This window comes from Cervus canadensis, chromosome 31 (genome assembly GCF_019320065.1).
Source record: "Cervus canadensis isolate Bull #8, Minnesota chromosome 31, ASM1932006v1, whole genome shotgun sequence".
Taxonomy (NCBI): Eukaryota; Metazoa; Chordata; class Mammalia; order Artiodactyla; family Cervidae; genus Cervus; species Cervus canadensis.
Window position 1 is genome coordinate 4,727,864 of NC_057416.1, and position 72,089 is coordinate 4,799,952.

Here is a 72,089-nt window from a genome sequence, read left to right on the forward strand (position 1 = left end):
ATTACTCCTTAAAATGCTACCAAAATATTCAACCAAATATTTTTAAATTATGGATTTTTCTGTGGGCCCTCCTTTGGTAATCCACACTTAAGTCTTGTTCTAAAGTGGTTCTAACACGATCATGGTAGAATATTAACACCTTGCTTATTTTAATAGAACAAGATGGTCTGGTGTTTCTTCCTTTTCATTCATGTCTTAAGAGAAGAGGGTACAGTTCTTTACCTCATTGTCTACTTTACAAATTGAGATTATTCCTTTCCTACTTTTAAGAAATTATGAATCAGTTCTTGCTTCTTTATTCTATGCTTGCAAGTGTTAGTCACTCAGTTGTGTCTGACTCTTTGTGACCCCATGGGCTGTAGCCCACCAGGCACCTCTGTCCATGGAATTCCCCAGGCAAGAATACTGCAGTGGGTAGCCTTTCCTTTCTCCAGGGGACCTTCCCAGTACAGCGATCAAACCTGGGTCTCCTGCATTACAGGCAGATTCTTTACTATCTGAGCCACCAGGGAAGCCCTTATTCTAAGCTTAGTAGATCATAAATAGGATTACCAGGACCATCCTGTTTAAGCTTTGTATCTAGTATGACTATTAATAGTGAGCTCTTTCATTTTTCAAAACTGTGTTGGCTGAGTCTTTATGTGCTTACCCTGCCCATAAGGCCTCTTGTAAAGGAGAGAGAGGAGAAGGTTTCTTGGTCGGGTGTGATAAGAGAGGAACGGCAACCTGAAACATGTCCTTTTGTGGGCTCCATGTGGCTTACGGGCTACATCAGCCTCTATGCTATTTCTCAGTCTGATTTTCTGAGAAGCTTTGTACTTGGTGTTCCCTTAAATGGAAATGTTCTTTCTTCTTAAACCTATGTGTATTTTATTTCAGTTCTTGCTCACAACTGAGCTTGTTAGAGCCTATGGGGGCCAGCCTCTATCAGGTATGCCTTCATCTCCACCAATCTCCATTCACGCTACTTATTTTTGTTCATAAAATGTATTCCTCCAAGGCATATTATGCGCTTATACTCTAATGTCTGTATACCTGCTGTATCTCTGCATTAGGGTTGAAACTTATGAAAGAAGGGACGTTTTGCCTGTTACACTAACTCCTGTGGAGTCTGGCACTTTGCGTTTTGCTCCATAAACACCCTTTGAAAGAAGAAACTCATTCATCTTGCATAATACACATCAGGTACCTCTTCCAACTGCACACATTGCACATCAAACGTCTTCTGCTCAAAGTTTTTTTGTTTTTTTAATCAGTTCTCCACTCATGCTGAATTAAGTCAAAAGAATCTCAGCCTGACATTTCAAATATTATGGGTAAGTGGTAGGAGAAGGAAATTAAAAGTACTTGCAGATGCCATGGTATGTATTTTATATATATAAGGAACTATTTTGTGTGTGAAGACAATCAAGAGGGATTATACAACTTGAAAATATAACGAATAGAGGCACCTGGGACCAAACCCAGAAAAATCTCATGCAACAATGATAACTCTTGCACAGAAAACAATGGAAATCTGTTTTATATCAAGAGAAGGTCTTGAGAGACCAGTGCCATTGGAGAGCTGACTTGTGTGACACTCTGCTTGATCTGAGGCACCTTATGAATACTATTTACAAAAATGGAGACAATTTCAACAGAACATAGGGAATCAATTACAGCAGGAGTGGTGGCTAAACTAGGTCTGTTTCTCTTCCCTGGAGAAGAGTCGGGAATATAGAAAAGGAATATGTGATGAATTGTGGATATTAGATGAACAGACATAGTCTGCACAACCCCAGAGAACATAATAGTATCAAACAACAAAGACATGTTTTCAATTAAAATGAGAAAAATCTGAGTACTCGAGTTGCAAATATGAGATGGAGGTTTTTCATGCATTTGCACATTTCAAAACACCCTTCACAGGAATATCAGGAGAGAATGAAGAATGTGATGAAACAATTTAACTGGATTACAAATGTATGAAATAATCTAACTGAAAGAGGTGGGACCTGACCTAAGTTACCTTGTAAATGAGGCAAATTTATAAGACTAACAGCAACTCTGATTTCACAACTCTCATTGTACTCATCCCATCACATTTTGCATTATAGCTGTATGCATACTGTGTTTCAACTGCTAGATGACAGACAATAAGACAGAATATCCCCATGTTTCACCTGCCTTATTTTCATAGCACTCGGCAAACTTTGGCTCCACGATAGACACTCGGTAGACAGATCCGAGTTCATGACGGCAGTTAGGCTCCACAGTACTTTGGTTTCCTATGGTTAACATCCCAGCAAAACCCATTTGGATATTTGTGAATTCTTGAGCTGACAGACACTTAAAATGCAATCACTGTCAAGCTGGCTTTAAACTTCATTGCTGGAAGATCAAGACTCACCAGCAGCATATGCTTACCAATGATTAGCTGTCAAGTTCAAGCAAAAATTACAGCCGAGAGAGAGCAAGACAAGCCAGTTGGAAAATATAATTTTGGCTTCGTAGCTTTTTTGTTTATTGTGTCTTGTTGGGTTGTTGTCAGTCAGTGCCAACTCGGAGGCAGACCCTCCAGGAATCTACTAAGCAGAAAATTTATATATTTTAATATGTTTCCCCTGGTCCTGATGTGGAAGTCATTTAGCTGCAACAAGACTGATGTAAAAACCAAGTGTCAGTGATTTAACTCACCTTTTCTCAGTGCTTTTTGGACTCACATTCCTTTGTAAATTGAGTCAGAGTGGATGACCAACTTTAATGAAAGTTTTCGGATTTTTTTTTGTTACAGCGGGTATGGCATAATGACACTAGTTTCTGACCCCTAACATTTTGTAAAATGAAATCCTTAAAAGCATTCTCACCATCACTTGGACTCATATAATGTCTTCCCTGAATAAAAATTTATGATTACTGAAACATTATCACTAAGGGTGCAGCTAAATGTGTGCTGTCATAAATAAAGCAGAAAAACTGCTTAATATACATACTTTTACTATCATTAACAGATGACCTGAACTGACTTTAATTTGTGACATTGACCAACCAAATGAACTTTCTAAAAAGAGAAACTGTCTCAAAGAAAAAATCCATAGGATCTAACATACATCAAATGGATTAAAATATCTTAAATGCCCCATTAGAAATATTCTAGAAAAAATCTCTGAGATGTACTATTCAACATTTAGCTAGTGTATGTGACACAACTTTTCAAACTAAATAAAGTTACATATATATATATATTTTACATATAGTTATATACATACAAAATCTATATATTTGCTTGAAAACACAATAAATTATATATTATTTTAAGAATTTTTCGATAGGATCATATTTATTCTAAATGCAATTAATGTGATTCAGCATATTTACAATAGAGACAAGATATCATATAATATACAGCTCCATGAACAGTGTTCTTATTTTCATACTCAGGTCTTTAATTCATTTTTAACTTCACATTTAAGTTTTCATTGTGGTAGTTTCTAAAATCATCTTCAAACTCATATTCATATGCAGAGCCACAATTACAGAGCTACCGTTACAGACATTTCACATACATTGGAATTTGGGGAATCAATCTATCAAATATATTCATCTTCAGTTCAGTTCAGTCGCTCAGTCGTGTCTGACTCTTTGCGACCCCGTGAATCGCAGCACGCCAGGCCTCCCTGTCCATCAACAACTCCCGGAGTTTACTCAAACCCATGTCCATCGAGTCGGTGATGCCACCCAGCCATCTCATCCTCTGTCATCCCCTTCTCCTCCTGCCCCCAATCACTCCCAGCATCAGGGTCTTTTCCAATGAGTCAACTCTTCGCATGAGGTGGCCAAAGTACTGGAGTTTCAGCTTCAGCATCAGTCCTTCCAAGGAACACCCAGGATTGATCTCCTTTTGGATGGACTGGTTGGATCTCCTTGCCATCCAAGGGACTCTCAAGAGTCTTCTCCAACACCACAGTTCAAAAGCATCAATTTTTTGGCGCTCAGCTTTCCTCACAGTCCAACTCTCACATCCACACAAGACCACTGGAAAAACCATAGCCTTGACTAGACGGACCTTTGTTGGCAAAATAACGTCTCTGCTTTTTAATATGCTATCTAGGTTGGTCATAACTTTCCTTCCAAAGAGTAAGCATCTTTTAATTTCATGGCTGTGAGGAGCAAATAGACCCTTAAAAATACACTGACCATGCTATTGATTCATGGTGTGACCGCTCCGACCCTTTTAACAAGAAGATGGTAAAAGTAGAAAAAGAGTGTGTCAAAACAAACATGAGGGTTAAAATAGTCCCATGCTGAGGTCTGGACCTTTGTCCTCTGTCACTTTTGAGGTAACTTCAGAATCGACTTTAATAGAATTTTAAGCATTTGGATCCTTAATTTCTGAGTCTGTAGGAGACTGAATGCAGCAATTTAGGATTTTGGAGCATGGGATGTGTGCGAGGCAGAGACAATGGAAGGAAACATGAAATGAAGTAAGCCAGCACAGGAATCACAGAGCATAAAAACGCAAAGATATTTTTTTAAAATCCACTATTCTGGACTCATTCAATGAAGAAGCAAATCATCCCAGGCACATTAATAGCTCCTGAAGAGACCTGCACATCGTGCCCAGGATACTAATGGAGGGCTTAGGGATCACAGATGCGGAGAGGAAGGAGCATTGTGTACACAGGTGTCCATAGCGTGAAGGGCAGTGCGTGATGATGTCAGCAAGGGCTCTGTCCACAACAGGTGACATAAGACAAGCTTCCTCATAAAGGATAACTTTCAACTTTCCAGAAAATGCACTTAGAGGGACCTCCTCATTTCCTGAAAATGCTGGTCAAATAAGATAATCATCTACCACGTGACAGGTTTAGAAGGTTGAAAAAACGAGTAACAAGAAAGAAAAAGCAAAACCTGATATTGCATGTGATTACACATGATTACATGTGATTGTATGCGGAAATATTGGCTATCTTTATCACAACATGTATGTGTGTAAGAGAGACAGAGAGAAGACCCGGGAACGTGTAAGAATTGTAACTGATGGTTTGTTTCACTCCCAGGATGTATGGACTAATTCAGTCATAGAAAAAGACCAACTTAACCTGGCTCAAGTGTGCAAATGGGACAGGGATGGTTTAACTGGACATAGTCCATCATTTTATTAATCCACCCACATCTACTTCCCTTATCTAACTTTCACTTCCCTTGAGAACTTCACAGGATCCTGTGAGATAGTCCAGGAAGTTATTTAGTTCACATCAAATTCATCAATAGATAGGGAAGATTGATGGCAGAACAAATCATTATCTCCTTTTCTCACCATCCAAAAACATGAGAGAACCACATCATAAGGGGAGAGAGGAGGAGGAGGAGGAATAGAAAACTGGACAAATTCAGATCTGTTGTGAGATTAGTTGAAAGGCCCTAACAAAGAGCAGTAAGGAAGGCGGGGTGGGGGTGGACACCAGAGAAATGTTGCCCAGTCGTGTCTGACTCTTTGTGACCCCATGAGCTGAAGCACGCTGGGCCTCCCTGTCCCTCACTATCTCCTGAAGTTTGCCCAAGTTCATATTCATTGCATCACTGATGCCATGGGCATCCCGGATGGTGCTAGTGGTAAAGAACCTGACTGCCAGTGCTGGAGACATAAGAGGCAGGGTTCCATCCCTGGGTTGGGAAGATCCCCTGAAGTAGGAAATGGCAACCCACTCCAGTATTCTTGCCTGGAGAGAATCCCATGGACAGAGGAGCCTGGCGGACTAGAGTCCAATGGGTCACAAAGGGTTGGACACGGCTGAAGCAACTCAGCACGCATGCAGAGAAGCTGAGCACGTTTTCATATACCTGCTGGTCATGTGTAGGTCTTCTTTTCAGAAAAGCATCTTTAAGTCCTTTGCCCATTTATCAATCAGGGAAACACATGGAGACATCAAAAATCAGGATTTGCGGGGACTCACAGAAGCTCACTTTAAAAAGCAAGATGCAGCAATATATGTCAGACACGTAAAAGCTTCCACCTATTTCTGACATAGTCTTTGCATTTTATCTTTTGCTATTAGTTTTAGTCACTAAGTTCTGTCTCTTCTGGGACCACATGGACTGTAGCCCACCAGGCTCTTCTGTCCATGGGATTCTCCAGGCAAGAATACTGGAGTGGGTTGCAACTCCCGTCTCCAGGGGATCTTCCTGACTCAAATATTGAACCTGCATCTTCTGCATTGGCAGGTGGATTCTTTACCACTGAGCCACAAGGGAAGCCTGCATTTTATCTCTTATTTATTTTCTTGCATATAATGATAAATTGTAAAATTTAAGGTAATGTCTTTAAAAACTAATAGAGAAAAATTTGTACTTCTTTGAAACTTCTAAGAACCTGGCATTTGCTTTCATCCTGGCTGAATTATATTGCAAGACTTAAGTATCCAAATTACTAAAGTATATGGAAATACCTGAGTCACAAAGATAAATCATTATGAAGACTGAAGTTGTACATGTAAATGACATCATTGATAATTTCATTGACTTGTATTTTAACTGTGTTAAACTTTACTTTTACTGGGTAATTTAATTGAGTATAGATTTTGTTTGTCCTTCCCTTGTTCAAGAAAAATTAAATTAAAAATCAACCATTTAAAGCTGTTTAATACTAGAGATATTCATTTATCTCTGCAGACTCCTTTATTGCTATTGGAATAATCTCTATTCTCCCTTAACTTCATATATGGTTTTGGGTGTGTCCCCAGTCTGGCTGGGGCCAGAGAAAATTAACAAAAATCTATGTAACTAGATTATATATATTCTGGTGTACTTTACCAGCAGTGTCTGAAGACAGATAAAAATCCAGAAATGGAGCCCTGGAAACTCTGACTTAGGGAGTCTGCAAACTCAAGAGGCAGGCAGACTCTCAAAAGTAACTGGGATGAATTTGCTTGACAATCCTCACCTTCTAGAAATGCCTCATTTCTGTATTTTTCTAAATCAGTTTTCCCTGTCTTAACTCCCAATTATTCAGGATACCTGGGCAGTTCAATCTCAGTCCCATCATTTGGATTTTTTCATCATCCCTCAGTTAGATCCTTAAGAAAAGCCCATTGTGCAAGCAGTCCAGCATAAATAAGAAAGATGCCACTATCTTGATGTCATTCTGCTCTGCCCTTTAGGTCAAGATCAAGTCTTGGTGCCTCATTTTATATCAGACTCACTGTTTCAGGCACAGTATGGGATGCCTCTCACATGGAGGATTGGTCACAGCTGGCCCCAGCTGTGTTCTCTAACACGTGGAGCTGAGCAGACAATCTTTGAAGACCTACTAACTCCTGTCCTGCCAGAAGTTCTAATATGCCCAGACCCACGGCCCACTTTGTGGGGTGTAGCCTGAGCAATCTAGAGGGCCCTATGCTCTAAAGAACCTACATTTAGAGTTTAATGCTCTGTGATGAAGTCCTAAAAGTCTGAATATTTTTGTCTTTGCATTTGTGTTTTATTAAGTGAAATCAAATGGGACCCTGGAGCTTGGAAATGGACACTTGGGGGCTTGGAGCCCTAGTTCCCAAGAGATCTCACCTCCCACCACAAATCCCTCTTCTTTTCCTGTACAAGCTCTCATTTGCCTGTCTAATGTACTAAAAATTAAATAGATTCTGATTTCAATTTTTGGGGATATATCCCCAGAAATGGTATTACTGGATTGATTTGTAGTTCTGCTTTTAATTTTTTGAGGAGACTCCCTTACTTTTTTCCACATGGTTTTACCTACCAACAGTGCATGAGTGTTCTGATTTCTCTGCATCCCCATTCTCTTCTTATTTACTTTTGAAAGTATCCATCCTAATAGGTGTGAATTGATACTTCACTGTGGTTTTGATTTGCATTTCCCTAGTGACTAGTGTCACCTCGGCTTCCCAGGTGGTGTTAGAGGTAAAGAACCTGCCTGCCAATGCAAGAGATATAAGAGGCAGGGGTTCCATCCTTGGGTGGGGAAGATGCAATGGAGGAGGAAATGGCAGCCCACTCCAGTATTCCTGCCTGGAGAATCCCATGGACAGAGGAGCCTGGTGGACTACAGTCCATCAGGTCACAAAGGGTTGGACACAACTAAAGTGACTTAGCATGCATGCAGAAAAGCTAAGCATGTTTTCATATATCTTCTGGTGATGTGTAGATCTTCTTTGGAGAAATGTATATCCAAGTCATTGGCCATTTATCAATCGGGTTTTGGTTTGGTTTTGCTACTGAGTTGTAGGAGTTCCTGGATATTGACCCAACAGATAATTTGAAAATACATTATCTCATCCTGAAGGCGGGCTTTTCACTCTGCTGATGGCTCCCTTTCCTGTGCAGAAGCTTTTCAGCGAGATGTGGCCCCATTTGTTTGTACTTTCGTTTCCTAATTTTTGGCCTGGTACACTCAAAAACTTAAGAGGATAGATATCATGATTATTCGCACCACCACCACAAGAAAAATGCTTTCCACATTAACATGTAATGGATTTTATTATCATTTAAAATAAAAACATATATAAAAATAAACATAAAAAGTTAAATATTTGTTTATTTAAAAATAATATTAAACCCATTAATATCATACTGCATCATTGTATGTTATATAATTATATTTTATATATTATATACTACATATTATATAGCACCATTTTATGTTATAACACAGGTTAAATAACACAAGAACACAATGTACATAATTCAGTTAGGTGCAGTCGCTCAGTCGTGTCTGACTCTAAGACCCTATGGACTACAGGATGCCAGGCTTCCCTGTCCATCACCAACTCCCAGAGCTTGCTCAAATTCATGTCCATCAAGTCGGTGATGCCATCCAACAATCTCATCCTCTGTCATCCCCTTCTCCTCCTGCTTCAATCTTTCCCAGCATCAGGGTCTTTTCAAAGAGTCAGCTCTTCACATCATGTGACCCAAGTATTCAAGTTTCAGCTTCAGCATCAGTCCTTCCAATGAACACCCAGGACTGACCTCCTTTAGGATGGACTGGTTGGATCTCCTTGCAGTCCAAGGGACTCTCAAGAGTCTTATTCAACACCACAGTTCAAAAGCATCAGTTCTTCAGTGCTCAGTTTTCTTGATGGTTCAACTCTCACATCCATACGTGGCTACTGGAAAAACCATAGCTTTGACTACATGGACCTTTGTCAGCAAAGTAGTGTCTCTGCTTTTTAATATGTTGTCTAAGTTTTTTATAGATTTTCTTCCAAGGAGCAAGCATCATTTAATTTCGTGGCTGCAGTCACTATCTGCAGTGATTTTGGAGCCCCCCAAAAGTAAAATCTGTCACTATTTCCATTGTTTCCCCATATTTGCCATGAAGTGATGGGACCAGATGCCATGATCTTAGGTTTTTGAATGTTGAGTTTTAAGCCAGCTTTTCAATTTCATCAAGAGGCTCTTTAGTTCTTCTTCACTTTTTGCCATAAGGGTGGTGTCATCTGCATATCTGAGGTTATTGATATTTCTCCTGGCAATCTTGATTCCAGCTTGTGCTTCATCCAGCCCAGCGTTTCTCATGATGTACTCTGCATATAAGTTAAATAAGCAGGGTGACAATATACAGCCTTGACTTGCTCCTTTCCCTATTTGGGACCAGTCTGTTGTTCCATGTCCAGTTCTAACTGTTGCTTCTTGACCTGCATACAGATTTCTCAGAAGGCAGGTAATGTGGTCTGGTATTCCCATCTCTTGAAGAATTTTTCACAGTTTGTTGTGGTCTACACAGTCGAAGCCTTTGGTGTAATCAATAAAGCAGAAGTATATGATTTTCTGGAATTCCCTTTCTTTGTCTATGACCCTACAAATGGTGGCAATTTGATCTCTGGTTCCTCTGCCTTTTCTAAAACCAACTTGAACATCCGGAAGTTCACAGTTCACATATTGTTGAAGCCTGGTTTGCAGAATTTTGAGCATTACTTTGCTAGCCTGTGAGATGAGTGCAATTGTGCAGTAGTTTGAGCATTCTTTGGCATTGCCATTCTTTGGGATTGGAATGAAAACTGACCTTTCCAGTCCTGTGGCCAGGCCTGATGAGATTTCCAAATTTGCTGGCATATTGAGGGCAGCACTTTCAACAGCATCATCTTTTAGGATTTGAAATAGCTCAGCTGTAATTCTATCATCTCCACTAGCTTTGTTTGTAGTGATGCTCTCTAAGGCCCACTTGACTTCCCATTCCAGGATGTCTGGCTCTAGGTGAGTGATCACACCATCATGGTTTTCTGGGTCATGGAGATCTTTTTTTTGCATAGTTCTTCTGCATATTCTTGCCACCTCTTCTTCATATCTTCTGCTTCTGTTAGGTCCATACTGCTTCTGTCCTTTATTATGCCCACCTTTGCATAAACGTTCCCTTGGTATCTCTAATTTTCTTGAAGAGATCTCTAGTCTTTCCCATTCTATTGTTTTCTTCTATTTCTTTGCATTGATCACTGAGGAAGGCTTTCTTATCTCTTCTTGCTATTATTTGGAACTCTGAATTCAAATGAATATCTTTCCTTTTCTCCTTTGCTTTTAGCTTCTCTTTTCTCAGCTATTTGTAAGGCCTCTCAGGCAACCATTTTGGCTTTTTTCATTTCTTTTTCTTAGGGATGGTCTTGACCACTGTCTCCTGTACAATGTCATGAATCTCCATCCATAGGTCTTCAGGCACTCTGTCTATCAGATCTAAACCCTTGAATCTATTTGCCACTTCCACTATATAATTGTAAGGGATTTGATTTAGGTCTTACCTGAATGGCCTAGTGGTTTTCCCTACTTTTTTCAATTTAAGTCTGAATTTAGCAATAAGAAGTTCATGATCTGAGCCACAGTTAGCTCTTGGTCTTGTTTTTGCTGACTATATAGAGCTTCTTCATCTTTGGCTGCAAAGAATATAAACAATCTGATTTTGATATTGACCATATGATGATGTCCATGTGTAGAGATGTTTCTTGTTTTGTTGGAAAATGGTGTTTGCTATGATCAGTGTGTTCTCTTGATGAAACTCTATTAGCCATTGCCCTGCTTCATTCCATACTCCAAGGCCAAATTTGCCTGTTACTCCATGTGTTTCTTGACTTCCTACTTTGGCATTCCAGTCCCCTATGATGAAAAGGACATCTTTTTTGGTGTTAGTTCTAGAAGGTCTTGTAGGTCTTCATAGAACCATTCAACTTCAGCTTCTTCAGCATTACTGGTCAGGGCATAGACTTGGGTTACTGTGATATTGAATGGTTTGCTTTGGAAATGAACAGAGATCATTCTGTCATGTTTGAGATTGCACCCAAGTACTGCATTTCAGACTCTCTTGTTGACTATGAGGGCTACCCCATTTCTTCTAAGGGATTCTTGCTCACAGTAGTAGTATAAGGGTCATCTGAATTAAATTTGTGCATTCCAGTCCATTTTAGTTCACTGATTCCTAAAATGTTGATGTTCACTCTTGCCATCTCCTGTTTGACCACTTCCAATTTACCTTGATTCATGAACCTAACATCCCAGGTTCCTATGCAATATTGTTCTTTACAGCATCAGACCTTGCTTCTGTCACCAGACACATCCACAGCTGGGCACTGTTTTCACTTTGGCTCCGTCTCTTCATTCTTTCTAGAGTTATTTCTCCACTCTTCTCTGGTAGCATTTTGGGCACCTACCAACCTGAGGAGTTCATCTTTCAGTGTCATATCTTTTTGCCTTTTCATACTGTTCATGGGGTTCTCAAGGCAAGAATACTGATGTGGTTTGCATTCCCTTCACCAGTGGACCGTGTTTTGTCAGAATGTTAAAATGTACAAATTTATGGAGCTCTCTATTAAAAATGAGAATACAATGTTCTTTACTGTATATATTATACTTCAGAAGAGAAGCTAAAAAGAATATATAAATAAATCCCTGAGAAAATGGAAAGAAGAGAGCTTCACTCTCAATTTCTTAACAAGGATTAATTCAAGTTTTCTCCAAATGAAACAAATAATCATAACATCAGCAGGTTTGAAAGTATAAGAGTTGCTGAGAAACTCATTAAAGGAAAGTCACAATACCATTCCAGGGTTTGCAAGAACCCATCTTCCATCATTCATCAGCCTTTACTGTGTTGGAAATAAAGAACATGGTAAATGCACAGCGATCACCAAAGTGGTTTTACTGTTTTCAGTCAGCCTTTTATTTTTTTACCTCTGTGCTGCAGACAATGGTCAAAGGTTGTAGCTTTAGAGGTCAGTGGTTTTTCTTTGTGATTCTCTCTTTGCTGAGTTTGATGCTTGATTTACCTTGGCCAGAAAAGTTACAGTTCTGGTGTATATCTTTGAGGGTAAAAAAATTATGGAAACACTGCCAGTAACAAGTAAAATGAATCACAGTCTGGATATGAGCCAATTATAGGTTTGTTAGAATCTCAACGCGTGTGTTTTTGTGCTAAGGTAATTCTATCGCTTGGCTGACTCTGCCAATTTCCTTAGCCTGACTTGCCATTTTTTGTCGTCATCTTCAAACTCAAAGTCCTGCATTCTGAAATACACAGGAGTGCATAGAGACAAGGAACTATTTCATAGAATTCTGTAGCTATTTCTAAATATCATTTTTATTCTTTTATTTTATCTTTTATTTCTACAGTTGCTACTTGTGTTTCCTCAGCATGAGTGTTAGTACAAAAGTATTGGATAAGTCATGTTTACTAAGATCCATTATGAAATATAGTACTTTTATAAATCCTGTGCATTTTAAAATTCAAACTTCCTTTTCAGGAAAAAGAATATCAATTCAACTTTAAATTGTACATAAAAGTATACATTAATAAAAGGCATCACATTTAAACATTGTGGAATTGTGCACAGTAAACCCTTATAGCAGACTCTGTGATAAAGACAGCCTACCTTATTCAACTCAAAAAAGAAAATTGAAATGCATAAGAAAGGAGGGAAGAATGTTAAAATCATAGGAATTTGAAGCTGAAAGGGGCTTTCAAGAATTGGTAGAATGTAATTTACCTTTAAAGGCAATGTTTGCATGCGTAAATACATATAATTATAAGCCAATATTGTAAAGTTTCTGGATAAATTTAGGGCAAGCTTCATAATATTTCTGGTAAAATAATAAAAACAGTTCTCTGATTAGTTGCATTTAAAAAACAGAGTCTGTTTATAATAAAATAATAGATACACTTAGTCTATGGTTACAATTAAAATGTATAATAAAATAATAAATACTTCCAGTCTATGGTCATTAGAATTATGGTAATTAAACTTGAAAGCAAATTTTCAACCTCTCTCTTTTATAAGCTGAGTAAGCTGATCGTTTCGATCCTGAGCTGGCTTATCTTATTTTCTCTTCTCCAGAATCCCACCAGCTTGATAACTATGGTCACTACCCCTCAGACCTCACAGTAGGGCATGGTGGTGAGCCAGCCATGAATTCTCCAGAGTTAGTACGTCCACGTACTTGACCATTCCTCATGGAGTGTTTTCATCAGAGAGCTCCTCTCCATTCTCCTAACACTGGAAAGGTAGCTCACTTGCAGCTACAGTAAAGCTCTCCCCAGCTGGAGTTCTATAGCTCCACCTCAAGGAATCTAGTGGACACTTCTGCAGCTCAAGGCTGCCCTCCTCGACAGGAGTTCACATTCCACTCAAAATACTTCTACGCTCTTTACCCAAACAAACACTAAATGTGCAATCTCAATGGATGAGCAGCCCCTTCTCACCCTAGACTCAGGGAATCTAACCACAGAATCATTCACTCAGCGCCCCATGACTCTAAACCTACAGAGTGCACATTCTAAGTCGCTTCAGTTGTGTCCAGCTCTTTGTGACCTTACAGACCATAGCCTGCCAGGCTCCTCTGTCCATAGGATTCCCCAGGCAAGAATACTTGGGTGGGTTGCCATGCCCTCCTCCAAAGGATCTTCCCGACCCAGGGATCAAACCCACATCTCCTCCATCTCCTGCACTGGCAGGCGAGTTCTTTACCACTAGCATCATCTGAGAAGCCTACAGAGGAGACATTTAGTGCTCCAAGGATCTCACTTGACTTAAGGGAGAAATAAATACCCATTATCTATCCCTTCCTACTGGGATGAAGAGGAGAAGGAGACAGCACACTGACAACTGACTCCCAAGACCTCCCAATCTATAGAAATGCTCTTCTTGGCATCTCAAAATCTCCTATGGGATGCAATTATACAAAAACCTTAGAGTAAACATTCAAGTTTCTTCAACCTTTTAAGTAGGCAATACTTGGTGGTCTCATATCTTATATTTGAATACGTTAGAATCAGCCAACACTGAGAAGCAGAGAGTTACATGTAACATTTGTCATGATCCAGTTGCAGTTGACATCCCATAATTTACAACAATCCACAAAAGTTTTGTGACTTTTGGCCTCTCCCTCTAGAAAATACATAAGATAACAGGTCTGCAAGATTTCATCCAGGTCTTAAGGAAGGGTCTACAGAGAAGGTTTGCAGAGACTACCATGAGGAAGGTAAAACTTTCTGCCAAACACACCAATGCCAGCTTGTTATCTACACTCAACAAATCACCTAGAAGGCTCGTTTAACACCAAGTTGCACAGGTACTGGATGAAAACCATAGTTCTCTTGCCTCAGTTGTGCTAGCTCCTTGCTCCCACCAACCCCCACCTTTAGCAGATGTCAACATAAATCTTTAAGTCATAGGGTCCAGAGATAAGAAAGGAAGCTACAAACAAACAAAAAACCAAGGAACCAGCTGGGACTAAGATGGAGATGAATCTGACTTCCAACAGACCCTGAGTCTCTTTATATGATTTTACTACATTAGCATATTAAATGGCATACCTACTTGTGTTCTGGCCATGACCAAAAAAGGATAAAATGGGTCTGGCACCCACTGCCTTGAAAAGCTCCGCCCCTTGCCCTGTAGACAAATGCATATGATTCCCCTTCATTGCTTCCCTGGTGGCTCAGATGGTAAAGAATCTGCCTGTGATACAGGAGACCCGGGTTCAATTCCTGGGTTGGGAAGATCCCCTGGAGAAGGGCATGACAACCCACTCTAGTATTCTAGTGTCTAGTGTCATTGTGACACCCACGCATTTCCCCCAGGTTGGCTACCCTCGTAGGAAAGAAGGCAATGATGAGTCATAAAAAAGAAATTCTTTCAGATATCAAAATAGAATCCAATGTACCTTTAAATCAGGGAGACAGTTTTTGGTAACTCAATGAGTAAACTAACCTCGAAAGACAGGCAGACAATGAGACAGGAATGGCATCAGAGAGAGGAACCTGACCCTAGGGTTCTGTAATGCACAGCCCCCACCCTCTGCGGGACCACCTGCAAAATGCAGAGCATTTGTTTCCAAGAGAAGATGACTTAGGCGGGAAAGACCGTTCATTTATTTTTGTCACAGTCACCTGCTTCAGAAGTCAAGAGGAGTTTTATAATCCAATAAGAAGATAGTGTAATAGTGAGTGAAAGCCTGGAAGTGTTAAGTCACTCAGTTGTGTCCGACTCTTTGCAACCCCATGAACAGACTCCTCTGTCCATGAAATTCTACAGGCAAGAATACTAGAGTGGGTAGCCATTCCCGTCTCCAGGGGATCTTCCTGATCCAAGGAGGGAACCCGGGTCTCCCACATTACAGGCAGACTCTTTACCATCTGAGCCACCAGGGAAGACCCTGATACTAGTGAGAGAACAGGCATATACACTTTCTCCTTGGCCTCCATTAGACTAGGTCCAGAAAATGGTTTTCAGTTGTAACCAGCAGATGCTGAGAAATCAGATAAGCACAACTATAAGATGCCAGCCGAGGTAACCATAGCTACAATGGTGGAAGAAACTGAAAGAGTTAAAGCTATTCTGAATTTTTAGCTTGAATTTTAAAGGAGATATGACAGCTGTCCTTGATTCTTAAATATCTACTTTGTATTGAATGGATTACTTAAAGTTCTGTTTTATCTTAGAGGAAGATATTCAAACCAATTAGGTGACCCAGGGAGATGGAGGGTACATATGACAGATGATATTCAAACAGGGCTTGGAGACTGCTTGTCTGAAATGTTACAGGAAGGTTTGAAATACGTGGTGTTAGATAAGATAACAGCCAGTCTTGTTTCTGTCTCACGAGTCCAAGAAAAAAATTATCTAACTACCATATAGGACTAAATGTTTGGCTGCAAATAAGAGAAAATACACAATAAAAGTGGCAAGAACATAGTGTCAAGTTTTTTCTTGCTCCTGTGAACAGAACAGAAAAATAGGCTCCTGTGAATTTTGTGAAAACTGTACCAAGTCATTAAGGGTCCCAGGTTCCTAGCTCAGCTCTATACCACTCTAGATTTGTTCTCCATCAAGGACAGCTACTCACTCACCAGCTTCTAAAACAGAATTCCTGGCCTTGGCCCCTCTACACGCATTACAGACTGATCAGTGGAGAAACAATGAAGAAGGAGCCAGGTGTGTGGATCAGGTATGTTTTGAGGAAGATATTTTAGTGTCTTTTCAATATTTACAGGTATAAACCCTTGTCTGTTTAAAGCATGGCATGCATACATGCTCATCCACGAGGTCGTGTCCAACTCTTGGCAACCTCATGAACTGTAGCCCGCCAGGCTCCTCTGTCCATGAGATTTTCCAGGCAACAATACTGGAGTGGGTTGTCATTTCCTTCTCCAGGCGATCTTCCTGACCCAGGGATAGAACCCACATCTCCCACGTCTCCTGCATTGGCAGGCGGATTCTTTACCACTGAGCCACCTGGGAATCCCCTAAGTTACCACATCACCATCTAACTTCAAGGGAGCCTTGGAGCTGTGGACTTGATTCTGGGCAGCCAGGCATCAAACTGAAAATGTGACCAAGGGAAAATAGCAGGAAATTTGATGTTAAGAAAGGCAGTGGAAGTTTCTGGCACACCACCTGAATGATAGCTGGTTTGCTAGGCTAAACTCTCAATACGTCATTAAGGAAATCTTTCTGCAAGGTAAAACAGTGATGGCTGCAAGGCACTGAGCCGGAGGGGAAATGCCAGAAGTAACCAGAGGCATGCAGGAAAAACAGACACTGTGAGCTGGCAATTCGGAGACAATCCCTGATAGACGTTCATAGATGACAAAGTCAGAAGGTTAAATAAAAGATAACAAAAAAAAAATTCAACTCCAACATAAGAGAGAAGTTTTTCATAAACACAGCAGTAAACATTCCACAAACCCAATGGTCTCCTTCTTAAAAGAAAATATTAACACATGCCCAAGAAGCAATTAGATACTGTCTAGATACCTGTCATGGGAAAGGCTGGGCCCCTAAACTGATGGGGCTCCTGAAGCCAAAGAGGTTTTTTGTTTTTGTTTTGTTTTTTTGGTATATTTCTACCTATGCATTAGGCATAGAACTGTTTTATATTGGAAACATTTTTACAAAAGAGACTTCAAGATGAATAATTTACCAATTATAAGGAGAGGAATGTAATTCATTGATGATGGGGCCAGAGCAATAGGATTCGACAACTCATGATGAAGAGCTGCTAGAAACTTCATCAATAATAATCTCCTGTCACCGTGGTGTCTGCTGTGTTCGCAGCCCTAATTCCTAGTCAGAGTACAGGAGATATCAGAAAATTCATAATGTGGGGATTACCAGCAAACAGATAAGGCAGTGATTGAAGGGTAAGGTATAAAATTTCAAATTACTTATATCCTCAGAGGTCTGCAGGGCTCAGCCAAGGCCCACATTGTCTGCAGAGTAACAGAAATTCCTGAGCATTTGTTGCTCCAAACTGTCTCTGAGGGTAAGGTCATCAGCCCAATGCCATGGACACGTCATGTTCGTGGGTGAGACTGATACAGGATCAAGGGGGACTAACAGCAGAGGATGCAACTGCGTCTATGAACTGGGCAGTCCTTCTCCAAACCTGAGCAAAAGAAACAGGAAAAATATCCAGAAAAAACAGATCTGCAAAGGCAGAGAGCATAATCCATCCATCCCATATTGTGTGCCGAGCCTGTGCACACAGGGGCATGCATGCGTGCATACACACACACACACACACACACAATTATGCACCCTTTCTGGCACATGACAATCTATTTTCACCTGATGAATGAAAGGCAAGCTGAAGGCATGGCTCATATCCTGCACAATTTTAAATCATAGACCTTTTTCTGCACTTGCATCAAACCAGAGAATCAGCTGACACCTCAACACCACCTCCCAGAAGCCCTTCTGCACATCAGCGGTCCATCTGGAACACCTGGAGGTCATTATATCCCCAGTGGGAAACTGTTCTTCCTTCCTACAAAACTACCACTTGCTTACTCTAGACAAAAATACACAGTTAACCCACAGGTGTGGGCAAAACCACCTTCTCTTACAGGAGACACATAAAAAGTAAAGGAAAATAAGAGCAATAGCAAAGAAAGACAAGTCCAGACTGGCCACGGTAAGTTCCCTGCCCTAGCAACTTGATAGATTTGATTTCTTTCAAAACTATGGTCAGAGAAATAGCAGTCTCTCCCAAAAGTCATCACTACAAGAAAATATTAAAACATGGCTACAGTACACTTTCAGTGTTTTTGTTAGTGAACATGTACTGATATTTTGAGTCAATGAAAAACTCAAGATTTATTCTTCACTTGAGATAAATATTGACCTTAATAACCTCAGTCAATATCTCACCTTTGATATAAATGCAACCAGATGTTCTCTCACCACATGTCGATAGCAATTTTCTTCTGTACAGTGGGTCAAATACTGTTTATATATTAATTTTATATTTTCTATTTTAAATGATATTTCTAAATCTTCCAACCATAACCTGAAAACTTCTCTGATTTACTTTTGTCCTACTCATAAAGCTTTTTATTCTAATCACTGTTAATACTCTCAACTAATTAAATTCATTTGTGCTTTTCACAATGAGAGACTTCATTGCAAAATATTCAGAAATAATAATTTTCATAACAACTATTGGAAAGTTTTAAAATTTTCGCTTAGAATAAATGAGTACAATTTGTATAAAATTGGAATACCTCACACCACCTTTAAGACAAAACTCAATCAAGGAAAACGATTTAGTAACAAATCAAAAAACCATACATTTAGATGAGAGGACTTGACAAGCGATTTCCAACTGTCACTATGATGTTTTCATTGTGGACAGTAAGTAATATAATACATAAAAAATACTGACGTGTAATGCCTGGTTTTTCTGATTCTAAAAAAAAGTGATATATTCAGAAATATTCCATCTAAAAAAAGATAAGGTAAAGCTCAATTTTAGCATTTTGGCTAAACTATAGCTCCCAAATCTGCTCAAATATCATTTTTTTTCACATTCTCCTTGAAGTCTGTTAATACCACCATATGCTGAAAGCTCATGAGTCTCCCCCAAGGGTGTAACACAAAACCCGTACGATATTATCTCCTGCTAGATGCAGGCCGAAGCGAAATTCCAATACTTTGGCCACCCGATGCGAAGAACTAACTCATTTAAACCACTACAATATTGTAAAGTAATTAGCCTCCAACTAATAAAAATAAATGAAAAAAAAAAAAAGAGAAAAGACCCTGATGCTGGGAATGATTGAAGGTGGGAGGAGAAGGGGATGACAGAGGATGAGATGGTTGGATGGCATCACTGGCTCAATGGACATGAGTTTGAGCAAGCTCCGGGAGTTGGTGATGGACAGGGAGGCCTAGTGTGCTGCGGTCCATGGGGTCACAAAGGCTCAGACACAACTGAGTGACTGAACTGAACTGAGATGCAGGCTGCTGCTGAAATCTGAGGTCAAGTCCTTTGGAGAAAAGTAGTATTTGTGAAATTCACCCATTGAAAAATGTCACCACAGTGAGGGAATGTTTCCTCTTGGCTATCCAAGGGGACAGCCACTAGGCCCATGTAGATACTGAACCCTTGATTTTGACTAGTGTGGCAGGAGAACTAAGTTTCTAATTTCAGCTCTTGGTTTCTTTATATTTAAATATCCCCATGTGACTACTGACCACCCCAATAAGGTGGGTCTCCACCGCCCGTGCCTTGTGGAGCGTGTACTCACGTTACCTCATCTCAGTTGGCTGCACCTTTCTCTCCCTACACACACACACACACACACACACACACTTTTTGTCACATCACACTAGTTTCACAGAGATGTGTGACACTTCAAAAACTACTCACATGAAGCCAGCCGTGATTTTTATTATTAGATATCATTGAGATAGCAAATGGTCTCTATAACAAATGTTTTTGTTATTATAAACTGTAGCATAATTTTAGAGACTGATCTATACATTCACACTGTTTAATCTGAATCTAAAATACTTCTAATTAGTTGAAATCATTGCAAAGGATATGATTTCTGATGCAGCGAGTATCAACATTTGACTGGTATTTTCATTAATTATCCAGTGAAATTTAAACACCAATGCAATTTTAAACTCATTATCTTCCACTTAGGAATAGGAACAAACTCTTCTTTAGGAGGAAGATTTATAGATTGCACCTCTTTCCTCATTGAACTTACAGTTCTCTTCTACTTACCCCATATAATTTCATTCTAATGTAACATATTTTATGCTTTAAAACCTTTATTGATCACTCCATCATTATTCCTCCAAAAACTGCTTTTATATTTCATGAATACATAAAGCTTTAAAATTTTAAAAGCAAAAACCATGGTCAATCAAATTATAAGTGCTTGTTTTAGCCAGATTGGGTTTAACAAAAAGAACCTATGATATTTGAATTTTACCAGCTGGATTCCCTTAAAAACATCCCTGCTTTAGAAAATTTTTGCATATGGGCAAGTGTTGTCCCACTCAGACCCACAGACACTATTCAGGGCCCATTATAAATGTTTCTGTGTGAGGAAACCTTTCAGGCTCTTGTGGCAGGTGTAGCTATGTTTCTTCTGAAGAACCAGGAGTAGGATTTTTTTGTGGATGCCAACCCTATAACAGGGCTGGTCCCTTTTACAGTTGGATCACTAGGAATTCAGAACCAAATTTAAAGATCATCATAAAGACACTGATTGCTTTGTTTCTGTCTCACTTTCTTCCCTTTCATCTCCTATCCTATCAGCATTTTTCTTGATTCTTATATACCTACTTAAGGTCAACTTCATATTCACTGGGCAAATAGAAGACAAGATCACAGATATCCTTCACCATAGTGATTCAAGCACATTCTTGATTTTTCAGGATGGATCATTCATGGTAAAGATGTAGAAGAACCCAGGGTTGGGTGCAACCCTCCCTGAATGCTCCCTAGGACACCAGTTAGCACACTGACCCATCTCCTCAGCCCCAGCAGGACCACTGCTGATCGCCACTGCTGACTCAAGACACTGTCTCAGCTTTGTGTCCACTGATGGCTGATCTGCAGACACAGTGAACCTAGACAATTTAGTACTGACTCTATTTTTTGTTCCTTTCAAAATATATATATTGTGTTGTGTGTGTGCTCAGTCATGTCTGACTCTTTGCAACCTCATGGACTGTAGCCCACCAGGCTCCTCTGTCCATGGGATTCTCCAGGCAAGAATATTGGAGTGGGTTGCCATTTCCTCCTCCGGGGGATTTTTCTGACTCAGGGATCGAACCCATGTCTCCTGTGTCTCCTGCATTAGCAGGTGATTCTTAACCACTAGCCTCACCTGGGAAGCTTAATACACACACACATAGAAATATAAATATAAGCCTAATATATATCCTATACACATATACATACATATATATATATATATACACACACATATACTTGAAAATGTTTTTAGGTGGCTATCATTATACATACATTGAAAGTGAAAGTGAAAGTTGCTCAGTTGTGTTCAACTCTTTGTGACCCCATGGACTATACAATTCATGGATTTCTCCAGGCCAGAATACTGGAGTGGGTAGCCATTCCCCTCTCCAGGAGATCTTCCCAACCCAGGGATTGAACCCATGTCTCTCATTGCAGGTGGATTCTTTACCAGTTGATCCACCAGGGAAGCCCAAGAATATGCAGAGGGTAGCCTGTCCCTTCTGCAGCCGATCTTCCCAACCCAGGAATCGGACTGTGGTCTCCTGCATTGCAGGTGGATTCTTCACCAGCTGAGCTATCAGGGAAGACTATATATATACATTTTTCTCTCTTATTTGTGCTTTTTATCTTTCCACAACTAACAATTTGAAAATATTTTTAGGTGGCTATCATTAATGATAGCACAAACGAGGAAGAAAAGAAATTCATCTATATATGCAAATAAGATGCACTTTCCTTTGAGAATACATATAGAATCACAGGATTTCAGAGGGTAAGGGACTAATAATATAACCCAAACTCACCACCTCTATATTCAGGGTTTGTATTTGAGCTGTGACCCCAAAACTTCTGATGACAATTACAAAAAAAAAAATCTATTAACCTGAGGGCAAAACAATGAGGAAAACACTCTGAAAGCCTGAAACCCTTCAATCCCTTGTGTTCTTGGCTTTCTGCACACTGTTGATAAAGTATTTAAAGGCAAAAGAAGCAAGCAGAAGAAAAAAGAGGGGCTTCCCTGGTTGTCCAGGGGCTAAGATTCTTCACTCCCAATGCTGAAAGCCTGGGTTTGGCCCCTGGTCAGGGAACTAGATCCCACATGCACAACTAAGCTGGAAGGTCCTAAGCGCTACAAACCAAGGATCCCATATGCCATGACTAAGAACCAGCACAGACAAATGAAATAATTTCTAAAAATTTAAGAAAAAAGAAACAAACAACATTGAAAAAATAAAAGTATCACAATGACTTTCGCATGCAAAATTGATTTTGACATGCATTCAGCTCTCTGATGATGGACTGAGTGATAACGGTAACCTGACCTGAGAGCATGAAGATCAGTAGGTAACCACTTCCCTGCAACGGCCCTTTCCGGCTCATTCAGAAAAGAGGCGCAGATTCACTGTGCAGCAAAGCTAGCTTAACTGCCTTTCATTATTTATTGATTTTTCAGCTTTCAATGTTTTGACCCCTTTTAACTAGTATGCGGCTAATTATTTTCTGAAGGCTTAGGAACACATGATGATTTACTTTCAAAGAATGCTGATGCATGGAGTGCATCTATAATGCCTTTAGAGTTGATAAAGGAGTGTATTTAATCAAAGGTCTGCAGGTTTATAGTCACTCAGCTCCTAATTGTCTATGAATGCATCTTGTGTAATATACATCTTTAATCTACCACCGCTGAGGCTCAAGTGGAAAACAGTCCAAAATCATTTGGCTTTGAAGTACATGTTGAGGCAAATTTGAAAAAAAGTCCCCAATAATATCAATAACATGCAATACTTTTCCCTATACTGTCCTATCAAAGCTGCCAATTTTGTGTGCCTAAAGGAAATGGAGCATGACGCTATGGCCCTTCCCCCCTCCCCCCACCAAATTCTCTGCCTGAGTTTTGTCTGTGGAAAATTTCAAAAAATACATTTAATCAGAGAAATGAGAAAACAAAGGAAAACAGTCAAAGGAGACTAAAAATAATGTAGTCATTAAGCATAGTCAGGATCTTTAGTTCTTTCTCAAGGGCTACAGATAATATTCTCAGCCATATCCTGTGATCTGTCTTATAGATACTGGAACACCAGGTGGAGAAGTTAACTACGTGATGACTAGACTGTATCCACAACATGAGTTGCTATAATTGTGAGAATTGGACGCAAAGAAATGGGAACAAATGGATCCTGGAACTGAAAATTAACCATATCTAAAACAACCAAGATGACACTGGTTAGACCACCGATGACCAATTTGAGGAAGACGCTGGTTAGACCACCAATGACCAATTTGAAGATGAGTGTCAGAGATGACTGTGCTATTTTTGCATGTAGGCCCCCACGCCACTTCTGTCTATAAAAGCTCTTCCCCAACTGGTTACCAGTGGGGGAAGTCAGCCTTTGGACAGATGTCTGCAACCCACCCCCTAGCCACCCCCACCCATCCCCACCGCCCCCCCTACAAGTTGCCAGCATCTGAAATAAAGCAAACTTTCCTTTCCACCAACCTGGACTGTTTATTGGCTTTCTAGCAGCAAGCAGCCGGTCCATACACTCTTGGTAACATGGTTTTCATGACTTTCTTTTACAAGAAAGAATGTGCCTTTGATCCCAAGATTGCTACTAACATTATTTAAAGCAATCTGGAAAAACATGCTGCAAATAATGTTATTGGTAAAGCACTATTTGGAGTTATTTATTGCTCACTGAGTTTTTGAGCATGTACCATCTTCCAGACCCTGACCTCAAAAGCAGTCTATGGTGTCCACGTGGTTTGATTCAATGGAGTTGGGATGACTGATCATGGAATGTATATACTTCAATGGGCTGAGGGCAAAACTCAGTGTGCGCAAATGTTGACACATTTTTTGGTCACTAAATTTAGAAACCTTCAAGATATAGGCAGTTGCATTATTCTGTGTTATCTTCCCTGGTCTCATTGAAAACAGTGTTGCCCTCCACTTTGTAATTCACAATCAGGACTTCAACCTGAGCCTAACACTACTACTTATGTGATCATTTTCTCAATCACATGGCAAGCCACTTTGAAAAGAGATAGTCATTGTTGTGACACATAGGAGATAGGCTATAAACATGTGTTAAACTGAAGTAAAAACCAGAAACTAAATTCTCTGTGTCACTGGCTGACATCTTCAAATTTGTAAATTGTGACTTATTAACATTTTGAGCCAAACGTATGAATATGAGCATAGAGCTTGCACAGAAACATACTTTATCTCCGATGTTGTTAAGGCTGATGGAAAAGAAACCTGTGCATGAATTGTTAGGACCCGGATCAGTGCTCAGAGGGATCTAACACAGTCATAGCAGCAGAAATTAGAATGGTGGCTGCCTGGGGTGGGAGAAAAAGGTGAGTTTTTCTCAATGGCTACAGAGTTCTAGTTTCACAAGTTGAGGAAGTTCAAGAACAATGTAACTGTACTTAAAACTACCAAACTATAAACTTGAAAATGATTAAGATGGCAAACATGAAATATTTTAACTTATATTAAATAATTTAAATAATGTGTTTTTTTACCACAACTTTTTTTTTTATTTATTTTTATTAGTTGGAGGCTAATTACTTTACAATATTGTAGTGATTTTTGTCATACATTGACATGAATCAGCCATGGATTTACATGTATTCCCCATCCCGAACCCCCTCCCAGCTCCCTCTCTACCTGATCCCTCTGGGTCTTCCCAGTGCACCAGGCCCGAGCACTTGTCTCATGCATCCTACCTGGGCTGCTGATCTGTTTCACCCTAGATAATATACATGTTTCGATGCTGGTCTCTCGAAACATCCCACCCTCACCTTCTCCCACAGAGTCCAAAAGTCTGTTCAGTACATCTGTGTCTCTTTTTCTGTTTTGCATATAGGGTTATCATTACCATCTTTCTAAATTCCATATATATGCATTAGTATACTGTAATGGTCTTTATCTTTCTGGCTTACTTCACTCTGTATAATGGGCTCCAGTTTCATCCATCTCATTAGAACTGATTCAAATGAATTCTTTTTAATGGCTGAGTAATATTCCATGGTGTATATGTACGACAGCTTCCTCATCCATTTGTCTGCTGATGGGCATCTAGGTTGCTTCCATGTCCTGGCTATTATAAACAGTGCTGCCACAACTTTTTAAAAAGCCAATTGTATGTTGGAAAGTGCCACCACTGAATGAAGGTCAGGACACTGACTCTTCTCTCAGCCCTGCTAGTGTATCTTTTAAGGGGTTATTTCGGTTCCCAGGCCTCAGTTTCCTCATTTGTAAGCTGTCAGGATTTGATCATGGAGAAGGCAATGGCAGCCCACTCCAGTGTTCTTGCCTGGAGAATCCCAGGGACGGGGGAGCCTGGTGGGCGGCCGTCTATGGGGTTCCACAGGGTCGGACACGACTGAAGTGACTTAGCAGCAGCAGCAGCAGGATTGGGTAGAGAGAACTCCACTACCGGGGGAGAGTCAAGAACCGGGGGTCACACTGACCAAGGCCCCTCGCTCCATGGCCCCATCACACTGGAGCCTGAGCCGGTCTTACCTGTGACAACCCGCCAGGATGGCACTCTGTCTTGATAGAAGGGCCCCAGGTGTTCAGAGATGGCGCAGTCCCATTTTCATCCCATCATCTCACACAGAAAAATCCCTGAGACTGTAATGTTACAAGAGACCCAGAGTCCCATCCTTAATAGTTTCTAAAAGTGTATCTAATCAAGGACTTAAATTTCTCTGCAGTAAGGTAAATGTAAATGCAACTCGACTATTTTATGACAAGAGGTCCAAAGATTCACTGCCAGAAAAAATCACATAAATGGTTACCACTAGCTGATTATGCAACTTCTAATGGTTAAGAGTCTATGAAATAAAATTATGACTTTATATATTGAAACAAAGAATAAATAAGCATTTTGTGTTTTCACATAAAAAGCAAAATTTCAATTTCAATTTAGAGTGTAACATCCAAAGTGTATATAATTGTGAAACTGCCAGCATCATCACAATACAGTATTTTTACATCACCCTCCAAAGTTCCCTAGTGGTACATCATGACCCAGCCTTCCATCCAGACCCCAGTCACAAGTAACCATGGATCTGCTTTCTGGCACTATAAATCAGACTTTATTTTCTGGAACTTTATATAAAGACAGACATACAGTAGGTATGATCTAGCTTCTTTCACTAAGCAAAATGCATCTGACACTTATCCAAGTTACTGTACATTCATTTATTCATTTTATTACTAAATGAAATATATCCCATTTTGATTATATTCTTATGAAGTGATGCATATTTGAGGTTTTTTCCTATTGCATTTGTTTTTTACTACTAGGAATGAAACCACTATGAATACTTTTCTACAAGTCTTTGTAAAACTACGATTCAGTTTCTCTGAGCTAAATATCTAGGAATGGAATGGCTGAGCCATGAGGAGAATAAGTTTAATATTTTAAGAAACTCAATCAAATGACTGAGGCCATTGGTTGTACCACTTTATATTTATATTTATATATTTATTTATATATGTATATATTTATAAATATACATATTTATAAATGTATATATTTATATTTATATTCTCCCAAAGAGAATCATAGGCCAGTTCCTCCCCATCCTCACCAACATTCCATATTTTAGGGCTTTTTCATCCTTTCTAGTTCATGTGTGACATTATCACAGTGAGACTGTAACTTTGCATTTTCCTGATAATGAAACAAAACAACTTTTTATGTACCTGTAGGTCAACTGATACATAAAATGTTTATTTATAAAATGTTTGCTTAAATATTTTTACCCATTTTTGAAAAACTAGCTTGTCTACCCTCTTATCACTGAGCTGTAAGAATTCTTCACATATGCTAGATTCAAATATATTTTAGAAATGTATATTGCGAATACTTTCTTCTCCTTTGTGGTTAACCTCTTCATTTTAGTAATACGTATTTCAAAGCTCAACAGTGTCAAATTCTGATAGCTTTTGATTTCTTGATTTTTATTTTCTGGTTACTACTTTGTTTTTTTCTAAGCAACATTTGCTTATTACAGAGTCATGAAGATTTTATTCCATCTCTTTTTTCCCACTAGTTTCATAGGACTAGGTCTGATGTTTAGGTCTATATAGTGGGTTGAATGGGCCTTGCTGGTGGCTCAGACAGTAAAGAATCTGCTTGCAATGCAGGAGATGCAGGTTCGATCCCTGGGTCAGGAAGATCCCCTAGAGAAGGAAATGGCAACCCAATCCAGTATTCCTGCCTGGAGAATTTTATGGACAAAGGAGCCTGGTGAGCTAGAGTCCACGGGGTCACAAAGAGTCAGACATGACTGAGCAACTAACAATAACAGCCAAAGTGGGTTGAATGATGTCCCCTCACATTTCATGAATACCTAGAATTTCAGAATGTGGCCTTATTGGAAAAAGAGCCTTTGGAGATATAATGAGGTGTGATCATATTGGATTGGGTAATGACACTATGTTATACCTTTAATATAATTTTCATCATTGGCAAGTCCATGAATATTAGTTCATTGTAACTTCGGCATGTTCATGTAGCCCATCTTTGACAAGGGTCATGTTCTTACAGTGTTTTGTAAGGACTGTTTCAAACATTTCATTATCTGTGAGTGTGTGTGTTCAGTTGCTCAATCATGCCCAACTCTTTGAGACACTGTGGACTATAGTCTGCCGGACTCCTCTGTCCATGGGATTTCCCAGGCAGGAATACTGGAGTGAGTTTCCAGGCCTTCCTCCAGGGGATCTTCCTGACCCAGGGATCGAACCCACATCTCTTATGTCCCCTGCATTGGCAGGCAGATTCTTCACCACTGAGCCACCTGGGAAGGCCCTTCATTATCTGCATAATTGTTTAAAGCTTTTTAGGGATGATACACTTTCAAGGTTTCTCTGAGGTGTAAGAAATCTAAATGACCTAATCTCATAAAATATGAACCAAATTATTGTGATACTCCCTGGGCGGCACTGGATTTTGGTCTGGATGGTATCAGGCCGCAGGATCTTTTTCCTGCAGAATCTGCTCTCTCCTGCTGGCTTCTGCAAGCACACTATATTTAAGCTGTTCTGAAGATATTCTGGACTTGGCTTCTCTGTGATTTTGACCCCACGGGCGCACATCTCTGCACCTGCTTGCTGTGACCAGCATTTTTATTGGAACTGATCATTTCATCCTTCTGATGTGGAACAATGCCATCTGACTGATTAGGATTACTTTTTGAGAATTTAAAATATCTAATTTAGCTTAAGCAAGGTACAGTTTAGAACGGCCTCCATCACAAAAAGGACCAGGAGCTACACAGCAGTCATCCACACCACCCATCACCACATCACAAAGGGTGCCAAGTAGGATGGATTTGCCAGAAATACAAACACACAAGGGTAATTGATGCAGAGAAGCCATTTAGTCCATATGGAGATGAAACTCTCAGTTTCACAGAATTGTCAAAAAAACTAAGTACATCTCACATTTAGGTAACTACAAAATATCTTATTTTGATTACTTACAAGTGCTTGTAACAAAAAAAAATTTGCTTTGCTTTTTCACATACAGTTTTATTTCCATAAGGAAGATAAATTTGTTACCACAAAATACTGTTTATTTTAATGCAAGAAATAAACAGGTCTCCTGCAATTAAGAATTATATTAGAAACTGCTTTGTTGAACTAACACTGCACACTAACCCATACTCAATGTGTTCAGAACTTGGAAGCTGAAGGGTGGCAGAATATGTCACCCTAAAACATGATAGTAGGGGTTCAGTACGTACCACCCCAAAGCCCGCCACTTTGGCGTGTTGGTTACTGGGAGCGATAGGCACTTGGAAAAGAACAATGCAGGCAGAGGCTTTCTCTGAACTCCCTTGTCTGCCTCAAGACAGATGCTCTAAAAGGAACCAATTGTCATAAATCCCCTCCCCGGGGCTTCATCAACCGGGGAAGCGGGATTTGTCACCAGAGAGGAAACGAGAAGGGGACACCACACTCAGACACACTCGGTCACAAACGAGTAGCCCTCGCATCAACTCTCCTAAGGGTGTCATCTTCCTAACCATCATTTCCTCTCCCCTAAGAGGCCTATGTGCCTCTTAAAATATTTAAGCATGAATTCCAAGTCACCTCAGGGAGTTACTCATTTTGCCTGGGATAGCTCCCATATGTAACAAAACATATGAAGTCAAATGTTAATCAAATATCTGCATGTTTTCCTCTTATTAATCCATCTTTTATTAAAAGAGGTCTCAGCTAAGAACTCAGAAGTTTAGAAGGAAAATTATTTTTCCTCCCCTACAAAATACATTTGTAAGAAAACAATAGTCAGTATATTTTTGGAAGATATTCTGACATGTTGTTTCAATACTATTCAACGGGTTTTAAACTTTAAAAAGGGAAATCGTTCTCTTTCCAACTCAACTGCCCACATTTCTCTAACGTACCCACAAATGGACGCTACACAGAAAGACTAAAATTCTCACCACACAGGCCCCCTGCCTGCAATTCTAATAGACAGTAGGCTGGAAAAAACAAAGAAAAAGTGCTGAAAGGTAGCACTGAAATCTGTTAATAAAAAAGTGGGCTGTAAAATCATATTATAGTTTAACATTTGATGTAGATAATGCAGAAGCAACCAACATTTGTAGGAGCAGCCTGTGAAAGCAATTACTCAGAAAAAAATTACAAAGGAAATCTTGTTCTCTGATGTTAATTGATTTCCTCTCATTCGAAGTTTCATCATGTGTCAAAATTAAGGTGATAAGAGAGAATAAACACTGCCTGATCACAAATTGTTGAAGCGGTCGGAGAGAGGAGGAGGCCCACTTCAATCAACCTGTCTGAATGAGTTTTAAGTAAATCTCAGTTTACAGCTAGAACATAGAAATACCCACCTATAGGAACATGGAAAAAATAATGTTGAATAAATGTTTGATTTAAGGTTGAAATTAAACATATTACAAACTTGCAGAGCATTAATTTAGTGTAGGCTTTCCTGATATGGACTGCAAAATTTCCATTAAAATGTCTATTTGCAGACAGAAAAGCCATAAAAATGTAAATAAAGCTCTAAACTCATTTAGCAACTGCCTGACATCTGGCTTCTGGTTCTATCAAGCCACGAGGTCCCCCAAAGACACCCCAAAATATCAGTAGGAATTATCTCTGGGAGAGGTTTTGTGGGCTGCGTTGTTCTAATTTGTGCTTATCTGCATGCAGTATAATAGGCTTCTAATCAGAACACAGATGTCTATTTCATTTTAAAATAATACTCCCATAAGTGAGTATTAGGGCAATTAAGAATAAAACCCTTTATTAAAACTTGGTATCTAGACTTAGGGGATAGTATCAAACAAGGACTCAGAGACACTTCCTTAAACTTAAATCATTTCAATCATTCAGTGAAGAAAATGACTAATAAATAAAGGCTCATTCATAAGGATTCATTACAAGAGCTTAAGTTAAAACTAAGCAGAAACAAAACAGAATGCTTGAAGAAAATAAGATCCAAATACAAACAAATAAATTAGAAAAAAAGAGAAAACTTCACTTGAGTTGATGAATAATTAGTATCATGTGAAACAACTAAATACTTGATACAAAATTCTAGAAATGAAACTAAGAAAAGGTGGGTAAGATGAAAATACACAAAATAAAATATTTCATGAGTGAAAGAGGAATTTGAAGCAATATAATAGAAATAATCAGAAGCTGCTTGGAATATCACTAAAACTGGTACTTCTGAAAATAGATGCATATAACTATACCCATTTTATCTATACATAAATATTTATTTTAGGAGTGTGTGTGTGTACAAGTGAACTCTGATTCAGGAATAAAAATCATTATTGAACTATAAACTCATGTACTATTGAGGGGCCATAAACATTCATTAAGCATTATCACATTTAATTTTCAAAGCAGCCCTGGGGAGGTATTTTAAAACATAACAATGCCCCTTTCTGATAGCCTGCTGCCTGGATCCCAGTAGCACATCGCTGTCACAGAAGATGAAACACACATAGAGTTTCCATCACAAACTCTTCATCATCAGCCACAGTACCCTCAGCACTGGGATGGCACAATCTACCTATGTTCCTCAGGTCACCTCGCTCTCATGCTCTTCCCAAGTCCTATTCCAAACGGTCTTCCTCTCCTGTCACCTGGCCACCTGGTCTCCATTCATTCACAGAAGATGACCCCAGCCTCTCTCTTGTAGAAGAGCATCCACCAGAAACAACAACCTAATCTGCCTAATAATCAATGTATTTCTTGCTTCCATCTCCCCTCCTATTGCAAGAGCAGGGCTAATTCTTCCACCAAGACTCATTTCTCAGCCAAACTTTGGAGTCTAACCCTTCTTATCAAAAATAATACCAGACCACCTTACCTGCCTCCTGAGAAACCTGTACGCAGGTCAAGACAAAACAGAACCAGACATGGAACAGTGGGCTGGTTAAAAATTGGGAAAGGAGTACATCAAAGCTGTAAATTGTCACCCTGCTAATTTAACTTATATGCCAAGTACATCATGCAAAACACTGGGCTGGATGAAGCACAAGCTGGAATCAAGACTGCCAGGAGAAATATCAATACCCTCAGATATGAGGATGACACCACCTTATGGCAGGAAGCAAAGAAGAACTAAAGAGCCTCTTGTTGAAGGTGAAAGGGGAGAGTGAAAAAACTGGCCCAAAACTCAACATTCAAAATATGAAGATCATGGCATCTGGTCCCATCACTTCATGGTAAACAGATGGGGAAACAATGGAAACAGTGACACACTTTATTTTGGGGGGCTCCAAAATCACTGCAGATGGTGACTGCAGCCATAAAATTAAAAGACACTTTCTCCTTGGAAGAAAAGCTACAACAAACCTAAACAGTGTATTAAAAAGCAAAGACATCATTTTGCCGACAAAGGTCCATATGGTCAAAGCTATGGTTTTTCCAGTAGTCACGTATGGATGTGAGAGTTGGACCATAAAGAAAGCTGAGCACCAAAGAATTGATGCTTTTCAACTGTGCTGTTGGAGAAGACTCTTGAGAGTCCCTTGGACAGCAAGGAGATCAAACCAGTCAATTCTAAAGGAAATCAGTCCTGAATATTCATTGGAAGGACTGATGCTGAAGCTGAAGCTCCAATACTTTGGGCACCTGATGTGAAGGGCTGACTCATTAGAAAAGACCCTGATGCTGGAAAAGATTGAAGGTGGGAGGAGAAGGGGACAACAGAGGATGAGATGGTTGGATGGCATCACCGACTCAATGGACATGAGTTTGAGCAAGCTCAGGGAGACGGTGAAGGACAGGGAAGCCTGGCGTGCTGCAGTTCATGGGGTCGCAAAGGGTCAGACATGACTGAGCAACTGAACAATAATAACAACAACGACAACCCTTTTCATTGGATATTCAGTCTTTGTCTATCATCTGGAAAATTTCCATTGTATTCCCCCACCACTGAAGACACTTTCATTTTAACAATCAAATCCTCACTCAAGTTGGAAGGCTCCTCTGGTCATTTGTCAATCTTTCTTTCAAAGGCATAATTCCAGAACAGACGTGAGTACCTGGTGTCTGTATTTCGCAGCTACCTGCTTCCCGAGCTGGCTGCCACTTGCCTGTGGGCACCTCCACTCCACCAGACAGCAGTCAGTAGACCCACCCAAGACCTCTGTGCAGCTAGACCCACAGGTCACTTCAACATGATGAAAACATTCACTGCATTTTCCTATTATATAAGTAACACTTGGTCGTTGTAGTATCTTTACAATAGACAAAACACAATTACAAACAGTCCTTCACAATCCTGAATACACCCTGCTATGTAGTTTCCTCTCGTCCACCTAAAGTCTCAGTGTGAACTTCCTTTCCCATTACTAAATATGTTCTTGTAACGTCGTTTTAATATCAGCGTAGTGATGGAATAACACCCCTTTCATAATCAGTCCTATACCTCTGAAAAGACACCATAGATTTTGGTGTTAGAAACAGTGTTATATAGAACACTACTGCAGATAAATAAGCACATCCTTAGGTCACTTTTTAAATTTTTGGACTATTCTTAAATCTGATTGTATCTCAGGACTCAGCAGCACTCAGAACTAGTGGCCATTGCTCAGAAACAGGCATCCCATAGCCAAGGACACTTATGTCTCTTTTTCTTTAATGACTGATTTCCTGCCTGTAGATTTAATCTACCCTACCAAACATTAAAATGTTAGAATTCCCCCTTCTCCTCTTTCCACTTTAAATTTTTTCCCAAAGCCTTCTCATCTACATCCATGTAATTTTACAGACTACCTTTGCATATTAAATGAACAGAAAATATATTATTATAATTTGCTACAAGAGGGAAAAATGAAAGGTAACTACTTGTAGTAACACATGAAATCATACAGAAATATTTAGAAAATGTTGCCTAATAACAAAGAAAATGTTTAGATTAAATACTAACCTATTATTTTAATTTGAATTTATGTTTGTAAGTCCAAAACTCATATTCACTCCAAGAGGCAGATGATTTCTAGAATCATTTCTCATTTGAAAACACTTTTATAATGAATCTCAAAGACATTCTAAATAAGAAAAGAAATACCTTCATAGTTTTTATAAAGCCATTCTACAACTTTAGACAATTCCTAATTTTGAAAATATTATATATTAGATATAGGGTTATACTTGTATAACTGAAAAAATTCTATCATTTTTGAAGCTAAATTCAATATAAATTAAACAATTCTCATTAAAGTAAATAATTAAATAGCTATGACTATTATCACTATAGTTTATACTGCTTTAACTTTCTAATTTAGGGGTAAGTTAGAAATAGAAAAAAACTAAACGAGCTAAATTTATCATAATTTATAAATGATATTTATTGACTTAGAAAATACAAGGAAATTGTCTACAAATTTAAATTAATAAAATATTTTAATAACATGATCCAATAAAAGAATCAAGATGCAAAATAAATAATTTAATTATATATCCATGATATATCCATGATAATTTATTTTCACTGATATCTACTTTTCTATTCTTGTGTATTATAACAGAGAAAAATACAAAAACATTAAGAAAAAATAATTAAACTATACATGTAGAAAAATTCAAAATTTTACTGAGATATAATATTTTAATAAATTGAATAAGAATGAATCCTTAATACAGCTATCAATGTACTATAAATGTGAGATTCTTAATATTTTGAATCAATAATTATTTCTATAAACATAACAGAATATTGAACTTTTCTTGAGGCACAATGAATGTTTCCTAAATATAAACACAATGGAAAAAATTAGAATCTCTAGGAATAAGTATATCTGTATTTGTTGAACCTATGAGTAGTGAAATGAATACAACCTCTCCCCCTGACAAAAGGGTAGTCCTCATAGTATTGAGAATAGAAGAAAGACAGAAAGATATGAATGATCAATATCAGCCTCACAACTGAATAAGATAATGTACATCCAAGTGACAAGGCACATTTTTACAATTAGAAATCATATTTTTAAAGCATAATTAATGACATACAGATTGTGATACACAATTTAGGGGAAAACACATTATTATTAACAGATGATCACTCAGCAACACTAGTCCCTTGACTGTTGTTTAATTTTCAGCTAGAAGCACATTTCTTGTTTTGTAGAAAGGGGGCAAACATGCATTTCTGCAGGTCTCAACTGCATTTAGGCTCCTCTGCGGACACGTCAACTACAACAACCATATTCTGCTGGCTTTTTGCCTCTATTTGTGTGCCCTAAGCTCTCTTCTCCAGTTAATTGTGATATTACAGAATTAATCATTGCCCTGGGGTGAGAGCAAGTGAAAACATCACAAAGATTTCCCATCATTTTCAAGTTGCCTTTTCCCCCATCCAGTGCTCATGGGTCTACTCTGAACTTCTGTGTGTTTTCTGAAGTTCTGACAAATCTAATCCTGACAGTTTGGGTTTGCCTTCCCACATTGTCAGTATTTCTCCAGGGGGTGAGGTCTTGGCACTGCCTACTCTGCCATGTCAATGACGTCACTCTTGAAATAACTTCTAAAAGACCCAGAGATGATCATACTAAGTGAAGCAAGTCAGATGGAGGAAAACAAATATCATACGATATCATCCATATGTGGAATCTATTTTTTTAAAAAGTGACATAAATGAACCTGGGCTTCCCTGGTGGCTCAGTGGTAAAAAAAAAAAAAAAAAATCCGTCTGCCAATGCAGGATACATGGGTTCCATCCCTGGGTCAGGAAGATCCCCTGGAGAAGTAAATGGCAACCCACTCCAGTATTCTTGCCTGAGGAATCCCATGGACAGAGGACTTTGGCAGGCTACAGTTCATGGAATCACAAAAGAGACGCAACTTAGTGACTAAACCACCACTACCATAAACAAACTTACTCACAAACAGCAAAAGAACCATAGATTTCTAAAACAAAGTTACGGTTACCAAAGGAGAAATGTGGGGTGGGGGAGGATCAATTAGGGGCTTGGGGTTAACAAGTACACACTACCATCTATAAAGGGCCTACTGTACACTGCCGGCAGCTATACTAAGAATCTTATCATGACATGTAATGGAGAAAAATCTGGAAAGAATACATATATATATCTGTATGTATGCTGTGTGCTGAGTTTAGTCGCTCAGTGGTGTCCGACTCTTTGTGGTAAAATTGAAGACAGGGGGAGGGGACGACAGAGGATGAGATGGTTGGATGGCATCACCAACTCAATGGACATGAGTTTGAGCAAGCTCCGGGAGATGGTGGAGGACCAGAAAGCCTGGTGTGCTGCAGTCCCTGGGGTCACAAAGAGTCGGACACACCTGAGCAACTGAACAACAACAACTATATATACATACACACATATACACACACACATACACACACACACGCATATATATAAGTGAATCACTTTGCTTTGCACTCGAAACTAATGCAACATTGTAAAGCAACTACACTTCAAAAAATTTTTTTAAATAAAATAAAACATCCCCCAAATGGATACAGAAAATATGATCCTTGCTGGTGGGGATCCCCAGAAGCAGATTCAGAGTCGGTAGCCCTCAGGACGTTTAGGAATCTGTGCTCTCACCAGTGGAGAAAGATGACGCAGGAATGGGGACCGGGGAGTGTGGGGACCGCCGTCACCATCAGAAAGCACTAAGTGAGTAGGACAGGTGGGACTCTGAAGCTGAGGCGGCCCCTTAATGCTATCTTCATACCAGCTGAGAAGGGAGAGCCTTTATGCTCCTGCATGGACCCGTAGGTGGATACAGGCTGCCCCACGGAAAGAAGTGTGACCTCTGGCGATGCCAGTCTCTTTAATTCAGAGGAGAGCAATTCCCAGGTTGAGCTGATACCTGGACTGTCAGCTGGCAGGATTCCCGACCACTGAGTGAATGTCTTTAATTCCCAAAGTGGGATCTGGACATTCATTATGGTGCCAGCTATTGTCCACCCCTCAAGCCACTCAGACCCACTTTGTCTTAGGATCTCTGGGAACAGCACCAAGATTTGGTGGTGCCTCTCTTCCCAAGGGTCCGTCTGAAGAGGGCGGTAGTACAACCAGCTCTTGGCATCACTAATCCACGGATACCCAGCGCAGACAGTCCCAGGCCAATCAGTGCAAGGGACCTGAGCATCCAAGGATCGGTGTCTCCGGGGTCCTGGAGCCAGCGCCCATCGACACCAGAGGCGCAGCTGTGGAAGGAGCAGCTCCAGCCCCCTGAGATGGTCTCAGGACCACGCGGACTGCATTCCCAGCTCCCCCTGGACTCAGCGTTCATCTACAGCGGTCCAGGTGAGTCACAGGGTGCTTTATCTGAGACCTTCATTCATGAGACACGTCTAACCCCCAGTAACTATGCTCCTCTCAGGCCATGTCTGCCCAGTTACTCTCAAAATTAGGCAGGGAGAAGGCAGAGGTGCTGGCATAAATTGCCTTTACGTGAAGGGAGGGAGACATATTTCTCCATGATCCCATATTATGAAAGCAGCCCCCGTCTCGCCTCAATCATCAGGAACCCCTGTCCCGCCCAGGAAGGCGGCTCCACTGGTCACCTGCCGGCCTCTTGGGGTAAGATCCAACAAGCCTGAGCAGCGTAACTGCTTGAAGTCCTGTGCTTCTTGGTTCTCCATAGGAACAGGAGAATCTGCAGAGTCCAGAGCAAGAGAGGCAGGGAGAACAAATACAAGTGAGTCACCGGGAGTCACAGTAGCGGATTCATGCCTATACCTTTACCACTGATTCCTAGACCTACGTACTTTAACCATCAGGGACACAGCCCCATTGCTCATTTAGAATATATCCTGCAACTCCAAGGATGAGACCGCATCCTTGCAGGATGTCACCTCCGACCTGAGACCCCCAGCCATGCTCTCTGTGAGCGGGCTGCCCACGGTAGCACAGGAGGTGACAAGCTTGGGGGGGGCAGCTTTGCTGCGCCCACAGAAACATCTTCTTTCCTGTGAAGTGGATTCCTCGGTCTGACTCTGTGTGACGGAGGACCCGAGCACCTGGACCATTTCAGTGACTGAGGCCCTCCGTGTCAGGAAAGGCAAACCAACATCCAAAACATGCTTCTTCTCCTGTCGAGATCAAGCTCTGCCTTTCCCAGGGCGGAAGAAGTCCCTCATGGTCAACTTTCCCCCAAGAGATGGCTGTCTCTGCAATAAGCAGTGTCAAGTGAAGGCTCGGCGTTGGCCTCTATTTTAGGCAGTTTGGGCTTTAGGGGCCTTGGTAGGAGATTAGCCTCAAGGAGAGGAAGCCCATGATGCTGGGATCACGCATACAGAGGCTTCAAACTGCAGCCCTGAATATTCTGTTTACGCCCATGCTCCAGCATTCCTGGGGTGTCCCCTGATGCAGGCTTGCTGATGCCAGCTGACTGTTTCAGCTCCTAGGGTACAATAGGAGGAGGGGGAGGTGTGCTCCTTTTCCTTCTACGCACAAAAGCTAGCAAAGGACTGACAAAAATCAGTGAAAATTATCTTAAGTGATTTCTTAATTCTATGTCTTTTACCTCTTTCTATGTCTTTCCAAACAAATAACTCAGGTACCTTGTATTGAGCGCTAGTTTCAAGGTTTGTGGTATGGTGCCAGAACCAAGGAAATACACCAAAAGGCAGGATTTTTAATAATAATAAAATAAACAATCCAGTTTAAAAATGGGCAAAATATCTGAATATCTCACCAAAGAATATACACAAAAGATAACCATGCATATGAAAATATGTTCAACAGTGTGTACTATTAAGGGCTTCCCTGATGGCTCTGTGGGTAAAGAATCTGCCTGCGATGCAGGAGACACAGGAAATGCAGGTTCGATCCCTGCATTGGGAAGATCCTCTGGAGGAGAAAATGGCAACCCACTCCAGTATTCTTGCCTAAAAAACCCCATGGACAGACGAGCCTGGCGGGCTACAGTCCAGAGGGTTGCAAAGAGTTGGATACAACTGTTAGTGAATTGCAAATTAAAACAACAATGAGATATTACCATCTTCCTATTAGCATGTCTCTAACCTAGAATATTGACAACACAAATGCTGGTGAAGAAGTGAGGAAAAGGAACTCTCTTTACTTGCAAAATGTTAAAGCCACTTTGGAAGACAATTTGGCAGATACTTACAAAACTAAACATACCCTTACATACAGTCCAGCAATCATGCTTCCTAGTATTTATCCAAAGGAGTTCAAGACTTATGTCCACATAAACCCTGCACACAAATATCTATAACAGTTTTCCTCATGAATGCCAAAATTTGGAAGCATCTTAGATGTCCTTCAGGAGGTGAATGAACAGATAAACCGGTACATCCAGACAATGGGATATTACCTAGTGGTAATTAACCTGCGCTAGCAAGCCATGAAAAGACATGGAAGAAGTTCATGGCTATTACTGAGTAAAAGAAGCCAGTGTGGAAATGCTATATATTGCATGATTCTAACATATAACATCCTGGAAAAGATGAAACTACAGGAAGAGTATAAAGGTCAGTAGTTGCCAGGGGTTCAGAATGAGGGAGGCAGGTTGACTAGGTGGAGCATACAGAAATTTTAGGGCAATGAAACTTCTGCATAATAGTGTGAGAATGAATAGGTGACATTTGGCATGTGTCAAAACTCGTAGGGTTATACAACAAAAAGAGTGTAGGTGCGTGCTAAGTCTTTTTGACTTAGTAGTGTCCAACTCTTGGCAACCCCATGACTGTAGCCCATCAGACTCCTCTGTTCATGGGATTTTATAGGCAAGAAAACTGCAGTGGGTTGCCATGCCCTCCTCCAAGAGGTCTTTCTGACCCAGGGTTCGAACCTATGTCTCATACATCTCCTGCAATGGCAGGTGGGTTCTTTACCATTAGCACCACCTGGGAAGCAAAGAGAGTGTACCCTACTGTAAACTATAGACTTTAGTTAATAAAAATGAACTGATATTGGTTCATGAATTGCAACAGATGTTACATACCACACTAATGTTAAGTTGCTAATAGCTGCAGAAACTGTGTTAGGAGGAATAAGGGCATATATGGGGACTCTGTACTTCCTGTTCAATTTTTCTATAAATCTAAAAGTGCTCTAAAAGATTACTTATTAACAACAACAACAACAAAAAAATCCCCTGAGAAATAGTGACCAGTTGCCTGAGAGTTCATGTGTTCACCAGCCTAATAGTGAAAAGACTATGAAAATCCCCTAAAGCCAGGTTACCTCAGTGGCGTTCTATAAGGCTGGTCAAGCGATATCACCCTAAAAAACAAAAAGCACAGCAGCTTCATGATCATAAAACTCCCCAGACTAAGATGAGGACTAAGTTGCAATTACATAAGAAGATGAACCAGTAAGACTGGCAAGAAGTTCTTCAGCCACTTATGCAATGACTAAATGATAACTTCCAAGATAACTTCAGAAATATCTGAATGGATCTGGAGTGACGTGGAGTCAACAAATGCTTAAATATAGACAGGATCAGTTATGACACATATATTAATACATTCTTTTTTGATGTGAGGAACACGTGTGAATATTTTGCATCAGCTGCACTCCTAGAGTAGATGAAAGGGTTTAATTACAGGGCTTAGCTTGAGCCTGGCTTTATTTATCTTCACTAAATCTGTCTTTTCCATATGGCTACCATTGGTCTGCCACCCAAGCTGCTTCCCTTTTTGCTCCCTTGCTAATAATTACCAACACCTGTGCTTAACTCTATTTAAAGCAAAAAAAGAAAAAAAGCATATCATTAATTTTTTTGCCGGGGGCTGCATGATTTGCAGGATCTTAGTTCCCCAACCAAGGATCAAACCCGTACCCTAGGAATGAAAACACCAAGTCCTAACTATTAGACTGCCAGGGAATTCCCTTACCGAAACATTCAGATAACATGTATTCCTCTCCTCAGAAGAATTACATTTTCATAAAAGTCTACATGGAGAGAATAAAGACTAGTATTAGGAATATACAGCATATTTTGAGTAGAGATCATCAGTGTACCACTGGACATTAAGGTGAACAATGTCTTAAATGTATGTCTCTTCAAATCTGGCCCACACCACAGCACTGGAAAAGTAAGTGTGACAGAATTCTCATTTTAAAGATGAAGAAGCAGCAGGGTGGAGAGTTGACACAACCAGGCAAGGGTCACAGTGGAGAGTGGTGTGGCTGGAAGGGGCTGTCACAATTCACCCTTGCTCAGCAGCTCCTACTTCCAGTGATTCGATGAGAAATCACCATGTGGTTATTAAGGCACAAAATCCTCTGTCTGACTTACTTCACTTAGTATGATAATCTTTAGATCCATCCATGTTGCTACAAGTGGCATTATTCTGCTCTTTTTATGGCTGAGTAATATTCCATTGTGAAGGGAGCCAGATGGAGAAACATAAACATCATGTAACACCACTTTATGTGTAACAAAAAAAAAAAAAAAAAAGATACAAGTGAGCTTATTTACAAAACAGAAGTGGACTCACAGACATAAAAAGAAAACATAGTTACCAAAGGAGAAAGGGGGGAGGAATAAATTAGGAGTCTGTGATTAACAGATACATACCACTATATATAAATTAGATAACCAACAAGGACTTAACTGTATAGCACAGGGAACTATATTGCTTTTGAACTGTGGTGTTGGAGAAGACTCTTGAGAGTCCCTTGGACAGCAAGGAGATCAAACCAGTCCATCCTAAAGGAGATCAACCCTGAATACTCACTGGAAGGACTGATGCTGAAGCTTCAATACTTTGAGCACCTGATGCTAAGAACTAACTCACTGGAAAAGACCCTGATGCTGGGAAAGATTGAAGGCAGGAGGAGAAGGGGACGACAGAGGATGAGATGGTTGGATGGCATCACTGACTCGATGGACATGAGTTTGAGCAAGCTTCGAGAATTGGTGATGGACAGGGAAGTCTGGCATGCTGTAGTCTATGGGGTTGCAAAGAGTCAGACACAACTGAGCAATTGAACTGATAAGGGAAAAATCTGAAAAAGGATACATACACGTCAATAGATGGGAATATATTATATACTTTCCCCAATGCTGGGAAAGATTGAGGGCAGAAGGAGAAGAGGGCATCAGAGGATGAGATGGCTGGATGGTACCACCAATCCGATGGACAAGAACATGGGCAAACAGTGGGAGATGGTGAGGGACAGGGAGGCCGAGCGTGCTGCAGTCCATGGGGTCATAAAAAGTCGGACATGAATGGGCAACTGAAGAACAGCAACAATTATATACTGAACAACTGTACTATACACCTGAAACTAACACAAAATTCTAAATCAGCAACACTTCAATTTTTTAAAAAGACAGATAAAAAAATAATGGGATTTTCCAAACTGAGGAAAAAAGCACAATAATCTCTGAAATAAAAAGCAGTGTTACTTAATCGTTATTTTTAAAAAGTAATAAAGGATTGTAATTTCTGATATCTAGTAATATATTTCAGAATAGATATAAATATATGTTGGAGCTTCCCAGGTTGTGCCAGTGGTAAAGAATCCATCTGCCAATGCAGGAGACACAAGAGACGCAGGTTTGACCCCTGGGTCAGGAGAAACCCCTGGAGGAGGAAATGACAACCCACTCCAGTATTTTTGCCTGGAGAATCCCATGGGCAGAGGAGCCTGGTGGGCTACAGTACGTGGGGTCGCAAAGAGTCGGACACGACTGAATGACTGAGCACGGGCACACATACATATATGCACATGTATGTAACATATAGAAATTTTACGTTTTATTACACATGTACAGTCTAATTAATAAAGGCTAATTAATTTACAGGTACACTTTTAGTGCAGATATATTTAGGTGAAATAGCTGAAATAATTGTTAAAAAGTGATTATAGTAAGCAATGTGATCATTAGGGAAATGAAAGTCTAGAAAGACATGAGTTTAGGATGAGAGGTGGTGGTGATGGAGAACAATCCATTACCACTTCTAAATGCCTTGAGATTTAAAAAGTCCATAATGGCTGTGGCCAAATGTCTTTAATATAATTAAAGCAGAAAGTTTATTCAAAAAATAATATCCCAATGGCTACTTTTCTGAATTATTTTCCTTTTATTACTTTATAACACTTAAAGCCAAGAGCTACAGCTAATTTGGAAATGGCTTTTATTACACATGACATTAAGGAAATCCAGTAAATTGTTTAATTGGGAATTTGCAGAAATGAGCAGAACCCGCGATCATAAACTCTCTTCAAAAGCGTGTATTCCTATTGCTGCTTTGAATTCATAGCTAAGATATCACTCTGTGATACTCTTCCTGACTCTTCCTGCCTTCAGTCAAACTCCGTCCAACACTTCTGCAACGTTAATATTCATGGAACTTATCAAAAGCTCTCATTAAAATGCAGACTCCAATTCAATAGGTCTGAGATGGAATTCTTGATTCTGCATTTCTAAAACACTCCCAGGAGGGGCTGACAGAAAAAAAAATACAGGTAACCAGGTAAATATGAATTTTAGGTACTCAATGAAACATACACAATTTTCTTTCATGAATCAAAATTCAAGTTTACGTTGGTGTCCTGGGTTTTTGTTTGCTAAACTTGGCAATAGTACTCCCAGGTGATATGGAAGCTACTAAACCAGAGGCCATGCATTAAAGAACCACCCTCTAGAATCTTCATACCTTCAGAGAATTGGCAGGTAATATAAATCTGTGAAGCTACTAGAATTGGTATATTAAAAAAGTCTTGAATGAATTAATTTAATTAATTTAGAACATTTAATTAATAATAGAACATTCCACCAAACACCAGCAGAGTCCAAACACTTTTTATGTGATCGTGGAGTATTCTCCAGTATAAACCATAGGCTAGACCAGCATATCAAAAAGCAGAGACATTACTTTGCCAACAAAGGTCTGTCTAGTCAAAGCTATGGTTTTTCCAGTGGTCATGTATGGATATGAGAGTTGGACTATAAAGAAAGCTGAGCACCAAAGCATTGAAGCTTTTAAACTGTGGTGTTGGAAAACTCTTGAGAGTCCTTGGGCTACAAGGAGATCCAACCAGTCCATCCTAAAGAAGATCAGTCCTGGGTGTTCATTGGAAGGAGTGATGCTGAAGCTGAAACTCCAATACCTTGGCCACCTGATGTGAAGGGCTGACTCATTGGAAAAGACCCTGACGCTGGGAAAGATTGAGGGCAGGAGGAGAAGGGGACGAGAGGATGAGATGGTTGGATGGCATCACCAACTCAATGGACATGAGTTTGAGTTAACTCCAGGAGTTGGTGATGGACTGGGAGGCCTGGTGTGTTGCAGTCCATGGGGTCACAAAGAGCTGGACACGACTGAGTGACTGAAATAAACTGAGACCATAAAGTAAATATTGCTAAATGGTTAACACTGAGCTAATAGATAGCAGGTTCTATAACCACAGTAGAATCAAATTAGAATTCAATGAATATAGAAGACTTAGGAAATATCTAAATATTTGGCATTTAAACATCACATTTCCAATTAGGATATGAATCAAAAAAGGAATCAGAAGAAAAAATATTTAAATATTTGCAGTGAGTAAAAATCAGAACATATAAAAATTCATTGAATGTGGTGAAAGTCATGCTTAGAAGAAAATGTATAGGTATAAAGGCTTCTACAGGAAGAGAAGAAAGATCTAAAATCAACAAACCAAGTTTCTTCCATAAGTAGGTAGAAAAAGAACAAATTAAGGTAAGTTAAAATTATATATCTTGTTTGGTGGGGTGGTTATATGGGTGTGTCAGGGCATCAAACTCATTGAAATCTATACTTAAAATTGGTATAGTTTCTCCAGAATTATGCCTCAATTCAGCTTATTTAGGGAATATGAACAAAGAGTCAAATGAATTAACCACTGATCTTAAGGAAGTCAGGAGTCCTCCGGATCCACCTGAATGTCGAAGACTGGCCCCCACCCCGACTTCTTCCCACAGGTGCCCCTGCGTCCCACGACTCTGCCTCTGCCTTCCTGTCCTCACATATATTCTACCTACAGGCCAGCCCTTCTTCTCACAGCCTATCCTGAAGTTCTCCCTTACTCATGTTATCTACAGGAAACATTCATCTTTCATTCAAAGAGTTTTGCTGGCAAGCAATTTAGAAAATCCAATGGAATTAACCTTCTATTACAAATGCAGGAAAATGACAAATGTTTGTATTCTCTCCAAGTTTCTGAAGAATATTTTGGTAGAATAAGAACACTTATGGAGGGACTTCCCAGGCACTCCAGTGAATAAGACTGCGCTTCCACTGCCGGGGGCATGGGTTTCATCCTTGGTGGGGGAACTAAGTTCCCACATGCTGATACTTGGCCAAACTTTCTTTTTTTAAAAAAAAGAATACTTACGGAGTCTACATGAGATTCCCAGGTGGCTCAGTGGCAAAGAACCTGCCTACCGATGCAGGAGATGCAGGGGACATGGGATTGCTCCCTGGGTCAGGAACATTCTCTGGAAAAGGAAATGGCAACCCACTCCAGTATTCTTTCCTGGGAAATTCGACAAACAGAGGAGCCTGGTGGGCTACAGTCCACAGGGTCACAAAGGGTCGGACACAACTGAGCAACTGCACACACATGCATGGAGGCTGCATGATGCTTTTCTAGATCCATCTGGAGCATTAAATTGAGTACAATAAGAACAGCTATCGTTTATCAGGTTTCCTATGTGCTATACTATACGCTTGGTGCTTTTCAGAATTTATGTATTTTAATCCTCACAAAGATATGTTTTACAATTTATAACTGTATATCTCTTACAGATGCAAAGACCAAAACATAAAGCTTAAATATTTTGCTAAAGTGAAGTGTAAATCACTCAGTCGTGTCCGACTCTTTGAGACACTATGGTCTATTCAGTCCATGGATTTCTCCAGGCCACAGTACTGGAGTGGGTAGCCATTCCCTTCTTCATGGGATCTTCCCAACCCAGGGATTGAACCCAGGTCTCTTGCATTGCAGGCAAATTCTTTACCAGCTGAGCTACCAGGGAAGCCCAAAAACATTTTGCTAGGCAGGATAACAGAAGGTTAAGCAGGATTTCAAGATCCAGTTCATTGAATTCCAAAGCTTATACTAAGAAATAATTGAATAAAATACTTCTAGATTGTCATTGTATCTTCCGTATACATAAAGTACAATAAAATTCCTCATCACATGGTTTCTAGAATGTATAATCGGCTTTTGGCCTATTAGGTTTGAAAATACTGTCAGTTAAACAGGTAAGCCTAAAGATCCATTCAGATAAGTGTAAGAGTTTAATCTTCAAGTGCTCTTTGCTTTAAATAAACCTCTTGACATTTGAGGAGTGCTATAATCTGGTCTTCATACTGAAGAATGGTTTAAGGTAAGGAGCAGTCACAGGATTACAAAAGATTTAAAGACCTGAGCTCATTGCCTTCAAAGAACAGGCAATTAAGTTGAAAAGAAGACATTAATTTATAAATGTAAATACCACACATGAATAAGAATTTTAAATAGTCTGTTCACCTTGTTATCTAGAAAATATTATCTGGTGCATTTATTCCTTGACAATATTTACACAGAGTAGTGGAATTTTATGGGATAAAGAAAATAATAAATGACTGAGGAAACTAGAGAAAATAAAAAGAAATGTTAGAATATTTGACTTGGGATATAGAAGCTGAAGCCTTTGACTGTGTGGATCACAAAAAAACTGGAAAATTCTTAAAGATGTGGGAATACCAGACCCCTTTACCTGCTTGCTGAGAAACCTGTATGTAGGTCAAGGAGTAACAGCTGGAACTGGATATGGAACAACAGACTGGCTCAAAATTAGGAAAGGTGTATATCAAGGCTGTATAGTGTTGCACTCTGCTTATTTAACTTCTATCCAGAGTATATCAAGTGAAATGCCAGGCTGGATAAAGCACAAGCTAGAATCAAGATTGCTGGGAGAAATATCAATAACCTTAGACATGCAGTTGACACTAACTACCCTTATGGCAGAAAGCAAAGACGAACTAAAGAGCTTCTTGAAGCAGGTGAAAAGGAGAGTGAAAAAGCTGGCTTAAAACTCAACATTCAGAAAACTAAGATCATAGCATCCGGTCCCATTACTTCATGGAAAATAGATGGGGAGACAATGGAAACAGTGACAGACTTTATTTTCTTGGGCTCCAAAATCACTACAGATGGTGATTGCAGCCATGAAATTAAAAGACACTTGCTCCTTGGAAGCAAAGCTATGACCAACCTAAACAGCATATTAAAAAATAGACTTTGCCAACAAAGGTCTGTACAGTCAAAGCTATGGTTTTTCCAGTAGTCATGTATGGATGTGAGAGTTGGACTATAAAGAAGGCTGAGCACTGAAGAACTGATTCTTTTGAACTGTGGTGTTGAAGACTCTTGAGCATCCCTTGGGCTGCAAGGAGATCCAACCAGTCCATCCTAAAGGAGATCCATCCTGGGTGTTCATTGGAAGGACTGATGCTGAAGCTGAAGCTCCAATACTTTGGCCACCTGATGAAGATAGCCAGCTCATTAGAAAAGACCCCGATGATGGTCAAGATTGAAGGCTGGAGGAGAACGGGACAATAGAGGATGAGATGGTTGGATGTGTTCACTGACTTGATGAACAAGTTTGAGCAAGCTCTGGGTTATGGTGAAGGAGAGGGAAGCCTGGGGTGCTGCAGTCCATGGGGTCATAAAGAGTTGGACATGACTGCACAACTGAACAACAACAACAGAATAAGTGTTAATCAAAATAAAGAGAAAATGTCCAAGATATGTAAGAAGGAGCTACCAAGGCCTATGAAGCTTTAGTTTCAATCATTGCTCATGCTCAGTCACTCAGTCGTTGTCTGGCTCTTGGCGACCCCATGGACTGTAGCCCACCAGACTCCTCTGTCCATGGAATTCTCCAGGCAAGAACAGTGGAATGGGTAGCCAGTCACTTCTCCAGGGGATCTTTCCAACCCAGGGATCAAGTCCATGTCTCCCATGTAGAAGGCAGAAGATTCTTTACCATCTGCGCCACTAGGGAAGCACAAAGACGGAGACTTAATCATAAATGAAGTCATAGAATCCGTCTTCCCCCTGCACCTGCCTACCATGCCAGCAGGGCTCCACTGAAACAGCACAGATATCAGCTGGAGCAGCAGCAACACCAACTTCATCTGAGAAGGACTTTATCCCAGATAAGCTAAAAGGAAACACGGGAGCCCAAAATCGGCAGTGGAGGAAACAGAAGCCTCGGGCACCGACAGCCAGAGCAAACGCAAAACAGAGCCAGACTCCTTCTCAAGTAAACACGAAACCTCCCACCGAAGCCTGTTTACCCCAGCTCCTACTCCTTGGTACATCATATCCCCTTGTCAACAGAAACTTGCAAAGCATGATAAAGGTCAAGGAAACACAGTCTGAAGACAAAAGCAAGTATCAGAAGCATACTTAGATATATACAGATACTATGTAAATATATATGTGTGCATATATACATATACAGATATAATACAAATTTATCATCAGACACAGATTTTATAGTGACTATGATTAATATCTTAAGAGTTCTAATGACAAAGAAGATAATGTGCAAAATGGATGGGTAATAAAGGCACAGACACGGAAACTATAAGAAGGAAATGCTTACAGTAAAAAACACCAACATAAATTTAAAAATGCCCTCAATGGCTTTATTAATAGGTTGGATTTTATGTTAGAAATATTGCAAGCAAGAAGAGAGTGGAGTGAAATGTTTTGTGTGTTGAAAAAGTACCAGTCTAGAATTCTATCCAATGAAATTATCATTCAAAAGTAAAGAAAAATAAAGATTTTCTCAAATAAAAATAGATTTCATTAACAGCAGCTGGGCCCTGTGAGAAAATTTTAAAAAGTTCTTCAGAGGAAGAAAAATGATAAATGTAAAAAAATTCAGATTTACATGGCAGAAGAATGTTGGAGAAGAAATTTAAAGGTAAAATATTTTTAAATTCTCAGATGATCGAAAACACATGTTCATTCAAAGTAGTAACTGCAATAATGTATTACATAATTATAGTAGATGGATCCATGAAATGAATGTCTGCAAAGTCTTAAGGAATTCTGTAAGATACCAGAATTAACTATGAAGCAGTAGATAATTATTTGAAAGTGGCCTGAGGTTACGTAAAAACATGCACTGCAATCTCTAAGACAGCCACAAAGAAAATAACAAAGAAGTATAAGTGATACGATAAATGACAATATGAAACAGGATAATAGAAACTTAATCAAAACCAAAAAAGGAGAAAATGAGAACAAAGAGAAACAAGAGAAAAATGCAATTAATTAATAGAAAGTAGTTATAAACATGGTAAATAGTAATTCAACCATATCAATAGTCAGTTTAAATGGAAATAGTGCAGATAAACCAACCAATAGAGGTTTTCAAAGTAGATTAAAACAGAGGACTTAATCACATTTTTCTAAAAAATTATGAATATAAAAGTACAGATATATTTAAAACAAAGGGATGAAGAAATATAATCCATGCTACCAGTTATCAAAATAAAACTGGAGTTACAATATTATCTTCGGACCATAAACAAACCTAGAACAAGAAAAACTATCAGGGATATACAGGGGATTTCACAGTGATAAAGGGATCAATTCTGCAACGAGACACAACAATATAACAACAGAACATCAAAATACATGAGGCAAAACTAAGAGAACTGAAAGAAGAAATAGATCCATGACTACAGTTGGAGACTTCAGCTCCTTTCAGTAATTGACAGATGATATAGTGGGTGTAATGAAAGTCACTCAGTCATGTCCGACTCTTTGAGACCCCAGTGGCCTATACAGTCCATGGAATTCTCCAGGCTGGAATACTGGCGTGGGTGGCCTTTCCCTTCTCCAGGGAATCTTCCCAAACCAGGGATCAAACCCAGGTCTCCCACATTGCAGGTGGATTCTTGACCAGCTGAGCCACAAGGGAAGCCCAAGAATACTGGACTGGGTAGCCTTTCCCTTCTCCAGTGGATCATCCCAACCCAGGAATGGAACTGGGGTCTCCTACATTGCAGGCAGATTCTATACCAACTGAACTGTCAGGGAAACCCCAGGGATTCAACAGGTAGACAATTAAGAAGTGTATAATTGATCAGAATAGCACTATTAATCTACTTGATCTAATTAACATTTAGTGGAGACATATCCTCAAAACAGCAAAATATGTGTGCTTCTCTTGCTCACCTGGAGCACTGACCAATATAGTCCATATTCTGAGTCATCATGCATGTCTTAACAAATTTATTTTGAAAGAAGTCATACAAAATATTTTCTCAAGTCGTCATAAGATTAAACTAGAAATAAACAACAGAAAAATAGCTACAAAATGCCAAAATATTAGGAGATTAAACAACACACTTCTAATAGCCCATGGGTCAAAGAAGTCTCAGGAGATACTGGAATATTTTCAAGTAAATCACACTGAAAAGACAAATTATCAGAATTTGTGAAATGCAGCAAAAGCAGGGGAGTAAAATTTACAGTACTGAATGCACATATTAGAAAAGAAGAAAGATCTACAATATATAACCTAGGCTTCCATGTTAGAAAACTAGAAAAAGAAGAGAAATACAAGGCTAAAACATACATAAGAAAAGAAATGATAAAAATTAGAATGAAAATAAATGAGATTGAAAATAGGAAAACAACAGAGAAAAATTAAAATTGATATAATTCTAGCCAAGTTAACCAAGAAAAAAACCAGACAAGACGCAAGTTCCTAATAATAGAAATGAAAAAGAAGTTCATCACTACTGATCCTATGGTAATAATAGTGAAATAAAAGAATATTATAAACAACTCTATGCCCACAAACCTGACAGCATAGATGAAAGATACAAACTACCAAAATTCAAACAAGGAGATAATCTGAATCAGCCTATATCTACTTATGAAGTTTAATCAGTAATTAATAACCATTCCCCCTAAAAGTATGATATTCATATGATTTAACTGATGAATTCTTCCTAACATTTTAGGGGAAAATGGCATTAACTGTCCATGATCTGTTTCACCAATCTTAGCGAAAAATACAGATGCATGTCAACGTAACAGAGAACTCATATATAAATAAACCTATGGAAACATAGTCAGTTGGCTTAATTTCTCTTTGACAAAGAAGCAAAGGCAATTCAATCAAAATGAGAAGTGTTTTGAACCAGTGGCCCTGGAACAACTGGACATTCATAAGCAAAAAAATACAGATTGTACAGTTTTTGCACAAGTAAATTCAAAACGGATCACAGGCCCAAATGTAAAACATAAAACTATTAGGCTTCTATAAGCAAACACAGGAGAAAATCCAAATCACCTTGGGTCTGGTGATGACTTCGTAACTACAACACGAAAAACACAATCCACAAAAGAAAACACTGATAAATTGAACTTCATTAAAGTTAAAATCTGTTGCTCTCTGAAAAGATAAGCCTTAGACTGGGAGAAAATATTTACAAAACATCTATTTAGTGTAGGTTTTGTATGTAAAATATGCAAAAACTTCTTTTAAAACAAATAGAAAAAATGCAAATTATAACAATGGCATACAATCACACACCATCCCTTAGAGAAGGGAATGGTTACTCAGTCCAGTATTCTTGCCTGGAGAATTGCATGGACAGAGGAGCCTGGCGGGCTACAGTCCATGGGGCTGCAAAGAGTTGGATATCTATCAGCATGTCTCAAATCCAAACAGTTAAGTATTTCTGCATGGTAAGGATGTGAAGCAACAGGAAGTCTCATTCACTGCTAGCGATGCAAAATGGTGCAGCCACTTTGGAAGATAATTTAGTGGTTTCTTACAAAACCAAACATGTCCTTATCATTCATTCCAGCAGTCAAGCCCTGAAGCATTTACTTAACAGATGTTAAAAGGAATATCCACACAAAAGCATGTTACAGATGTTTACAGCAATGTGACCCACAATTATTAAATATGAAATAAGATATCCTTCAATTCCTGAATGAACAAAGAAATCACTGTGCATTCACATAATGTAGCATTACTCGGTAATAAGAAATGAGTGAGCAAGCAAGGACATGACATGCGTGACATCTTAAATCATATGGCTAATCAAAATAAGACAATCTGAAAAGGGTACTTTACTGTGTGATCCCACTTATATGACATTCTGGAAGGGGTGAAGGTATAGGAAGAGGATTGCCAGTGGTTTCTACGGGAGTAGCAGAGGTGGGGAAGGCTGAATAGATGAAGCCCAGGAAATATTCCAGGGCTGTAAAATTGTTTCACGTGATGCCTGTCACTGTGAGTAGATGACATTATGCAGTTGTCAAAACCCATATATCTTTATAACCAAACATTATCTTAATGAGTGCAAATTTTAAAACCATCAGGAGATAAGAGGATCCTGAGGAGGAATGCAGAACGTGAAAAGACACTCCAACAACATCATATGTGTATGAAACATCTGCAGTAACGGGAAAAGAGAAAACGCTCACCTACATTAACTCTGGGAAGGAGCGCAGTGTGTAAAACTTGACAGTAAAGGCATGGGACATAAATAGCATGTTACAGTCAATGATATGGTATCCTATGTGGTTACGGCTAACAGTTCTTATGTTGCTATACGTGTATACTGGAATTGATTCAATCAATTCAATGGACGGCAGAAAATGGGAGGCAGGATCCTCACTTTCAGAGTGGGAGCTTACAGGTAAACAAGGAAATATGGATACAACACTCCAGGTGGTGGCATATGAGAGCTGGAGAAATCAGCGTGAATTCATGTGGTGCTTAATATAGATTGGGAGGGTTACACATAGAAAGATTGATAAATGAATAAACAAATATATGTATACACATATATATTAGTAGGCACTTACATGTTTCTCTCTAAGTTGAAAGTGAAAGTGAAGTCATTCAGTCGTGTCCTACTCAACCCAAATGTAGCCCACCAGGCTCCTCTGTCCATGGGATTTTCCAGGCAAGAGTACTAGAGTGGGTTTCCATTTCCTTCTCTAAGTTGACGGGACTTAAAATCAATGACACCCCAGAAATAATGAGCACATCCAGTTCCCAGTTTTATTTATTGACACCTACTCTAATAAAATGAACCAGGGTTCCTTGGATAATTGACTGATTAAAAGGCTGGTGCAGGAAATACACACAGTGAATCTTGAGATCGTTTAGTGCTAGAAACTAAAGAAGTACCAGCTCACACACATAGTGAAGAGACACAGGATTCAACTGCAAGAACTCCCAACAACCAAAGATGGAACGATTTGAGAAAAGAACAAATAAATAAAACACAGTAGGAGGACTATAACCAATAGTGTAAAATATATCAATACACTGTATAAATAAATGAACTAATTAATTAAAATAGGAGAAGAGACAAATCTCTCATGCAGTACAATTTCAAATTATTTGTATTTGAAATATAAATTATACTCTGCCATTAAGAAGATGAACATAACTCCTCAGAGCTTTACGTTTAGGTTGTGTGCCGTAACTTCCCCCCAGGAATGTGGGACAGAAGTCGGTGGAGGAGGAGGAACTTTGCAGCAGAGAAACCTGCCGAGTGCTGTCTCAGGCAGCGACCAAGGTCAACATCTACAGTGAGGATTCCTGCTGACAGTTCATCCCCTGATACCACGAGATGAAAAGGGCACTTTACCTCTGTGATCTTCCTCCCAAATACCCACAACCCCAGTCACATGATGAAAAAAGTACCAGACAAATCTCAAATGATGGGGTGCCTCAGAATACCAGACCAGTTCTCAAGTGGGCAAGGTCATCCAAAGCAAAGCAAGTCTGAGAAACTGCCGCAGACAAGAGGGGTCTCAGCGAGGGCAGGACAAACATATTCACTATTTTCATGGGATCCTGGAACAGAAGAAGTACATTAGACAAAACTGAAGAAGTTGCAATAAAATATAGGCATTAGTTAATAACACTGCATCATTGTTGGCTTATTGATTGGAACAAATGATTGATTAGAACCAATCATTGATTTGAAGCAATATAAGATATTAATTAGAGGGGAAACTGGGTGATGGGTACATGGGAACTCTGTGTACTATGTAATTTTTCTATAAATCTAAAACTGTTCTAAAATAAAATATTTATTTAATGACATAATCCCAAGTAATTTTTTTCTTTCAAAAACACCAATACCAACTGGTAAACAGTAAACACTTCTCAGCCTTTGCTTCTCAGCTTTTGGCTAAAATCTAGTGTAGGATGAGGCTTCCCTGATGGAACTAGTGGTAAAGAACACACCTGCCAATTCAGGAGACTTGGGTTTAATCCCTAGGTCCGGAAGATGCCCTGGAGAAGGAAATGGCACCCGACTCCAGTATTCTTGCTTGGAGAATCCCATGGATAGAGGAGCTTGGTGGACTTACAGTCCATGGGGTGTGAACAGGCGGACATGACAGCACAAACTGAAAACACTAACTTCTCCAAAACCCCGGGCTTCCCTGGCGCCTCAGACTGCAAAGAATCTGCCTGCTGATGCAGGAGGCCCAGGTTCAATCCTTGGGTCACAAAGAGTCAGAGGTGACTGAGTGACTAACACACTCACTTCTACATTTGGAATTGTACGGGTCTGCGACAAGTGAATTTCACACACACACACACATACACACACACACACACACACACAATTATCTCAGTAATTGGTGTGTAGTTCAGTTGACCAGGGCATGACTCATGTTATTCTATCAACTGGAAAACTACAATGACATCTGACCCTGTCAAAATCTTACAGTCTCCAATCTTCCAAAACACACACAGTCAGAGACGTCTACAACCTCCTCTCCTTTAGCTTTCCCTCTAATGGGCTCCATGATACTCTGTAAGGACACTACGGTCCAAGCTGTGATAAACCCCTCAAATAGTGTGAAAGTGTTAGTTGCTTAGTTGTATGTGACTGTTTTTAACTCCATGGACTGTAGTCTGCCAGACTCCTCTGTCTGTGGAATTCTCTCTTGCCTTCTGTGGAAGGCAAGAATATTAGAGTGGGATTCCATTCCCTTCTCCAGGGGATCTTCCCAACCCAGGAATCGAACCTGGGTATCCTACATTGAATGCAAATTATTTACCCTCTGGGCCGTCAGGAAAGCCTTTTACTCCTATTACTGAGATCAAACGACAGAATATTTAACAGCTTTAATCTCCTGGAGTGGATTGAGTTCATTTTCAAGAAACATCCAGGAAAAGACAAAGCTAAAAGAGAGAGAAATAATCAGCTGACCTCTTGCGCTCATGTGGGTAAATCCCAGAGACTGTGGGGGCCATATACCTCGACATTCTTGCTTCTGAATCGGTTCTAGCAACTGACTCTCCTGAACGGTCACAGGAGGCAACAAACCATCCTCTTTCTGGTGAGTTTCCGTGAATCACTGAATGAAACTCCTAACTGATTTACGCTCTGTGCATCACCTCTTCCAACCACAAGGACACTATGCAGCTCCTTAGCAGCCACCCACAGGCTTCTGCTCGTGTTATGTCTTCTGACCAGAACATACTGACTTAGCTTGTTCACCTGACAAACACCTCATGCCTGGTTAAGTCTCAGCTGAACCATGATTTCCTTGTTTAAAGCTTTTCCCGACCTCCTCCTTAGCCAAGTGGAAATGCTCACTTGTTGGCCCACGACAATTAATTTCATGAATATGTTTGACAATCCTCCCTACTGGGCTAAAAGTCTATAAAGATCAAGGGATACTATGCACTTTTTTGTATCTTCGTTGTCTAATATAAGACAGATCAGAAACACTAAAAAGTGCACTGGCTTAATTAATGAAGGAAGGAAATAAAGGATGGATGTGTGTATATACATGTGCTGCGGTTCTTTTTTGTTTGTTTTCTACCTATTCAAATATTATTGATAATATATTATCCATTAATTACTTTTAACAGCAGAAAATAAAATGAAGGGATTGCTACTTGAGCCCTCATATTAATTTTGTCTAGTATTTACCGTTGTTAACCACACACACACAGACACACACATGCACACAAGCCTAAGCTGACCTACCTATAAACAAAAGAGATTTGCACTTGTTGAGAAAAAAATTCCAATATCCGAGAGAGGATGGCATGCAATCAAACCTGTCTCCTTGGGTCCAAAACAATTCTATTTACTTGCTAATTCATCCATCACAGGGAGGAAGAAATTCTGTCATATTTAATCTGTACTTCCTCTAACTATAGACATGTGATTTTGAGTAATGCATCTATCTCAATAAACTGCCATTAGAACCAATAATGTGAATGACTTATGGAGTTTACTAAATGTGATGCTGTGTACACTTTAGGTCCCAGTCTCACAAAGCTTTGAGAACAATAACTCCTAAATCAAGTAAAAAGGAAGATATTTTCTGCAATTATCTAATTTATTTTACAATATCTGTTTTAAAAAGAAACAAGTTCCAACTTAGAAGAATTTGAACATTTAGTTTTTTTTACATTGTGATTTGATGTGTTTGTTCAAAATTTTATTACTGTCTAGCATTTTAAAATAAATATTTTATGTAGTATACCTATCATGTTCCATCTTAATAAAAAATAAAAATTACAATTGACCAAAAGCAATTTCCACTGAAATTTTTATATTTAAAAAAATACCAATTACCAGAAAAGTCACTGACTCCTAATATTAATACCATTTCTTCACTTAAGCAGATTCTGAAATCTGAAAGACTTTCTGAAACTATGTGAAAATAGGAATAAAGTTGGGATTTAATTAACCTTGATGTCATTTTCACTGTTTTAAAAGGATATCTTTCATGAACATTTAGATATTATTAAGCTATCTTCTTATCAGTCTCTAGAATGATTAACTTTGAATGATTTGTAACCTTTGGTTCTGTTACATAATCAAAATATAATGAGTTGTGACAGATATTTTTAAATTCCTGTAATTTTAATACATGGCTCATCAAATCTTACAACAACATGGTTTGGCAAAAGATACACATTCTTATGTTGATGTGTTATTATTGATAATTGTTTAATATTTTGTCAAATGCATTATAACATGTAACACTGACATAGTAATAATAACACCCAAGAGTTACGTAAAGTCCTCAGAAATTAACTGCAAAAGGAAAAGGCAATCTCAAAGGAGATGCCTCTTTGAACTGAGAAGTCCTGACAAAGCCACGGTGACTTCCCAGAAGCAGAAGCGGAGCACGCCAGGAGCCAGCAGAGCTCGCAGGGGTGTAATTCACAAATGCCTCTGATAGGGTGCCAACCTGGCACCTCCTAAGGGTGGCTCAATTTCAAACCCGAAAGAAAGTTCCTAGCAACAAAGATCCTCTTCCAGCAGAGAAGCAAGAATGGCAGTAAAGCAACTTACTTCAGAAACAATTGCATCTATCGTTTTGAATGTTGAGTTTGAGGTCTTAAGCAGCTAACCACGTCTCACGTGCAAGAATTCAAAATAATTGCACAAGCACACTCAGCCTGTATGGACTGCTTTCAAGCAAGAATATCCAAGTATGTTGAGGTCAATAAAGACTACAAAAATATGGCTGACATTTACAAATAAATAAATGTATAACTCTTATAAAACAATCTATTTTCTTAAAGTATAAAGAACCATTTTTAAAAAGTAACTTAAAAAAACCTCTACACTGATAATATAGTGATTAGTGAAAAGTGTGGTTACCAAAAAAGTTTAGTACAGTAATCCCTTTAAAGTCCCTAAAGTATAGAAATTCCTTTTGAAATGTCAGTGTGTTTGTGTGTGGGGGTCTATCTGCAGTAATTCCGTAACAAAGTGCATCATATGTGTTCATATTTATTGCCACCGGCTGTTGAAATTAATATTGAATTTGTTTTCTTGTTTATGCTTAGCTGTATCTTGATTGTTTCTATTTATAAAGTACTATGTATATAATTATACTTTAAACAATTAAAACCACAGAAAATACTATATAAATTTTAAAATAAATAAGGACTGTTTTTACAGATCACCAGCCCAGGTTGGATGCACAAGACAAGTGCTCAGGGCTGGTGCACTGGGAAGACCCAGAGGGATGGGATGGAGAGGGAGGTGGGAGTGGGGTTCAGGATGAGGAACACATGTAAATCCATGGCTGATTCATGTCAATGTATGACAAAAACCACTACAATATTGTAAAGTAATTAGCCTCCAACTAATAAAAATAATTGGGGAAAAAAAAGAATAAAGTTAAGAACTAGAAAAACAAGAAAAAATAAAATAAAAAATAAATAAATAAAATAAATAAGGACTGTTTTTAACAGACTGTAGGTTTGCATTATTTTTCCATAAAGTAACTGAGTTACTTTAAAGATCCCTAGCATATTAGAAATACTTTAAATTATGTAAGATTTCTCTGGGGATGATGGATTGAAATAGATTTTTTTTTAAGCGGATACTGTCTTTATAATAATCAAAGATTTACACCTTAAGAGCTAATTGATTTTGCTACAAATTCGAGTGGAAATCTGTCCCAACATAATAGTACCTGTCCATTGCTAACCCAAATTATACAAACGTGACTCTTTATCCTCATTACAGACATTATTCCTCTGTATTATAATTCAGTGATACCCCAAAGGCAAGCAAGGAGCGTGTATGAGGCATTTGTAACGTGACTACGTCTAACAGTTTCTAAATAAAATAAAGACTGCCATCTGGCCAGTGACAGAGCCAGAGTCAGCGCCCTTCGCAGACCTCCGTGAGCTGCTCCCTGTATCTTGGGCTTCCTTATGGTGCCTGTGTCCCAGAGATACGTTCACTAGCTCTTGGAAAGTGTTCATGGCCAAAAGATTTGAGAATAATTTATGCTGACGTGATACCACACAACTGTCACAAGAACTGCCAGAAATGATGCAGACACACACGTATCTAACTCACACAGACACAGAAAGGAAAATTATCCCTTCTCACCAAACATTGAGAGAAAGGACGGATTTTCACCTTCAGTCCTCAAAGCAGAGCATCCAATTATCCCCTTTCCTAATGAGAGACGCAGCTACTCCAAGTCCGGGATTTCCATTCTAATCTCCTCCAGAGCCCCACCGTTTCGCAACACAAAAGACCTCATAGCTGTCAATTCCAGGAGAGAAGGGAAGCCCCTTACCTTGACTTAAAGGTGATTTATCAACCAAGAAAACAAAGGTGACCACCTGTGTGTGTAGCATCAAGACCACCCACGGTGTGCTATGACTTATCTCCTACGAAAATCAAGCCAGCACAAGCAATCTTGAACTCTAGGATTAAACAACATGAAATCTACAAGGATGCTTAAAGCAGCTTGTTAATAATGATAGTCAATTAGTGGTTTTTTTCTAATTCTCCAGTAGTAATGTGCAGATGTGAGAGCTGGACTGTAAAGAAGTCTGAGCACCAAAGAATCGATGCTTTCGAACTGGGCTGCTGGAGAAGATTTTCTGAGAGTCCCTTGGACTACAAGGAGATCAAACCGGTCAATCCTAAAGGAAATCAAGCATGAATGCTCATTGGAAGGACTGATGATGAAGTTGAAGCTCCAATACTTTGGCCAGTTGGTGCGAAGAGCCAACTCACTGGAAAAGACCCTGATGCTGAGAAAGATTGAGAACAAAAGGAGAAGGGGGCACCAGAGGATGAGATGGTTAGATAGCACCATCAACTCAAGGGACATGAGTCTGAGCAGACTCCAGGAGATAGTGAAGGACAGAGGAGCCTGGCAAGCTGCAGTCTGTGGGGTTGCAAAGAGTAGGACACGGCTTAGCAACTAACAACAACAACATAGGAATAAAGGAAAAAATCCAAAGGGTAAAGTCAAATATGGCACCAGTACTGGCCAAATATTTAATCATAATTTTGTGAATTAACCAAATAAATAGATTGGAGTGTTGAAGGTCAGTTTCTCTTCCTTCTGTAGATATAAGCATGGCTGACCAAAGACAGAAAGGCAGGTAGGACTGGAAGAAACAGTAAATTCTATGGATACGTTAGCCATCATGCTCTTGAGAACTTTAGAGGTGGGTACATTTCAAAGAATGATTTTGAATATTAATTGTAACCTTTATTAAAAATTTTAAAAATTGCATTAATTTTATGCTTACTTCATCAGTTGATGTGTAATAGTAGAGTTGCGTTTAAGTAAAGGATTTTCTAAATTTATTGAGGAAGGACAGGCTATAGATCTCATTACCTTATTGTACTCGTCTTTCCATAATCAAAACATCAACTCCATGAAGCCTGCAATTCACTCTGACATAGATATGAAAGAAATGTCTTCAAAATGCTTAGTATAAGCCTCTCTAAATCCTTCTTAATTAATGTCTGATTTCTATCCTGAGCCCCCAAATTATTTAATTACTTAAATAAAAGATAATAAGACTTTTTGAGGATTAAAGCTGTTCTTTGTATTCTTGCCCTAGTTAACTAGCCTTCAAGATCATCAATTTATGATTCTGTCTTGAGAGGAAATGCTTTAAGTCCACACACAGAGGGTGAACATATATTCCGGTTGGTCAGAGACAGTCTCATCTTTTCTTTGGGATTTTGGTATGGGCTTCATCTAGTACACCCTCTTCCTCTCAAAACGACCTAATTAAAATGATAAACCATGTGGCCACTTTAACATATATGGTAGGGTTCCTAGGTGAAATTTGGTGAAAGTTTATTAGTCATGGAGATTGGTCATGGAGTTGTGATTCTTCCTAATTTAGGGACAAATGGTATGACAGCAAAATCATGGGCTTCAGTAATAAACTTAATTCTTACAAGACAAGCTGGTTCACGTTACTAAGTGACCACTCTATCTCCTAGTTTCCTTACATAGTAAGAGAATAGGTTGATCTAAAAACACCCCAAAGGGACTTGCACATTTCATATGGAATGATTCTAGAGACCCTTTCAAGATAAGTGTAGCCTGGGAACATCTGGGGCAAAATACTAATTAGACTGAGATTTTTCTCCTTGAAAATAAACTTCTGGGAGAATTCCAGAAATATTACTAATTTGTATTTTATTCTCTTTATATCTTGCTTCAGAGAAAGCGACACTTGCAGCATTAGGAGGTTGCCTAATAAAACCAGGCTTCTCTGATGATTACCTGAGGCTCCAGGAGGGGAACTTAGCTCAGAACAATTACCCCTTTTAAATGGGCCTAACTCCATCTTTCTGTATCTCAGATTTCTAATTGGACACAAAATGCTATCTAAATTGCTTAACAAAAATTTTAACTACCAAAAATTTCCTTTCATTAGTATTTTTTTCTACCAAAATTCAAAATCTCAAACTAATCAAAACCTACTTTTCCAAACTTTTAAATTTATCTTCTACCAAGCCAAATTCCATATAGATGTGCAAAGGTGATGAAGACCACATTAGTCCTTAAGGGATGTTGGGTGAGTGAAATCATAATATTAGAAACTCGCAAATACTTTTTGTAAATATTAATATAAATTATGCAATTACTATTATAATAGACATAATAGAAATTATGTTTCTCTTGAAAACTATAGACCTACTAAAATTTCCAAGGACTTTGATATAATACTACTTACAAGAAGTACTGGACTTATAAAGACTTAAAAGTAAGAACAGCAAATCATAAAATTCCTAGAAGAGAACACAGATATAAGACTCTTCAACATAAATCATAGCAATAATTTTTGTATCTGTCTCCTAAGGGAAAAAATAAATAAAGCAAAAATTTTAAATAGGATGTAATTAAACTTAAATGCTCTTGCACAACAAAGGACACCCCTGACAAAGTGAAACGATACTTACTGAATGGGAGAAAATATTTGCACATGATGTGACCCATACATACATTCTATTTGTAAACTGCTTGTGTATCCAGAAATTTTTTATCTAATTCTTTTCAGTTTTTTAAGAATTTATCTGTCAATATTTTGCTATTTATATTTAATTGCAAAATCAGATAATCATGTTCCCTGCAAATTATTAAATATGTCTCTTTATTCTCTTTTTTTTTTCTACTCTGTAATTCATGTTCATGTTTTATTACTTTGCCTAGAACTTCTGGTTCTATGTTGAACATTCTTTCCTCATCTTAGGTCTAGCAAATATTCTTGAAAAATTTTTAGAAATATTGAGTCTAAAATGACTGTACTACACAGGCCCCTTGCTGTAGGATATTGTCGTGGTCTATGTAACATTAATGAAACTCCTTTTCGTTTTCAATTTCTGAGAACCTTTATCATGGATAATGAATCAAATACTTTTTCAGCAGGCATTGAGAGGGCTGTCATTCCCTAATTCAACTGATGTGGTAAATTACATTGTAGTATTTTTTGATGTATAATTCCACTTAGTTTTTTAAGGCACCTATTCATAATCTTGATATTTTATATTTAAAAAAAAACAATTTCTATCAGTTTTAAGTTTATTGTCACAGGTAACTCTGCTTTTTTTTAACACTCTGAAATTTCATAAGAAAGAAGAATAAGGTCTAACAATAACATAGGAATTGCAACAGATTATCATGTGTTTAGTATTTGGAAACTCTTGTCTAGATCATCTCTCTTTTTACTGATGAGCTATTACAGCTTTTCAAATTATCAGATTTCATCACTGGGCAACAAGCCGTGGAGGAGCTCAGTCCCCAGTGCTCAAGAAGAAAGGCCCTGTAATCACTTTCTAAATCCTCACCAATTTTGTGAATATTCATCTCTTCACTCTAGTTGAGGACAGCTCAGAGGAATAATTGTTTGCCAAAAGCAGTTGGAAAATTGTGACTTCTAAATTGGCTATTTCTATGCAAAGTGTTTTGGCCTTTTTAGGAGGCACTGTATTAGGACTTTCTAATTAACTTCAATTTGCAAATCATAGTTGACTCTAATTTGCAAATTCTATGTATTAATGTGAGTCAAGAATAGTTAATATTAAGTGTTGCCTAATCAGCTTACAAAAATAACAGGAGCGTCATCAGCTTGTTATTTATTAATACAAAGAACACTTGGAACACAGTGTGGTTTCAGCCAAACAATAAATGAACACAGTCTTGATTACCAGAGAAGACACAGAAAAGCCCAGACTCCCATCTGCATAAACCCTTCTGAGGGAATCGCCTGGTCAGAAGCCTGACAGAGGTCCTACCCACTAGACAGACTTGCAGGGGCAGCGATATCCTGTGACCATTCATGCAGTATTTTAGCTCAAACCTTTCATTAGAGGAGTCTGTGGCCCTCTATTCCTATTTACAAAATGCCCGTTTGTAAAATCGAACACACTTTATATATTTCGATAGCAAGATTTTCGAGGGTATAGTCTTAGTCATCATTAATTTATGGACGATTCCTATATTCTAGTCAAAAGGCCAGGAAAGGGAAGGCAGACCATGTTTATTTAACTTTGTGCCCATTTTCTGATGTTTTTATCACCTTTGCTGGGTTGCAAAATCTTTCAAGGCTGAGACTCCATTTGATTACTTATTTCATTCTTTTTGATTTCTCCATGCATAGATCCGGAACAGGGTGAGTGTATACTAAATTTGACATAAAAAGATAATGAATGAAAGGATGAAGGAAGTATGCATACAAAGAGAAAGTCTAATAAGAACACAAAAGACGTTGTAATGGGAGATTGGTAGACAAATAGCAGCGAGATAAGTAAGCCCAGAGGACACAGATATGCAAAGGGAAAAAAAAAATTAAAACACACTGTTGAACAAATTCCTGAATAGATTCCAATTCCTTAATTTTAAGTTCCTGTGAAACTCTCCAATTCTATAAAATAATCTATATTCTAAATAGACTTCTAGGGTGATAACCATATAGCATTACCACAGAATTTAGTGTGTTAACATTGAATTTTCGGAAGCAATTTAATTTTCAATAGTTAACATCCATGAGTATTTTAATTGGTTTGAAGGCTGGTCAGTAGTCAGAACACAATCTACACTTCATCTTGGACCAAGAATTTTGGTCCAAGAACTTTTATTGAATACAGTAGTGATGAAAGAAGCTATTCTTAATAGACAGCAAACACTGTCAGCTTCTGTTTATATGCAAGAGATCTTCAGAAGATAGTGGAAAACTACCCCCTAAAGCTTTTTCAGAATGACAAGGGACTGCTGAATTGTGCTTTTAGTTTCAACAGCACCATCTATTGGGGACTGGCATCAATGTCAGCTCTCAGCCCTCCGGTAGGTACAATTATTTTGCTAATCGTTGTTAATTTAAAAATACAGCTGTAAACATCTTTGGAAGCTAAAATGCATTGTCTCATTTGGAGCGGTAGCGCTCGGCTCAACAATTTGAACTAGTGGCGGGATAAGAGAAAACCATCAGGGAAAGACACGATGAGTTGAAGGAAATGTATTGATTATAAATGCAATTGCGCTTTTGAGGGCTAACCCCTTCACTCTGTGGACTGTCAGATTTTAGAAGCATTACATCAGTATTCCCACTGCCTCCCACGACTGTGTGTCCTGGGTCTACAACAGCCGTCGTAACAACTGAAATGACCTCAGAATTCAAATTACTGTGCTCTTTCTAGCCTACCTACTAAATTTACTTTCTTGGTCATTTGTCTCTGGCCCTAAACCCTTTTCTGAATGTCCTTATTAAGGACATTTATTAATAATGTCCTTATTAACTTATCTAAATAATTAGATAAGATCTTAATATTCTATTTATATCAATTTAGAATTGCAATAAAATTTTGATAGCTATGTCCAAAGCTTCTGATTTTTATACTGTTTGATACTCAAGAATATCTTCTCTAAAAATGATAAGGTTAATCTTTTAAAGGGCTTCCCCGGTGGCTCAGCGGTGAAGAATTTGCTTACAAGGCAGGATGATGCTCCTGCTTACAAGATGCAGGAGACCCAGGTTCGATCCCTGGGTTGGGAAGATCCCCTGGAGGAGGGCATGGCTATCCACTCCAGTATTCTTGCCTGGAGAATCCCACGGACAGAGGAGCCTGGTGGGCTACAGACCATGGGGTTGCAATGTTAAACTCGACTGAAGCGACTAAGCATGCACACACTCAATCTTTTAAAAATGTAAGTCAATGACTTTATATTTGTAACTTTAATGTTTTCCTAGAATCAGCTGCCATTGATATACTAAATGTGAATCACAGATACTATATTAGTTAAGTATTTATCTTTTCCATACCATCAGGTACAGCATCAGAGAGCAGACACAGTACTGAGTATGGCCAGTAGAGGACGCTCTCTCAGTAGAAACCAATTAATTCTGTTTTTTCCCTTAGTAGAGTTGCTAAAACTTGTTAAAAATCTATTTAAATATACTGTCCTCAACCTAAATGGTATACCCGTTTTTAGACAGAAACTAAAATCCTTTATCATCACATTATTTAACATTTTCCCCAAGATTGTCATCAAGCCATTTAGACATAAAAATTGTTGAGGTATACAAATTGAAGCCAGAGAAGCGGTGGTAATTCTTTTCAGGTAATATAACTGCATTCCTTATTTCAGGTTTAATTGTGCCCCCTCCCAAAGATATGTTGAAGTCCCCAGTATCGCAGAATGTTCCGACCTTGTTCGGAAGTGGAGTTTTGCATATGTATTAACAGTTAGCTGAGACAAGGAGTGGAGGTTTCCCTATGATCTTACCAGGAAGCACCGGGTTTCTGGACAAGGAGCATTTAGCTATGAACTTGGAGGCATAGTATCAAGGCACAGCACCTGAATTCAATTTATGAAGATTTTCTAGACTTGCTTTCATCCCCAGAGTTATCAGTGTCTGGCTGCTTCCTGCCAGCCTCACCCAGGTCCATCCAGAATCAGAGGGAATCTCTGAAGAAATCTCTAAGCCGTTTTTTTCCTGATGTCCCGAGCCTTTGACTGCTCAGTCCACCAAGGTTCAGTAGAGGTCAGAGTGGGGGCCCCAAGGCCCTCTCCCTCTTTCATCAAATCTAACCTGAGACTGGACTTCAACCTCCTCCAGGCAACGTTTCACAGGACTTCCCTCTCAGAACAAATGCTTGTGTCACACCCTTCATTACCAATTCATTGTCAGCCTGCATTCCAATTCCACCTCCTGTGGATTAGTTATCTCTCTCAACTAAGCTAAAAGTTATTTGAAGATAGAGATGAGGCCCTGTATTTTATTCTGTATCCCTTGGGAATCCTGAGAGGACAGAAAACAAACCTGAGGGGTATTCTCGAAAAGAACACAAAAAAGCAAAATGAATCACCGATTCCGTGACCGTCCAAAAGCAGAACGGTTTATTTGTGTCACGATAGCCTTTTCTGGTCTTCACAGATAAACACAGAGACAGGGTAACGGAATACTCCTTGGCTTGTGATCAAAGAGCAGTGATCATCTCATTGTGTCTTGGGCAGCTTCCCTGATAAAATACCAGGAAGGTGCGTGGTTCCAGCCTCTGAGAGCGGGTCTCTGTGACAGCGCTGATGATGGCTTTGTATCTGAATCCACTCACCTCCCCACACAGTCAGAGATGAGTGAATCTTAAATAAGTCATTTTAGAAGCTATTTAAACCCAGCCAGTTTCCACAGCCAAGAAAGCAATAAGACAAAGTGATGGTAACGGACAGATACCGCATGGGTGGACTCCCAGGAGAGAAGATACCGAACTTTCTCAGTGGAATTCTGATGGGTTTCCAGCCTCACTCTCTCTGTTGTCATTAAGACAAGGATGCAGAAAAGAAAGGCAGGGAATAGCAGGCTGAGTTGGAAATGATTGTTAGGGCTTCAAAGGAGGCAGCCTGAAAATCGTAATATTCCTGTGGTTGTCAGAAACTGACTCATTTCCAGTCATCTCATACTAAAGGGGAGTCACTGGGGTATTGAGACCCAAAGGAATACTTTAGGGGGGAAAAGGGAACATAAGGATAGAGCAGTGAATACGGAGAAGCTGGTTCTGATGATGTTTTTCCTTTGGCTCTCATTTTCTCTATGGCTTTTCCGTAGCATCTGATACTCATCTCTTTACCAGCCACATTCAGTGAGTGATGTTCAGACTGCCAGCACCTCCAGCCCAGACAAACTTGCTGGGCACACACGTCTCCCCTTTCAGATACACTCGTGTTGAAACACCTCCAGAGGTTTCTTAGGATTCCCACCAGGGAAAAGTGAATACCTCCTCATATCCAAGGTGCTTTACAACCCTCTTTTCCTCTTTCTAGTTATCCTAAAGCTTTGCAAAATCAAAAGCATCTCCTCTTAATCAAAAGACTGAAAACCCCTGCCAGAGGCTGCTGACCCCAAAGATATAAGAAAGAGCGTCCTGGCAGGAAAGGTTGTTAAACGTCAAAATGATTTAGCAATGAAGGTTGTGGAATCAGCTCCCCTGCAAACCTTCACATCGAGGATAAATCAGGTCCCTGCAGAACTGCTGACACCAGGTGACTTCTGAACAGGCAGGGTAGACAAGTTCCAATGCCAGAAATTAACTAGTATGAAAAACTATCAATGGTCAAACAGCCAGTTCTTGCCAGTCCTGGCAATGGATTTATTCACCAACTTAAAAGAACTCAATGGCGTTAAACCTCAGTCTGACTTGAGCACTTTGTAAATGATCTTTTCAGACCAGACTACTTCTTTTACTCAGAGAGATGATCTTATCTCTCATGAAATTTACCCAATGTCTTCATCTGTGTGGGCTCTAGGAGACCAGCAGGGATGCAAACCCACCCAGTTCTGCGGGACCTCTTAAACAAGTCAATGCAACTAGTTGGCTCTATTGACAGTGAAGGAAAAAAAGGGCATTTCTAACTTCTTTAAAGAATTACTTCCTTTCAGAGTTTCTGAGAAATGAAAACCATTACTTAATAACTCGGTATATAATTAAGGAAACCATTACTTAATAACTCGGTATATAATTAATAGGGCCTCCAAGGTGGCGCAGTGGTAAAGAATCCGCCTGCCAATGCAGGAGACAAAGGAGATGCAACTTTGATCCCTGGGGCAGGAAGATCCCCTGGAGAAGGGAAAGGCAACCCACTCCAGTATTCTTGCTGGAGAATCCCATGGACTGTGAAGCCGGGGGGGCTACAGTCCATGGGGGTGCAGAGAGTCAGATGTGACTGAGCACGCACTGAGCATATGATTAATAAAGTGTGAACAAGGATGTTTGTTCTGTACTACCTTGAAGAATCAAAGACAAACACGTTAGGCTCCGATGCTGCCTCCATCAGGCTGAGGAGATGTGCAATCCAAGAACTGACTCATTAAACTTAACAAGCAGGTGGGCTTCGAGTTATGATAATCCAAATGTTAGCAGTACGGAAATATAGGGTATTTGAAAAGATCTTCCACTAATTCTTCACAAGACCTAAATCACACTTTGAAAGTGAAAGTGTTACAGGCACTGGGTAGTGTCTGACTCTTTGGAACCCCGTGGACTGTAGCCCACCAGACTCCTCTGTCCATGGAATTCTCCAGCAAGAATACTGGAGTGGGTTACCATTCCCTTCTCCAGGGGATCTTCCCAACCCAGGGATTGAACCCAGGTCTCCTGCATTGCAGGCGGATTCTTTACCATCTGAGCCACCAGGGAACTTTACTTCTCACCATAACTTTGGTCTTATTTTCTCAAGAATATGTTCAATTGGGGTACTTCAGGAAAATATACTCTCTTTATAGACACAAACCTTTCATCAGGCTCAAGTATTTCTCTGCTCTCCTAACCTAGAAAAGTGAAATGGATCACAAGCACCTGAACTGATAATATTAAGTTACAACTAAATGATCCCATTTTTCTTACTTTCTACAAGACTTCCTTAGTCCCAGGTGTCGCATCCAACCTGAAGGCACCAGTGATGGGAAAAATAAAGAAAGCTATCCTAAAGTTTTCCATAAAGAAACAGAGTCTATAATTTATGATCTCAATATTTATAATAAGGGCTTATGATTTATTCACAATCACAAAGACAGTAAGGGATGAAACCAGACTCTAAATAATTTTTCCTTCAATCATATCAGAGTATATCCCAAGTTCTAGATGGTTTTGGTTTTGTTTTGCTTGCATTTTTTTATGTCTAAAGCCATCTTGTCTCATACATATATTCTGTAAGTATTTGTGGAGCGCATGTGAAGAACAGAGAAATATGGAGGAAATTAAGATGAAAACCCACTATCAAATACTCAATATTGTGCCCACTGTATGCCGTGCTTCCATTTCTAATCTGTGAAGATATTAACAAACAATAATTAACGCAGTGGGAGTGGCCTTGTCTCTTGCACAAGCTTTCTCTTCTCTTATAATAATTTCTATCTGATCACCTGTGTTTGATTTCTTCCCATTCCTCCGAATTCTTCAGTTTCCCCATAAAATTGTCACTCTAAAACCCAGAATTAATTTTGCCATCCCATATCCTTAAAGCCTTTCATGACCTCTTCATTGCCAACAGGATAAAATACCAGTCCCTTCACATGGGGTGCAAGATCCATGGCCACGCGGCCCTAAATTGCCTTTCCATCCTGACCCCTCACCATCTTTCTCTTGCAAAAAACTACACCAAGTGTTTCACACTTCCCTGGACATATAGTGCCACTTTAAAATTCTACATGTGTATCCAATCCAGAAAGCCCCAGCTTTCAGTATCTGGAGTAATTCTTTTTTTCTCTATGGTCCATATCAAATACTACTTATTTCGCCATGCTTTTTCTAATTCCTATAAACAGAGGTCATTTCCTATAAACAGAGCTACTTCCTTCTGGTCCATATGTTTTTCTCCAATAAACTTCCCTTATTAAATCATGGACTTAACACAGTGGCTGGGATTGGGGAGGGATAAACAAGCAGAACACAGAGGGTTTTTAAGGCAGTGAATCTATGCTGTAAGACATAGTAATAATGGATATATGTTACTGTATATTTGTCCAAACACATCAAGAGTGAACACTAAGGCAAACTAGAGACTTGGGGTGATGATGATGTGTCAATGGGGTGATGATGATTATCAGTTGATGATCCTACAGCTTATCATCAGTTGGAGGATACTGGGAAGCAGGGAGGCTGTGCATGTGTGGGGAAAGAGGATATGTGGGAAATCTCTTTACCTTTCCCTCAATTTTTCCATTAACCTTAAATGCTCTAACAAATGGTCTCAATAAAAAGTCATGATATCGACTGAATAGTGTGTGTGTGCATGCACATAGATGTGTACATATGCATATGTATCTCAGACATACAGTCCTACCGGCCACGTGGCAGGCACCGGTGAGAGTCTGACACTGTAGAAATGCACCATGCCTTAGAGAATCCTACAGTGCGCCCAACCAATGCTCATGCCTCCAGACTAAAATGCTCTTTCAGCAGCATCTTCAGCAAGAGCTGTCACTGTCCTTGCAACGGATTGGCCTTTGCCCAGACATGCTATGATTTTTTGAAAGAACACACACACAGTTTCTACCATTACATTTAGGAAAAGAGTAATTTGTATGTTTGATTTCTGCTCTGTATTCACTGTTCAAAGGCATTGCAAAACACACACAACAAAAAATGCCATTGAGATGTTTAAAAAAAGAGAGACACTTGTGACAAAATTTCCCTTCAAAGATTACTCTGAAGGAGAAAGTCATGAAGCCTCAGTTCCAGATACCCAGGATGATGTGGCAGTGTCCAGGTAAGTGATGAGGACAGAAATCTCCAGAGGGTGCCAAGGAGACCCCACGTTCCCATCATCATTCTCGCTTCTGCCTCTGGAAAGAGTGAGGCACGAACCCAGATCTTGGGGTTTAAGGTAGGGCCTTTTCTAAGTTACAGAAGAACATGCAAAGAAGATGAATTTTCCAAAACAGGCAAAGTGTCCTGAGATAAGCAGGATGAATTGTCTCCAGGATCAAAGGCCTTGATAGATAAACTCAGTTTAATTTACTCCAAGGAGCACAGAAGCTACAAAGGTGAAGAAAATCCATTGTCAATCTGCTAGTGATTTATGATCCATGAGGGAAGTCGATCTTATTAATTGGTAGTTTTACACAATGTGGCAGAAAGCTTTGAGAAAGGCTTGCATTTTAAACTCAAAACTAGTTTACAGATTCCTGCCATGAGGTAAAATAATTCAGGAGCAGTTAAGTAAGGGTACTCTCTATGTAATCTGACAGTAATGCTGGGACATTTTACTTCTTAGAATTATATTGAGAAGTGAGTTCTTAATGAAGCAGACACAGCCTCAGTAAGGTTAGATTGCCTGTCTAAAACTGAACTCTTTATTCAAATGTGTATCCTCAACTAAGAATAATAATATCAATTCAGATCTTTTATATGAGATATTACAAAATAATACAAACAATATGAATTGTGTGTTTTCTAAAAAAAAAAAAAAAAATTGTCACGAGGCAAAAAGGAATAGAAGTTCCACACTGTCTACCTATCTATCCACCTAAACACAATTTTGAATGAAGCAAATATCTCAAACAGTTACAGTGCTACTGAAGGGTGTTAGCCCTTAGTAAATAAACTTTTATTTAGTTTTGTTCATATTGCTGGTTCACAAAGATTTAAAGCTTTCAAATACCAAAATGCTTTCTGATGATCAAAATTTTTCAGTTATAATGATACAGTGGGAATAACTGTAAAGGACAGTCTATGATGGTCTAGTGTAGATTTTATCTTAAAGACAGTCTAACTTTAAACTATGTACACAAAAATAGAATATACACCTACAGATGACAACTAGAATAATCACAGTACACATCTGTTCTTTGTGAAGAGATTCAATAAATAGAATTCTTATCATAGCTCTTTAACTGTACTTTGTAGCTTATAAAATACTTTCACATACATTAATTAATTGACTTTTTTTTTTTAAGGACTAGAAGTAATATCTTCAAAACTCTGAAAACTGAACTGTAAAATCAACACATGGGAGACTGTGTTGAAAGACTATCTTAGAGTCAAAAAATTTTTCTGGCAGAAACAAAAATAGTCATGATATCAGTTACCATAGAGAGAGTATAAGCTGTTATCTTGACGACTTATCAAAGGCCATACTATTTCCCACCGTATCCACATCCAGCTACAGAATCCTCATAGGATGCTCTGGCAGCCCTGGCCAATAGGATTATGAGAGTCAAGACTCAAGTCTCAGCTAGATGAGACTCATTGCCATCTTAGATTAACATGAAGCAAAAGACCAAAAAAAAAAAAGACAACAAAACCGTCTTTCAGTTTACACAGTGATCTCAGAATAGGAAAAACAAAGTGCTGGCATTT